Source organism: Lycium ferocissimum, chromosome 3 (genome assembly GCF_029784015.1).
Source record: "Lycium ferocissimum isolate CSIRO_LF1 chromosome 3, AGI_CSIRO_Lferr_CH_V1, whole genome shotgun sequence".
NCBI classification, from domain to species: domain Eukaryota; kingdom Viridiplantae; phylum Streptophyta; class Magnoliopsida; order Solanales; family Solanaceae; genus Lycium; species Lycium ferocissimum.
This window is the reverse complement of record NC_081344.1, coordinates 69,785,813-69,842,361: the sequence shown is the minus strand read 5'-3', so window position 1 is coordinate 69,842,361 and position 56,549 is coordinate 69,785,813. Positions and strand designations below refer to the sequence as shown.

Genomic DNA, 56,549 nt, shown 5'->3' with positions numbered 1-56,549 from the left:
TTCTAACTTTGGAAAAAAGAGAAAATGTTTTGCAGTGACAATAGTTCTCTTGCCTTTTACAGTGACGCTTATTATTTTCTGGTATATAGGAAGCAGTATACCATTCTATTCATCTCAAGTTATGTGTTTTGTTTTTACTTTTTAACTTTTTATTAAATTGGGGGTAAGGAAGGGCAAATAAGGGAAGAGATTACAAGGTGAGAAATTGAACCTTCACGTGAAAATTCAGGTAGTCAACTAACTGAGCTTCTAAAATTCTCCATCTCAAGTTATGTGGTGAAATTTGATTAATTACTAGAATTTAAAAAGAAAGAAAGACATTTCAAAATTATGAAAATTTAAAATTAAATTCTTCTTTTTTTTTGTTGGAACTTCCGTTCTTTTGTATGCAACACCACAAATCATAATAAGTTCATCTTTCTTCCTACAACCTTTTTAGCTAGCAAATCATCATTCTTACAATCAGGAACACATATTTTTATTCATTTAATATTTTTATAATTCAGACACATTATTTCGTATTTTTAAAAACTATTTACTTACTATCATGGATAGTTTTATTAAAAATTAATTAATTAAAGAGTCTTAGTACTTGAAATTAAATTTGAAATCAACTAAAACCTTATTTGTTAAAGATTTCCATATTTGATTTATGATGCAAGAAGTCCTAATATTAAGAACAATAAAATATTTTCCTTGTAAAAAATTTCCAAAACTTTCTAATAATTCAAATTTCAAGGTTTTAATCTGTCATCATTGATTCGGATTCAAGTCATTAAAAGAAAATATTGAAAAACTACCAAATAACATTTTTTGACGAAAATAATTACTACTATTCTAGATTAGGAATAGAGTTAAAATAAGCCAAACATATGACGCATATGAGGTATTTAATTTCTATTTTTGTTAATCACATTTGTTGTTGTAGGTTTAAGCTAAGAGTTATTCCATATGTTCTAGGTTTTGAAGTCCTAAAAGAATTACCATTATTAATTAACTTGTTTCTCGATGTAGCTTCAGGAGTCGTTATTCTATGTGCTTTAGGTTTAGTTTTCCTTAGTACAATAGTTTTAATAAGAAAAAGGAAATATATAGTTAGTTTTACTCTTTAAAATTAGATTTCACATTAGGTAAATTTTCATTTAATATTTTTCTAACATTTGGGATTTAGGACTTTCAACCAACTAAAACTTTATTTATTAAAACATTCCATATTTGAACTATTATGTAGGGTGTCCTAATATTAAGGACATTAAACCAACTACGAAATTTGTATAATTCAAGTCCTAATAGTTGGGACGAAAAATATTGCACCAAAAGAAGACCAACTGCTGTATAAGAACCAAATCATCCGAATAAAAAGTTTTCTCTGAATTGTTTGATCTAAGTAAGAATTCCAAATATTTCAGGATCTAATTAAAATAAGAAAAAATAGAATAGGTTGGATTTAATTTTCTTTTTTTTAATTTTGTAGGATATTTTTTAAAAAAAAAAAGGCTATTTAAAAGGCTATTTCCGCAAAAATCGGGGAGAGAAAAAGATAATGAGGATTGGTTGTCACAATTCTCAGATATCAGAAGATAATGTATGTTGAATTTATTTAGAAATTTTTAAAAGTCAATTGTTGGTGTTTGTCTTAAACATTATGTCGTTAATTCTTTGTCTAATTGCTAATAAGGGTTTGAAAAGTGTACAGGCCATTGATAATTGCATTGAATATTGTGCCAAGCTATATGTTCGACATGCAATATGTAGAATCTCTAGAGTTAAATGAGGAGGCACATCATTATCCTTGTGGAGTTTTTTTAAAAAAAAAAAAAACCTTGATAATCACCAAAATTTTAATTTAAAAGGAAAAAGGCTAGCTTCATGGATGCAATAACTATTTTGTTGTATAACTTCTACATGTGTCACTCTACATGCGGCTTTAAATAATTTGTTGTTTTTGTATAAATTTTTTAATTTTTTGATACGTGCAATGGTTTAACTAAAAGTGTGCCTTGAAAAGTTTAAAAAAAAAAAAAAAAAAAAAAAAAAGTCTCGTACGCAAAAACTAGTTAATTTAAAAAAAAGTAAACTTTTGCAAAAAAATGAAAAATATTGCACCAAAAGAAGCCCAACTACTGTATAAGAACCAAATCATCCGAATAAAACGTTTTCTCTGAATTGTTTGATCTAAGTAAGAATTCCTAATATTTCAGGATCTAATTAAAATAAGAAAAAATAGAATAGGTTGGATTTTTTTTTTTTTTTTTTTAAATTTTGTAGGATAAACTATTTTAAAAAGTGTGGTTGTACTCAGATATCAGAAGATAATGTATGTTGAATTTATATTTTAAAAGTCAATTGTGTTTTCTTAAACATTATGTCGTTAATTCTTTGTCTAATTTAAGGGTTTGAAAAGTAATTTTTTTTATTGTGCCAAGCTATATGTTCGACATGCAATATGTAGAATCTCTAGAGTTAAATGAGGAGGCACATCATTATCCTTGTGGAGACCCTGATAATCACCAAAATTTTAATTTAAAAGGAAAAAGGCTAGCTTCATGGATGCAATAACTACTTTGTTGTATAACTTCTACATGTGTCACTCTACATGCGGCTTTAAATAATTTGTTGTTTTTGTATAAATTTTTTATTTTTTTTCAAACACCTCACTTTTAAAAAATAAAAAGTGTTTCTGCGTATATTTTTCTCAATAGTGGGGGAAAATAAGCTTATTTTTCCCAAAAGCTTTGCACTTTTAAAAATAAGCACTTTTGAGGGAAAATAAGCTTAGCCAAACAGGTTATTAACTATGGAGAAATTTTATCGAGATTCTGATTCCCCAATTTTCAATTGAAACAATCAGAGAAAATGACAAAAGTGGTCCTTATGTTTGAGTCTAGGTTTAAAGAAGCCCTCTAAGTATGTACTGAACCATTTTGGCTAAGTTTGTCAAAAATTACTACTCCATTCGTCCCAATTTATTTGAAGGTTGGAGAGTCAAACAGACAAAAACGATCTTTATGTTTGAGTGCAAGTTTAAAGAAGCCCCTTAAATATGTATTGAACCATTTTGGTCCTTTAAGTTTGTCAAAAATTACTACTCCCTTCGTCCCAATTTATTTGAAGGTTGGAGAGTCAAACAGCTTTTTCTTTGACTTAATTTTAAACATATATTCTTTGAATATTTTATAATAAAATTTACATATTTAAAAACTACATAAAAAGTACTATAATAGGCTGTTTGGCCAAACTTCTAAAATCAGCTTATTTTAAAAAAATAAAAGCAGCTTGTGTTTGGCCAAATAATTTAAAAATTACTTTTGAGCAGCAATTAGTATTTGACCAAGCTTTTAAAAAGTGTTTCTAAATGTATTTTTCTCAATAATACTTTTCAAAAAAATGTTTTTGGGTAAAAACTATTTTTTTAGTTTCTGAAAAATTGCTTCTGTTATTCACCAAAAGCAATTATAAGTAAAAAAAAAAAAAAAAAAAAAAAACTTGGCCAAACAGGCCATCAGTGTGCATAGTAATTAATAATTCACAATATATAAAATGAATTGGAGAAAATTGTAATCTAAACTGATCAACCTTCACACATATTGGGAGGGTCAGAGGGAGAAATATTTTTAGTCTCAGATTGAAATTTGAAACTACGATCCTATCACTGGTATCTATGATTTGTTTGGGCCCGTATATATGTACTAGATAGTGACGCCCGCACTGAGCGCGGGCCCAACATTCCGGCTTAAATGTACTTTTATGTGAACAACATCACTTCATAATCCGATAATTTAGAAAGAGATAATTATGAAACTACAATAAGTTAAAAATATGATCCTATAAGAATAGGATGGCAGCAAGCACAAAACAAAAGGAAACTTAGTCAAATTAATCAACTGACACCACTTCAACTAAGAATGAAAAACATGTTATGACTGCATATCCTTCTCTTCAAGATGTGTTTAAATGGGAGCAGCATGCCAAAATATATTTTTCCATAAAGACTAACTTACATAAGAAAATGGTGAAATTTTCTAAGAATGTCTTTCTCCTTGCTGCTTTTGCTTTAGTTGAAGAAAGATCAATACCTGTGCAAAGACCAGAAGGCACAATCAGCTCACAAGTATCTTTCAAGACATGCCACTATCTATTTTAGTTTTCCCAAAAATGGAGAAAGAAGATGCAACATGTTACTTGGTTGGTAATTCCACATCTTTTTAGGCTAACGTTGCAATATCAGTTTGATCATAAGATACCATTTCAAATCTTTTGTCACCAACTCTACAGCTTGAACTCAGTCTAATTTCTTTTCATCATTAATCATTAGAAGCAGCCAGTGCATTTTTACTAACTAATTTGTGCAAATGTACAGCTTAATATGCACATGCACTTAAAAATTTATATTAGCAATTCATTCAGTTGAAGCTGCCTTCTTTTTAGTTTACTTAACACAATATGCATTTCAACACATAAAACGTATAACGCCCTGCAGGTAAGAAACTATTTCCGTAGTAGAAATCACTAAAGTGTGAGCTCGAAAAAAGAACAGCGGAATACCTCAACATCAACTAAGCTCATTTGTCTGATAAAGTTCTCCCTCGTGCTATGAACCTGCCTTCCCGCAGTCATTTCCTCAGGAATAATATTTATCCTGTGAAGCCAGAAAGTGCCCATCAACATCTTTTCATACATTAACTTTAATATCCCAATCAACGAAATATCATAACCATCTATAGGTAAAATTAATGTTACCACAAAAGCTTCTTATGAAGTATGAAGTTCATCCCATACCTCTCAAATAAAATATGAGCCGCCTACACGTTATACATCAATTTAAAAGCACTAAGATAATGTGGAAATAAAATCAGCTTTGATATTTAGTATTATTTAAAAATGCATCACTTGCTGCAAATATTTAAGAAATAAATAAAAAGACAACAGCTGACACAAGTAGATAGCAAAAAAGCATACAGATTGAAGACCTGCAGTTTAACTGGTTAAGAAACGGGCAGTTGATATATCTATCAAGCTCCCTTGTTTCTAATTTTCTTTATTTTGCTCTGGCTGAAAGCTCTTGTGCAAAAATTTCACTGTTGATGTGAAATGCTTTTAAAGTAAATTCTTTCGTAAGTAGAGATTGGTTCGCTTCTTCCCTTTCCGTAAAACCTTATTTATATATATATATATTTTTTTGAAACTGGTAACTTTTAAAACCTTATTTATATTATGGAGGATAGATATTCATTGTTTAAAATTACAATGAACAACTTTGCAGAATAAGGAGGAGGACCTCCAATATAAAGTGCATCAGCCGTCACTCTCTAATCTTACAAAAACTTTCACGCAACATCTTCACATACCAACACCATAAATCAAAGCTAATTCCTCCTAATAACATTTTTGTGGTCTAATCTTTTGGGATTTACCAATGTTGTTCAGTAGAAATAAGAGATGTGCCTATTGGATTGTTCAGAATTTTATTGGTACTTTTTTCCACATGTTCCGGAACATACTCATCAGTTCACTTATATTATTACTCTCTGGAATACAGAACCAAGAGTATTCGTAAATGTGCAAAGAAGGGAAGATGGAAGATTATTATTAAAGCTATATTAGGCTGCTCCAATCAACTGATTAAATAAGGTTCTATAGTGTCTCTAAGATGAAAAAAAATCTTATAGTTTCTCCAAAAAGTGAAAAGTTCATTCCTTACCTTGCAATATGAGTTGTCCACAAGACCACCAAGCAACTTCATTGCAGTCCTTGCATGTTTATTCCCATTGTATTTGAGAAAATCCTTCTGTGCATTTGGAGAACTTTCAATAGTTTGGATTTGTCCATCTGTAAAATAAGATATTGACTGAATTCTCAAAAACTTAATATTGAACCTTAGGTTAAAGCCACAAATTCCTTATAAAAATATAAATTAAAACAATAACCTGCATGCAATACATAGTTCATAGATGCAAAGTAACATAAAATGAACCAAGAAAGAGCGGGAAAAAAAAGTGTCAAAGGAAATAGAGGGAGAAAAGGGAAGAACCAGGTGAAGAAGCAAGGAAAACAATACCACCGGTGCATTATTGTGGAAATCATGCACTTACCAACATGGTGTTTGTAGAACTGTGCATTCATGTGCCGTGAAAAATGATTGAAGTCACCAAGTTAATTTATACATTAAAAAACCCGAGCAACATAACATTTGTGTTCATAAAATATGAAGCAAATCTCCTGTTAAGCTAGAAGAAAATCAACGAAGCATGACAATGGTTGAGAAGTTGAGGAATTCCTCTCAATGAACCAAGATAGCAAGGAATTTAAGAAAGAAAAACACAATAGACAACAATAAGCTTTTCTCGTTTACTTACCGAAAGAATAAAAACTAAAAGAACAATAAGCTCCTTTGAAGAAAAGAGAAGAGAACTCACCTCCTACTTTTCCAAAAGCAACCATCCCTTAAATAAATTTTGTTCACAAGGAACGTAACACTGACATACTGAGAAATTGGCCGAGTACGTTATTAATGTTGTTTTTTGGAGAGAAAACGACATGGAAGAGCAAAAAAGAAAATACAAAGAGTTTTAGGATGTAAATCGATCATTTTTTACAGGTGCTGTTTGGTTCTCTGACACTCTTGTGGATAAGAGGAAACTCTTTAACTAATGAAATCAACGTTCACAGGAAATATAGAGGACAAGAAAATCAAGTCTTAGAACTATAATTCCACTATTTTGTTTATGTTATTTGTGTAATTCTCTCTCAATGTAACGAATGACACACAAAGAGCATCTATTATATCAAGTAAAACCTAAATGATCATTCCAAGACTGCGAAAATGGAAGCTTCCAAAGTTGTGTGATTGACCTATGACCATGAGGCAAGCTAATCCAGTCATTTGATCACAACCGATTACATTTAGAAATTTTCTGTAGTGAAATGCCAGAGTTCTTTGGAAATTTTAATGACCTGACATTAGAATTTGGATACATATTTAAAGGGATTAAAGCTTAAGATATATAAAACTCAATTTCTCAACCACTAATTGATAAATGGAGGACAGGCCACATCACACCCCGTCAATATTAGTTCCTCGTTGAAGTTTCCCTTCTCTCTCTAGGAAATTGGTACTAATTAGTTGAAGACAAATGCGTAGCGAATGTAAGCAATCAGTACATAAATTTCTTTTTTGATGAGCTAGTTAATTTTTTATTAACAGAAAGCAGTCAGCAAAAAGTCCAGTACAGATATATTTAAGTCACGTGTAACGAAAATAAATGGTTTAATTATCTACCCAAATACGAAGGTACCTGTTCATACTGAAAGATAAAGTTCAGATATTGTCAATTTTCTTTACTTTCTTGTGCTTTACATTTATCAACAACCTGCAGTTTACACGTCCATCATCAGTCTCAAAGAGTCATAGCATGTATACCCAGTCTCTGTGCCATTTTTTTTGCAATCTGAACCATCATGAAATGATAGGAGTACATTATATATCTGTAGCTAATCAAAAGACTTAAGAGATTTAAAAAAAAAAAAAAAAAAAATTCAGTATGCACTATATTGTAGAAAGTCAACATCCATCATCTGTTGTTGCTAGTCCGCGACCACTATATTCCAACTAAATGGATCACAAATGTATGATAATATCTGGTTGCAAAACCATCCATGCCGGATGGAAACTAAACAATTAGAACAGATTATTATACTCTGAAGACCTGCTAAGAATCTCTTGCAGATCAATTATGCCAAAGTTGAAGAAGAAAAAGAAACCTAAAATCTCCAACATTTCTTAATTTTCTGTTTAACATTGAAGTTCTTTCTAACTCATATTTACTATTAGTACTTATGGGAAACATGAGAATGTAACTGAAGAATTTTTAGGGGTCTAGTGGATGAAAGTAAGCCACTGATCATTGTATACGTCAAGGATGAACTCAAATCAGATACGAAGCTGTAGATTACATTCCAAATCCATGTGAAATGAGATGGTTATATAGTAAAAACATATAAGATAAGATACACCAAATATTAGACGCAAATCATTTTCTTACCAGTTCTACTCCCAGAAACCTACTTACAACTTCTTAGTAGTGTTAAAATTAGCTTAAAACAGCTAGTCAGAACTTAATTCAGTTATCGCCAAAGCAGAGATGCTTTTGTTCGCCATACTTCCAACTTCGCAAGAGTATTGGATGCTTTATTGGGAATCGGCATTTTTATAGAAAAATAAAATTGTCAAACTTAGTTGGCCCTTTGACTATGGTCATTAGAATTCAGAAAGGGTTGTCTCCATATCGCCATTTTCAACTAACTTAGAAGATTGAGGGAAGGGATTTCTTCTGAAGATGTAGAAGCATTTCTGCATTTATCTACTGTAATTGTTTATTTCTATATTGTAGATTATGGATTGTAACTTTTTAATGTAATCTTTGGATGTTATTTCAAGAAGTTGTGGGAAAACGATTGTGTCTTATCTTATACTTCAACGTTGTGTGTGTGTGTGTGTGTGTGTTTTTATATATATATTGTTACTATGTAAGTTAACGAAGACCTACTTTACACTTCAGTTTCTTAAAGATTTCTGATTTTTCCTGTCTTTGCTGTTGACATTAAATAACTAATATTTTCACTCTTCTCATTTGCACTTGTGCTATATTACTGGGTTTGTCAACTCTACCAAGCTTGTGTTTATCTATTAGTATGCTTTGATTACTCTTTGCTCAGTTTTATTTGCATATAATGAGAAGGAATCCACCATCAGATACTTATTCATTTGCGGACTTACTGGATGATATCTAATACTTGAGCAATACTGAGATTCTTGTTCTTCTATTTTTAGGGACTAATGTCAAGATTTCCTCAATCCCCTCGAGTGTTTTGGTGCTATTTTTTTGATTAAAAAAAAGGGCAGTCCAGGGTACGAAGCATACCACATTCACGCAGGGTGCGAGGTAGTGCCGCACCCAAAGGGGATGCAGGAGTCTAGCCTGACACAAGCATTAGTGACTGATTTCACAGAGACACCTTTACTGCTGCCCCAAAGTTTCCCTTCTATTATCTCCAGATAACTTTTACGAAATAGTGCTAGAGCCTAGAGGAGACGAAGGATGTCTTTGTTGAATTTTATGCTCCATGATAATTTTGAAGTGGCTCACCACAAGTCATTACTTGGTTTTGGAATTAATCAGTAAGTTCTATCTAGATGGTCTTGGAACAGAACCGGACCGGTAATTTCTTATCCAAAAAAAAAAAAAAAAAAAAAAAAAGTGCTAAAGGTGCAGTTCACCGGTATACGATACTAACATAGATGGTTCACTATGTGCCCCATAACTCTAACACTAAGAGATTTTGATCTATGTTATCATTTTTTATCTTATCTTACTGTTGGGTCCTCTATGATATGAAGTTTGTATTTGAAGCTTTTAATGCTTATTATCTTTTGTGTCTTTGAGGGTGAAAAAAGTAATTACCTGAACTAGGGATTTCATTAGTATTTTCCTTTTGTTTATTCTCTACAGGAAGAGATGTCATTTTTCTATTTCGAAGCCCTACTCTTTTAGTAACAATTTTTAGTATTTGTCTAAAGAAGTGCATCACTTGTTACCAGATAGCACAAAATACTACCATTGCTTGTTAGTATATATGTGTTATTTTATTAGTTGTAGCTTATTATAACCGAGGTGGACAGGGCAACAAGTTTAGTCTTATTTCATTGGCTACTTTTATTATGGGAAATAGGTCATTACAACTCTCATTTTTTATCGTAGTTTTATCATTCTTTGGAATTGACAGGAGTATGTGTCAAAAGTGTGGTATTATGCTTCTTTGACTCTGTTTTGTCAAAAAAGAAATCTTTAAATATTTTTCTTAGAAAAACCAATATGCATATATAAGCCGACACTACCCAAAAATAATACAAGATAAACATAAATTTGGATGATATCTGCTGGAACTAGATATATATCCTTTTTCATGGGGTTTTATCAATTCACAAGTTCAAAAACATTCAAACTGTTGAATATAATAACAGGATGATATCTGCATGAAGTGTAAGAGAGTGTGTATATATATATATATCTCCTTTTTCTTGCTCTTTAATACAACCATCAGATTGATGTCATCTCATTCTGAGAATACCTTTCAATGCATTCCTGAATAACTGATTGTACATGGGCAAGGCCCACGATTGATTGGCCCATGAAATTCCACAAGGGTCATTCTTAGACTAAATCAGCTCAAAGATACTTTAATAGTGGCACTGTCTGCTTAAGGTCAAGCATGCTCGAATTTTTTCTAAAGGGCTTTACACCATAGTTTCTTTTTCTTATCAAATTTCATCGCAGAGATTTGTTTGCACGCCCGATAACAACACCATAAACAAGTATATAGATCATGAAGTGATACAAATCCTCATCTTTTCCAGCAGTTTTCTGGTCTTCACTAAACTGCAGTTAGTCAGTACACATTCCCATCTCAATTTATCATTTAATCATGGTAAATTAATATGGTAGAAGGTAATTTTTTATCAATGTAAACGTGTTATTCCGCATATATGGTACTGAACTAGCTATTATTATGCGCTCTCTCTCTATATATATAAATATGCATGTGAATAGTATTTTTTAAGAAACAGACAATATGCATGTATACAATAAGCCGACATTAAAAATAATAGATAAACATCAATTTGGGACATGAATTAAAGCCTTAAAGCGCCACGGGTTCAGACTCAAACTCACGTACAAGGGGAGCTATGCCAATACGCAAGGTTTTGAATCTCCATTTTCTACTGTCCACACAAATAGTTGGTCATGGTTAGATTTATGTAATTTACTATCGAATGATCTTTGTACTTTCTTCTCTTTCTTTTCCTCCTCTCTCTGGAAAATTTTAGTACAGGGAAATTATGACAGAAGAGGTAAATTTAAGGGCTCTTGTCGTCATAGAGGAAATATGCAAGATTGAAATGTGCTTCCTATAATCTAATCTAGTAGCTAGGCCTGAAGTTAGATTGCAAGGAATTTTATGGTATGATGTCAATTTTGTTTATGTGTGGTTTTGCAACAGGCTCATCAAGGTCACACCAGAAACTAAAGTTCTGAAAGCAATGCAGCTGATAACAGGTACTACTTTCTGCTTCATTTCCTTTTTAGTGTAATTGACATACTATTTGTTAAGTAATTGGGGTGCTTTATTTTCTTGATTGGTAAAAAGATAAAGCAGCTAGCCTAATGGAAGGAAAACTTAGAGGGCTAGCAACACAAATATAAATACCCGATTTGTTTTACAATAGGTGATTACTTTTCATTTGCCTAAATATTGGTGGCACAGTTACCCGATACATGTACTGGTGGAAGGTAACATATACCTGGTGAAATAGTCGATGTGTGCACAAACTGGTCCAGACATCACCGACACTAAAAAGAACGCATACACACCAGCACACGGGAGAGCAAACAATTTCATGACAAGAGATGAAAGAAAGTCATGCCAAGATTTTATCAAACAACACACACATTGTTTGTAGCTTTTGGACAACTATTTATCCCACTTCACCTCAAAGAAGACCATGGATTGATGCATCACATCACTCTTGAAGCAAAATTATGTACATATAACTTAAATTATGTTTCACATATGGTGAAAGTCCGTAAGGACTAGTCCAAGATATTAAGATCAAGGATTTCAAAGTGCAGCCAATCTCCTCCAGTTCATCGATCCCCGAACTGCCAACACGAAGACACAACAACAAAGTACATGAGCGATCTAATGAGATCACAAAGTGTAAGCTTTACATCACAAAACATGAAAAATGCACTTCATACTAATACGATACAATTATTTACGGGAAGAGAAGAAAAAAAAATTAAAAAAAAAAAAAAAAAAGCAACGTACTTGATCTGTCAGCTAGCAGTGCACTAAAGATGTCTAATAATTTGCTTGACGATACAATAGTACTTGAGTCAAAAGTAGCTCATCATTCACTATTATGTATTCTGTTTTTAGTCTCAACTTTCATTTTTTAAAGTAACTCGGACAAAGTTGGACTACAATTTTTGTGGCTTTACCTGTTTCACCAAATTGGAAAGGTTGAACCACCAAGAGCTTGAGAAAAATTACACTCATGTATTGAGCTCGGTTGAGATTAAGTTGATAGCTCAGAGCTTGGGTGTATATTCACTGGTCATGGTCGATCTCAAACCCAGATCAACGGCTCCAGCACCAACGTAGTCGAATGACGACTAGTATAGCTTTAACTAGGCTCGCAATTTCTAGTGAAGGACGCATGTTAGTGAAACATGGCTCTGTAGGATCCCTTTTTTTTCCGAATAACCTAGAAATATGTTGTTTCTAGATTCAAAACTTGGTGGATATTTGAGCCCTTTCCCTCTATCCTTCTCCATTTAAATATACCAAACTTAATTCACCAATAGAATTTGAACTCATAATGTGCGCCTACTACACATCCTTCTCCATTACACTACCTTTATTGTTACACCAAAGCCCTAGGCTTCTTCTTTTTTTGGCTCCATAGGTTTATCTCTTGAAAAAACACGCAAGCGAAGGAAAAGGGCAATAAAGTAACAAGGAGACCATATCAAAAGAAAATGAGAATGAACCTGCTTGATTCCTCGGTCCTTTTTCCAGCAACTTCGCCCTTGGGAGCCGCCGACAACTGTCAAGATTAAAACATGGGATCTTCAATTTAACACAGTAATTTCCGTCACCCAACTCCTTTTCTTCTTGTATGTAAGAAGACTAGTTCCCCATAAAGGTAGAGGTAAGATCTGCGTACATCCTACTCTCTCCAGACCTCACTTGTGGGATTATACTGGGTATGTTGTTGTTGTTTTATTGAAGAAGACTAGTTGTTACACTGTGAACAATAATGAAAAACTAACCTGTGAGGCAACATCGACTCCAATTTCATCAAGGACCTGCAAAAATAAGATCAAATTAACTTGCAAGAAAACAATAAGTAGGTGACCATGTGTAATAGATATTTCACGCGTAGATATATATTTAAATGCACTTCAATAACTGTCCAATTCCCGAAAAAGAAAAATCCACATTCAACCTTAATTCCATTTTCGATAAAGATCGATATACAATATATGTTACAAAACTTCGTCACCATTCGAATCTGAGATAGTCCAAATATACCCCTAAACAATTAAAAAGGTCCAAACATACCCCGACGTGGCTTCCACCGTTAGTGCGAGGAACATATTTGGACCTTTTTAATTTCAGGGGTATATTTGAGACAGAAGATAACATTGGGGGATTCTATGAGCTGATAGGTTAACAAAGGACATATATAAGACAAATCACAAACGTTAGGGGAATTTTTTGCCCTTTTTCGTAAAAAGAATCCAGATTAATACATTCTATTAAGACAACGATCCTGAAGACACCAAGAATGCCATCTGAGCAATCAAACATAATAGATATTTTCAATTAAATCAACTACTCCCTCCGTACCAATTTATGTGAAGGTGTTTGACTGGGCACGGAGTTTAAGAATGAAATGAAGACTTTTGAAACTTGTGTTCTAAAAACCCTCTTCTAGCAAGATAGGTGGATTTTCAGCTTTGCAACAATACAATGTATTGATCTCCACATGGATGGAACATATCTTTGGAAAGAAGGTGTAATGATTGAAATGAGCCACTTTTAGCAAGTGAATGAAGGATGTCAAGGACTCCAAGCAGAACCAGACAAGGCCAAATGGAAGGAACACAAATCCGGCATTTTCCAAATAAAATCACATATGGCCTTGGAAATTGATATGGAGAAACAAAGCCCCTTATGAGGTTAAATGCTTCACATAGCTACTGGGAAGGGAAGCATGTTTGACTCAACACAATTTACAAAGAAGGGGAATTAGATTACCAAAAGATCAAAGCTGACAATTGATTATTCAAATGATTCTAGAGACGAGGTTATTTTTGTGACGAAACATGATCACACTGAAAAACAAAAACATGGAAGAAGATTGATATATGCTACTACTATCTGATAGATCCACATGATTCAATATCCCTAACGACAACTATGACGAAGCTACATGTGGACATATAATCATGGAAAGCTCAACTGCGTCCATCTCACTAACTAAAGTTACCAGCATTATAACACAGTGCTGAAGTATAAGATAAGACATGAGTCCCTTATATAGAAACAAACAATTACAGAGCTATCAAAAAATTCATAAACTTCAAATGCACTTTATTATGTCTAGGAAGGAGAATTACAAACAGAACTACGTTTTGAAAAGAAATTCCTTCCCTCCATGTTCTAAGTTAGTTGACCACGACTGTTTGGAAAATAAGTTCTATTTCAGCAAAGCATCCGGTACTCTTGGATCATATGTAAACCTCAAACAAAATATTCTTAAATATTCTAAATATGGTGTTGACCATTCATCTATAATTCCCTAGTTCTATCATAACTGGGAGTCCCGGTATTTAGGTACTTTACCTTGTATACCATTTCTGGAGAACACCCCGAACAAAGGTGGTATAAAAAAAAAAAAAAAAAAAAAAGTAGAAAAATCTAGGCAGTGATATGATTCTCTACAAAAGATATACCAGAGTTTGGCATTCTGAATCTCTAACACTACAGAAAGCAGATAAAAACTGCTAGTACATACATCTTAACTGATGAAGAGAAGAGTGGTAAATTAGGAAGCAAGAACGAAGGGCTGCTACAAATTTGGGGACTCAAGGGCGCAGACCAAGTCTGTTCATGCAATATACAGGGAAGAGGCGGTAGTCAGTCTTTAACTTAAACTGGATTATAATTCTAGCATTGTTCTACTATCAAGGTGTCAAAACCTAAGGGCAAGAAATAATTTATTGGAATCTGCATGCAATCATTTTGAAAAAGATATGGAGGCATTATATTTGGAGCTTTCATTTTTCACTAGACTATACACAGTTGCAGCAAATAGTTCAGTTCACAAGATCAGATCACCAGGTTAGAAACTGTAAAACTGCTGGAAATGCACAGGAGTTAAAGTGCCAAGACCAACACTGTCCTGCTGAAATCAAGTTAGATTTAGGGGGAAAAATTACAACAAAAGGCTACCTGCAGAAGGATGTAATCGTAACCAAAGCTTGCTGTAACATCTCTAGACATGTAGTTGCACATTGAGTCTGATGCTAGAGACACCTGCATGGAAGAAAAGAGTTTAAGAAAAGCAAGTCACAAATGCAGCCGTTAAGATACTACAACAACAGTACTAGTGACTCTTAAAACCTTTTCAAAAAATTTCTGAACTTAACTCAGTGCAAGCATTCCAGTACTATCAACTTGCCCTGCAGCAACCTGCAGATAAATTAACAAACACTAAATAATGCGAAAATCATTAAAAGAAAGAAAAAGTAGAAAAATGAAACACCTATGAAAAAGACAATTATAAATAGTTAACGCTGGTGAAATCGGCAAAAGATAATATAGTAGATATTTTTTTTTTTTTTCTCTTTGGGAGGTTTTACTCAGAAACATGAATATTTTGATGTTCCTGAAGACAACTAAATAGCACTGAAAATGATAATACTAGAACTAGACTTATAATGTATACACATAAGGAAACTCACTATTATTCCTTTTTTTTTCAAAAAATCATAGTCAAAATCATTTTTTCTCATATTAAGAGTGCATAAACATTTGATTTCTAAGAAAAAGAAAGACTGGAAAAAACCTTAAAATATCAAAATTGATGTACCTCCTCAATAAGCCTCCCTGGTAAGCTCAGGCAGCTTTCTAATTGGCATCAACTTCTGCAATTGCATTGCATGCCATTTCTTTTGCAGGGATAAAAAGGAAATTGTATCACACCCACAGCGTAGCCGAATAAACCAAGCGAAAGAAATATTCACTTCTTATTTATCGAATGAAGCTGTGGCATCATGTCAAGGACAGAAGGTTTCTCCCTAATAACGTTTATCAATAACTTAGTTGTAGTTGCATCAAACGAGAAGCCCCTTCCAACCATTTCCTTCATAAAAGTTGCCATCTCACTAAATTTGTTGCACCTTAGATATCCTCTCACAAAAACATTGTAAGTAACATTATTTGGCATACAACCGTTGTCCTCCATTTTTCTAAGCGTATCTTTACCTTCATCTAACAACCCTCGTAGACAAAATCCAGTTATCATCGTATTATATGTTCTTGCATCCGGAAGCACTCAAATTAAAGAAAGCGTCTCAAAGATAGCACGAGCTTTGTTGAGTTTACCATTTTTGCACAATCCATTAATGATGATATTGTAAAATATAATATCAGTATTTTCTCTCTTTCTTTCCAACTTATGAAAGAGTGACATAGCTTCTTCAACAAGTCCGTACTTAAAATAACCATTGAGCAAAATGCCATGAGTGTATATATCAGGTACGGGCCCCGCAGATAGCATCTCATCATAAATTTGTTTTGCATCGCCAATTCTTCCAACTTCAAACAAACCTTGCAAAATAGTATTGTAGGTAATAATATCAGGCTTTGATCTTTTTTTAGAAATTTCATGAAACAATTGCATGGCCTTGGCCACTTTCTTTTCCTTACAGTATCCATTTATAAGTATATTATAGCTAATAATGTTAGGTTCAATATTCTTATCTATCATGGAATCAAAAACCCTCCTCGCTCTATCCAGTTGACGGCACAAACAATATCCATCCATTATCGCACTGTAGGTGATTATATTAGGCTCCACACCTTTTTCGATCATGTGTTTCATTACTTCCTCGGCATCTTCAACTTTTCCTTCTTTGCATAGTCCATCTATCACTATGCTGAAAATGTGCGCATTTGGATAAATATTAAGGTTCACCATCTCAGAGAACAAAGTCTTAACCTTTTCCCACCGACCAAGCTTACACAAACCATCAATCAGTGAACTATATGTGACTATGTCTGGACGAATGCCTTTCAGCTTCATCTCGTTCAAAAGGTTGATAGCAATATCTAAGTTTCCATCTTTGCAGAGGGCATCTACAACAATGTTGTAGTTATACATGTTAGGCTTAGTGTTCCCCTGTTCCATTAACCGGAGCAAACTTAAAGTTTTTTGACTCTGGCCCCTTTTGCTGAGCCCATTCATGACGGTTCCATACATGACTTGGTTAGGCTCACAAATCTTCTCTTTCACCACTTTTTTAAACAGTTCAACTGCATCTTTGACCTTATTTTCAGCAAATAATCCCCTTATTAGTATGGTAAAGGTGACAACATTAAACGGAATGCCATTCTTCAAGTAAATGGGTAACATCGAAAACCCACAATCAGCACGATGCATCAGGCAATAACTATTAACCACGGTACTCAAAACGTATCCGTTAATTGGGATACCCAATTTCTGCATTTCTTGAAAAAGAGAAACAACAACAGAGTAATGCTTCATATTTAGAATAGTCTTAAATAATTTAGAGAAGTCGACAACAGGAGGAAGAGGCTTCATTCTAACCATTTGATGGAAGAGAGTAACAGCATCATCTAAACACTTGACATTCTCAAAATTACTACTATTTACCAAAAGTTTACCCGAAATGGATGTACTACTATGACTTGAATAATAAGCTCTTACTGTAATTTCCAAACCAGAATGTAAAGTAGCAAGAAAAGAGATATTAAAGGGAATAATACCATTGAGAGAAATTTTACTCATCTTTCTTTCTGGAAATACTTCAGTTCAGTGGATATGGAAGTGGGCGTGCCCTAATTTTGTATGCAAATTGTTTCGTACACAAACATTCCAGGCCGGCCGAGTTTATTTTTTTCAAAAGTGATTATTTTTAATTGGGAAAAGGGTCAAAAATGCCCCTCCACTTTGAAAAAAAGTTTAAAAATATACTCCATTATAAATTTGAATAAAAAATAATCCTCCCGTCATTAAAATTTTCGTTGTCTTAACGAAAATCTTCAACATAACCGGATTTCATTTTTAAACCCAACCCAAATACTAAATCTGGAACCACTAGGCGCAGGAGCGGGAAACACATTCTCATTTAGTTGGGTCGGGTTTAAAAATGAAATCGGGTTATGTTGGGGTTTTCCATTAAAACAGGAGTATATTTGAAAACTTTAATGACGGGAGAGATATCTTTAAATCTTGTGATACTAAATTTGTTGTTTAACTTACTAAATAAAATAAAGTCAAACAACGAAGAGTTAAAAAACAAAGGTAAGACACTTACATTGGGATGGAGGGAGTATATTTCACCTTAGTTATAATTTTTTTTTATATATTTATCCTAATACTCTTTAAAAAAGCTATATTTACCCTACTCTGTTAAATCTTGATATCTCCACATAAAATTACTACGTGACGCCTTTTTTCCTAATTAAATCTGATCACCATTTAAATTATTTTTAATCCACCACTCGATTAAACCCTACTCGTTAACCAAAATATAGAACTTAAGTAATTTACAAATCATCACTTTTCGCTGGCTACTTTTGGGATATTTCATGGTTCTCACTTGTAAAAGTATTACATATTGTAATTTATGATGTTATTGTTTCGGATGTATGCCCAAATAAAATGTCCAAACACTCGATACAATTCCTGCCCAGTATTTTTTTTTTTAGAGATGGCAAATAAGCGAGGCCAAAATAGGTCAAATCAATAGATAGATCATGATCCAATTCATTTAATATGACCAAACTTTAATCCTTTTTCATTTTGCTTTAAATAAATTGTGAAAGTTAATGTAAGTTCTTCCAAGTTAACATGTCTCCAAATTTGATTTTATATATTTGAGTTTGGGTGAAGTTTGACTTGTAGATTACATTAATTTGACCCATTTTGGCTAAGATAGTTTGATGGATCATTTTGAATTTCATTTGTTGGTCAAGCCAACAGATGGACCATAACTAAATCCGTTTAAATTTGGCAGATTACTACAAATGGATTGATTGATTGCCACCTTTAAATAAGTCTAATATATTAAGTAATTAAAGACATATAAGGAATGGCGTGTTCGTTGGACACGTCCTAAGCAAAAGAAAAATAGGAAGAATCTATATATAATATAAAGTACTTTTGTGGTATAAACAATTAAACCTGTGTGTAGATCCTATTTATCTTTTTTCTCCTTTTTTTGGATTTTTCTCTATTTTTTTCCTCTTAATTATTCTGAAAAATTCAAAAATCCCTCATTTAATTCTCCTAACCCATTTATTTAGCACAATGGAATAACAAAGAAAAAGAAAGCCTGATAAAGTAACGTTTTTCTTAAACCCCACGTAGGTATAGCACTTAAATATCATTTGTAGTTAATTTATAGCACTTAAATATCATTTGTAGTTAATTTTTTTCTTTTATTTTTTCTCTCATTCATTTGCTTTAAAATTTTCACTTTCACAACTCGTATTCAATTACTATTTAATTTCTACTCTTAATGCTATTAATAACGCCCATGCTTTTCATATTTATAACCCCCAAAAGCAAAAGTTTAAGATACCTTATGGTATTCCTCCATTTTTTATCCATATAAATTCATACTTTTTTGTTTCATGAGATCCATCCAATGTTATCCTTTTCATTCCATATTTGAAGTAGTAATGCCTTATATCATCACTGCAATTAGATTCATGCTTTTATTTGGCTCGATGAAGAAGGCTCTTGAATGTTGATCGGTTTGCGAGAGGAGGTGTCGACAAAAGTCAAGAGATTATGCACTGATTATGTATTTCTTTTGTCATCTATTTTCTTACGATTAAGGTCCTAGACTACTAAGGAGGATGTGTTTGTTGTACTTTTTTTCTTCCCGTTACTTTTTCATTTTTTTCTCTTTATGATACCTTTTTAAATTGGTTTTGTAGTGAATCTTTTATTGTGGCGAGTCAATGCTCAAATTTTGAAGTCTGCCTACTAACCAAGGTTCAAAATTTTCAATTGGTTGCTTAAAACCTATAGTTTGTATTTAATTTGCTTTAAAATTGGTGTAAGTTTTTTGTATCCCCAGGATTTTAATTCACGCCAATTCTCCTTATTTTTTATTTGCAAGAATAGATGTTTTAATTATTGTAGAAATAAATGCAGTTTAGTTATTGTATAGAAGATTTAAGCGGAAGACTCTTCACCTATCATGGCAAAACTAGCAAAAAAATGTTACTCATTTGACAATGCTATCTGAAAAGGATTTTCATCAGGCTGACAAGAATCTCTCCCTAAAGCTTTATGCCGAAGGCTTACTGGATATAAATTGGTTAATCTTTGCTGAGCATGTTCATTCTTCTTCATGGTCTCATGGTTACAAATGGAAAGCGTTATTTCGTGCTTTTGGGTGTTTTTCTTTTCTTCTTTTTATTGGATCATGTTTAATTTTTTAACAGTTAATGTTAAATATTAGAGAAAACTTCGTTTGTCAATTTGTTTTTTAAATAACCGCGCGAAGCGCGGCCAAATTTACTAATGACATATATATACATAAGAATAGCATACATTTACAAAAATATGATCATACTTTTCTATTTATAAAACATAACGATAGATTTTTTACAAAACATATACGAAAATATTCGCTCAAGGCTTACAATTTTCACTTAAAATTTTGCGTATGAAAAGTGTATATCTAGCTCAAGGCTTAAAATTTAGCTAAAAAAAAAAAACTGTATGAAATATGTATATCTAGCTCAAGGCTTAGGATTCTCACATTTTTCGTATGTGAAAACTGTATAAAAACGGTATGAAATATGTATATAACTGCGTAAATTGTATGCAGTTCATGTTAGCTTTTTGAGAATTTAAAACAAATATAATAATCTTGTATACAACTTTCATACAATATTAATACAAATTTAATTATAACTTACCGCAACAACAACAAAATAGAAAACTTAATATACAATTTTCATACAAACTAGGCGTACAGTTATCAACTTTAACTCAAATTTGAATCTCGCTTTGAAATTTCGAGAAAAAAAAAACATGCTTCAAATCTCGCGTAGGGCTTAAAATTTGCACAAATTTTCCCTGTTTTGCCGCTTCTCACTAGTTGGAGAACTAATGATTAACACATTAGCCAGTTTTATTTTTTTATTTTTGGTTTTGTGCTAAAGTGATACCCACATATGTATTAGCTATCGAACAAATCTGGAGTGCTTGAAATTCTTGGGAAGAATCAATCTTGAAAACTTCAATTGGTCTCAAGCTACATAGCTTTCTCATTGCTACCCCAAGAAATAACCGAATCCAATGAAGGGTCATCAACCAAATCAAAAGGTTTTGTCAAAAATGGTGAATGGTGTTTTTCCAAATTTGTGTTCTTCAAATATGCTGCCAAAAAAGAAGTCGGAATTTGGGGTTACTATTAATAGATCACAATTGAGATTCTCCTTTTCGAAGTCGTCAATCCATACTTTACCAAAAAGAGAGAACAGGGAGAGCGGGAAGCGAAGGATGGGGCGGTGGGTTCTTGGAGGAAACAGAGAACGGGGTGAAGGGGAAAGGAAGGATAGGGCGGATCTTTTATGTACGAAACAGAGATAAGGAAAAAAGGGTGAAGGGTGGGCTTTTAAGTTTTCCAGATTTGGTATATTTTATAATTTTATTGGTATATATTTTATAAATAAGGAAAAATATCCTTATGTTTTGTAATATAGAGTCTTAAGTAGTATTATTCGGTCATTCCCAAATTTAAAATGGTGATGTAAGAACGGGACGTTTCCGAATATAAGCCATTCAAAAGCCATTGGGTCCATAAAAAAATTGGGCTTACATACCAAAAAATTGCGCAAATTGTCCTTCATATGGACTGGTCTTTAATTTTTGTCCCTCAAATCGCTGGTCTTTAATTTTTGTCTCTACTTTTCATTTAATAAAACTTTGTGGGCCAAAGTATCCTTATTCGATGGTCTACAAAATCAGAAATTTTGGGTTCGATCTCAGCAGAGTAAAAAAAAAAAAAAAAAAAAAAATTCCCAAGACAAATTTTTCATAGAAAGTACGCCTATTCAGGCATAGTTACATAGAAACTATGTCTTATCTGGCATAGTTCTGTATAACTTCATCTGTACAGAACTTATGTCGGACAAGACATAGTTTTTACGTAACTTTATCCGAATATGTATAGCTTCTATGAAATCTTACTTTGCGAAATTAGGCCATAGATCTAAATTTCTTTTTTTTGTTTTTTTTTCGATACCAGAAAATATTTTCGACCATTTTGTTAGTTAAAGTGTCGACGGACAAAAATTAAAGGCCATCCCAACATGGGCAATTTGCAAGGCTCTCCTTAATCAAATTAAATAAGGGGTGGTCTTTAATATTTTGCCCTCAAAAAAATAGATTGTCTTTAATTTTTTTCCTTCAGACAAAATTTAAAGTTTTTAAATTTACATGCACCGAATTTGTAAATTTCTGCCTTAAAAATACTATGCGAAGTATAACTTAGAGGCTACCAATTTGAAGGACAAAAATTAAAGACCACCCCAAAATGAACGAAATCCGCGCAAAAATGCCACCCCAACATTGGGTCCATTCGTGCGAATCTAAGTTTTGGGCCTATTTTGGGCTTTGAAAATAAGATTCCTAAGCTCTACTGAATTGCAACTAAGTAAAAGCTCCTTCTCTGCTCCGTTAACGGCAGCAATTCCTCCGCCGCCGTCACAGCGCCGTCTCCGTCGACTGAAAATATGGAAGTAGAGAGAGTGTTTATAGGAGCAGGCTGTAACAGAGTTGTTAATAACGTTTCTTGGGGTGCTTCTGCTTTACTCTCTTTCGGTTCCCAAAATGCCGTTGCCATTTTCGACCCAAAGGTTTTCCCTTTTTTTTTTTTTTTTTTTTTTTTTTTCACTTGCTCAATTAACTCCTTAAAACTTGTCAGTAAATTACTGTTTTTTTTTCCAATTGAGCTCTTGAACACGTAATAAAACTGATCCATTCAAACGTTTATTGTGTAGTTAAAGTGGCATAATACATAAATAGGCCCTCAAACTGGGTCTCAACCAAAAGCGTGCCCTCCAACTTTAGGTGTGTGCTAGTAGCTAGTAGGACCTCAACTTGTATAAAGTTGAATAAGTAAACACGAATGCTGACGTGGCGCTGACATGGCACCTCCAATATTTATGTGCCATGTCATTGCCACGTCAGTATTTGTGTTTACTTGTTCAACTTTGTACAAGTTGAGGTGCCTACTTGTGCACAACCAAAGTTGGAGGGCATACTTACCAGTTGAGACCAAGTTTGAGGGCATGTTTATGTATTATGCCTAGTTAAAGTTAAAGACATAGAATATGTCAATCTTCTTAATTATACACATCGGTCTCAATTGGAACAAATCTTGAGGTTTTACAGGTTATTGAGGCTAATGCGTATAATTAAATAAGGTGACATATTTTAACACTCTGTTTGGATGGTTGTTTCCCGTGGTTCATTAATGTACAGTATGGTATGGTATGGTATTGTATTGTATTGTACTGTATTAATGAACACAATGTTTGGATAGACTGTATCTTTCGTTGTGGTTTAATAACATTTTTATTGTTTGGTTTGATTGTATGGTACTGTATAATAACGTGTAAGTTTACTAAAATACCGTTAACTCTTAATTAGAAATTTGTTTATATATATTAATAAACTCACGTAAAGGATAAAATAGGAACTTTAAAAAATAAGTAGATGGTGGGGGAGGGGGTGGGTGGTGTGAGGTGGGTGGTTGTGAGATGAGGGTGGGGGAAGTGGGTGGTAGGGTGGGGGTGAAGTGGTTGTCTATATGGGTGGTGGTTGAAGGGGGGGTGGTGGGTGGTAGGGTGGGGGTGGGTGGAAGAGGGGGTGGGGTATAATGGAGAAATGAAATACGTAACCATGCAAAAATCACCAAATCCATGGTTACAAAAATTGAACTTTTTCATGGTTATATAACCACAGAATTACAACGGGTTTACAACACCATACAACATAATTTTATGAACAATGGATACAAACATGGTTTCATAGAAAACCATACATTAATGAACCACGGGAAACAACCATCCAAACAGGGGGTAAGTGCTTAACTTATCTATTAAATGCGCACTAGAGATGGCATGTAATTTTTTTTTGAAAAGTTGAATTAAAAGTGTCTAATTGGAACACTTTATCATGTGTTTAGTTGCTCAATTGGAACAAACCATAGTTCGTATATGTAAATGAAATTTAATGACAAGTTTAATGGGCTCTCAATGTATTAAGATGTAATTCTTTTTTGAAATTTATGTTCTTAATTTTTCTTTATCAGACTGCTCAAATATTGACTACACTACCTGGTCATAAAGCTTCTGTGAATTGTACACTTTGGCTTCCCAATAGCAAGTTTGCATTCAAAGGTACTGCCTCTTTTTTTTTTTTTTTTTTTTTTTTTTTTTTTTTTAAACCTTAGATATTTGTGTGCTTATGTTTGACACCTTGATACAGTTGTTCCTACATTAGTTAGTTAGGTTGCACAATTTGAGAGTTAGGTGATAGAAGTAAGTATAATTTTTGCTGCTAAAAGTGGTATAAAATAATGGTTCCGTTAACTAATTAGTTATGTGTTTGGATAAAAGTGCTTAAACTGATAATAAGCAATTGATGTGTTTGGCAAAAAAATGTTGATAAGCTGTTTTTTTGATAAATTCTTTAGGGAAAAGGATGAACACAGATATGGAACGAGGAAGTTCGTTTTTTTTTTTTTTTTTTTTTTTTTTTTCTGGAAAAGGTATTTTGAGAATTAGAAAAAATATCAAGGATAAAACAGTAGTAAATAAGCCGAAAATCATAAGTTCGGAACGACCAACTTATGGATTTTGGCTGCTTTTGTCTTATAAGCATTTAGGGTTTAGGGTTTAAGGTATTTACTAAATGCGTAGTTAAGCCAAAATGGGTTTATAAGCCAGTTTAAACAGCTTATAAGCTTAGCCAAACGCCGTCTAGGTCACTTCTAACTTATTTACTAGTCTTACTTATACAAGTGGTTGTGGAGGACCAGTATCATTAGCTGTTCATAGTACAATACTTCAGCTGAAAATCAGGGGAAGGACCTACGGAAGCCTAATTTACTAATATTATGTTAGATCTTTTACTTGCTCATAACTTTTGCGTAATGTAGTTGTTCGATAACATACAAATTACCTGCTTCACTCATCACCTTTTCACTCAAGTTGCTAAATATGTAATATTATACATGTTTGTAATGACTGGAAATTTAAGCTAAATGTAAATAGTTTGCTAAATGTAGAAACAATGAGCAATTTATAAAACGTTCTTTTTCTTTTTCCTTTTTGTTGGTGAGGGAGAATCTGTGGTTGTTATGTCTTTTTGTTTCTCTTGTATTAATGAATATGAGAACCCGCCCAAATATTTACTTTTCTAGAGAAGTTTTTATTTCCTTGCTTCTATAAACAAATGCTCCTAAGGAGTAAGGTCTGTCCCTGCAGCTTCTATCAATTATTGAATAAAGCTTTGTCTATTGCAGCTAAGCATATGGAACAACATTTTTTGCTTTCTGGAGATGCAGAAGGTGTAATAATTCTATGGGAGTATTCTCTTGTGGATGCCAAGGTAGTCCTTTGCGTGTTCCAATATTCTCTTGTTACCCTACACTGGTCCCCTCAACCCCCAATAGGAAAAGAATGATAAACTGAGGGTGTGTTTGGTATGAAGGAAAATGTTTTCCTGGAAAATAAGTGGTTTTCGTACTTATTTTCTTGTGTTTGGGTAAGCAGAAATATTGTCCCAAAAGCATTTGTGTATAATCTAGGCAAATACTATGGGAGTTGGAGGCGGGGGTAGGGGTAGGGGCATGGGGGCTATGGGGGTGGGGATCGGGGGTAGAGTGTGTTGAATGGTGGGGAGGACACAATCAAGGAAGTCATTTTCCTAATTTTTAAGGAACTTCTTTTCCTAGAGAAAATATTTTCCAAAACATTTGACCAACCAAACATGGGAAAATTGAAAAATATTTTCTGGAAAATGTTTTCCGTCATACCAAAAAAGACGTTTCATTTTCAGGGAATGGGAGGGGTGAAGATGAAAAGACAGTTCAAGATGGTAAGCTGGTATATGACCATTTGAGTTGTTTTACTATCTCTAAAGTAGTGGTGAAGGAAACAAAATGATGAAGAAATGAATTTCCTTGAAACATATTCACAAGACTCTAGAATAGTCAGTTATAATATCTACACTTTGTTTTCTGATTTTTTTATTATTCTCCTTTAAAAAGATGTATTTGCCTTGAAGTCCTTCATATTTTCTTGTCTTAAAAGCACAATTTATTAGCATCTCTGTTCTCTAAGTAGGTAAGAAGGCATTTGGTTGCAGTCTTTGCTTGAGAATTTAAAGAAACAACACTAGATTATTCTTCAATTACAGCCAGTATTCATGTTTGACTCTTTATTATTTTCTTTGCTGCCCGATAGTGGAGATATGTCTTACAAGTGCCACAAGCCCACAAAAAAGGTGTTACCTGCATCACAGCGATCATGGTGTCTCAGGAAGAAGCTGTTTTTGCATCTGCATCCTCTGATGGCACTGTGAATGTATGGGAAATAGTACTTCCATCTACTCGTGGAGGTGAGGACATAGTTTATTTGCTTCACAGTCTAGCTTTAGTCGTTACATGATGATCGACCTATCAATAAAAAAAGTTGTTACATGATGATCAGTAGGGGTGTAAAATGGGCGGATTGGGCTGAATTTGGGCGGGTCAAGATGGGGTAATTGACCTGCCCAAAAGTTACTTGGGTTGAAATAGGTTGTGCTGACATGGCTAAAAAGCGGGTCATAACCCAACCCGCCCAATTCTTACCAAGTTTTAATTTATTTGATTGTTTATAACTTTTTAAGTACCTAATAAAACTATTTCTTTCTTTATTATGGCTATGTATAACATATCCAATGAAAATTGTATTTTTTAAAATATTTTGATAAGGTTTCTATGGGTCAATTTGGGCTGACTCGCCCAAACTTGAGCTCGTTTGGCGGGTCATGTTCTCATGGGATAATTTTGCCACCCCTAGTGCTAATATTACCTTTATGTTTGTTCTGGCTTTTGTAGGTGATTGCAAATTGTCATGCTCGGATTCTCTGTTTGTTGGTCAGAAACCTATGGTTGCTCTTTCACTAGCAGAGCTCCCAGGGAATAGCAAGCAGCTGGTTCTGGCCATGGGAGGATTGGACAGCAAAATTCATCTATATTGTGGTGAGAGAAATGGAAAAGTATGAAACAGCAATTCATATTTCTTGTTCATTTGCTTACTTAACCATCTCCTTTGCTAATAATAAACCTATGTTTCTGTTTTTATGTCCTAGTTTGCTCGTGCTTGTGAGTTAAAGGCTCACACAGACTGGATTAGGAGTTTAGATCTCTCATTGCCTGTGTACGTGAATGGTGAAACTAGTCTTCTACTTGTAAGTTCATCTCAAGACAAAGGCATACGCATATGGAAGATGACCTTACAAGACTCTTCAGCTAATAACAAGAAGCAACAAACAAGCTTGGCTTCTTACATTAAAGGTCCTGTACTTGTAGCTGGCTCGTCCTCTTATCAGATCTCTATGGAATCTCTCCTCATTGGACACGAAGATTGGGTATACTCAGTGGAATGGCAGCCCCCATCGACTGAGTGTTTTCAACCTCAAAGCATTTTATCTGCATCAATGGATAAGACAATGATGATCTGGCAACCTGAAAAGACAACTGGTATCTGGATGAATGTAGTTACCGTTGGGGAATTAAGTCACTGTGCTTTGGGATTTTATGGTGGGCACTGGAGTCCAAATGCAGATTCTATTTTAGCTCATGGATATGGTGGATCTTTTCACCTTTGGAAAAATGTTGGTGTTGATTTTGATGATTGGAAGCCACAAAAAGTTCCATCTGGACACTTTGCTGCAGTGTCAGACATTGCCTGGGCTAGATGTGGGGAATATATGATGTCTGTCAGTCATGATCAGGTAATCTTTTTGCACTTAGAAATTCAAGATTTTCGGAGTCTTTTTTGGAATGGTATACGTTGAATTAAGCTAATTGTCAAATTGGTGACATTTCTGATTTTCCTGCCTAATAAACACCTTGTTAATAAGAAAGAATATTACTGCAAGTAATATTTCCTCAAACTGATTTAAGCTCATGTTTGACTTATATGAGTCAGTGATGTATAGATTTTGGAAGGAGTTCAGGTAGGAAATATTACCCCGCTTTGCAAAAGTTCCTGATTTGCTTCTTAAACTTTAATTATGTGTCACAAGTGTATCTTTTGGAAATATTTTACATGCTTAGTCTTGAACTGGGATTATAATGGTCAAGTACCCATGAATTTTATCTCTTGATGTTTACTTTCTCTTCTGCTGAATACATTATCAAACTTCTGAGCTCAATCTTCATTTTTTTGGCAGACAACTAGAGTATTTGCTCCTTGGCTTAATAATACAAGCTTAGAGAATGAAGAATCTTGGCATGAAATAGCTCGCCCTCAAGTTCATGGTCATGACATAAATTGTGTCACAGTAATCAAAGGAAAAGGAAACCATCGTTTTGTCTGCGGGGCAGACGAGAAAGTTGCCAGAGTTTTTGAATCTCCTCTATCCTTTCTGAAGACATTGAGCCATGTTACGTCAGACGACTCTAGTTTTTCTGCTGACATTCAAGCTGATGTGCAGATATTAGGGGCAAATATGTCTGCTTTAGGTCTATCGCAGAAACCTATATATGTTCAGGGTGAGTTTTCCAGTCTACTGTGTGATATCATTTTTGCATAATAACACATAAGATATTCATTTATTTTTCCATCATCACTTTGATGTTATGGGGTGATATATAACTGAGTTGTTGACCTGTCAAAATTAACTGTAAAGACCTCTTAACCAGAGAAAATGACAAAAATGGTCCCTTATCTTTGAGCAATTTTGGTCCTTTAAGTTTTGCTAAAATTGAGCACCTTTGGTCTCCATCAAATATTTACCGAACTTTGATTGTTAAATTTTACTGGGACTATGAAAATGAAAAATATTTAACGGGAACTCACATTTGTTTAGGTACAAATTTTGTAGTTTATGTTATTGTGGTCTATTTTAAGAGTCTGGTGCAACTTTTTGAGGTGCAATTTCTATTATTTTTGGTCTACTTTTTGTGTCTGGTGTAGTTTTTATGTTGTGGTTTCTGGAAATTTAACGGAAATTTCTGGTGTTTTTGGTTAATAATTTTCTTCCAAAGTTCCAGTTAAACTTAACAAGCAGAGTTTGGTAAATATTTTATGAAGACCAAATCTGTACAATTTTGGCAAATCAGTTGATACTTAAGGGACTATTTTGAACCTACTACCTAAGATAAGGGACAGTTTTTGTCATTGTCTCTCTTAACCACATGTTGAATTAGGCTTAATTTGATGTGTTACTGAGTCTTTTTCTAAGTTTGCTTAAAGAGCTGTGATAATCTCATGCACAGTGTTCTGATACAAATAGAGATTATCCTGAATGTTTCCTTTGAAGACTCTTGTATGTTTTAAAATCTCATACACTCTTTTGCAGCATCATCGACACCAACAGACAGAAGCAATACGGAAGGTTTTGATACACTAGAAACTGTTCCGGAAGCAGTTCCAGTTGTCTTGACAGAGCCACCTATTGAAGAGCAATTGGCATGGCATACTCTATGGCCTGAGACACACAAACTCTATGGTCATGGGAATGAGCTTTTTTCTCTATGTTGTGATCACCATGGAAAGCTTGTAGCTTCTTCCTGCAAGGTTTAGCGTCCTTTCCCTTGTTTCCCTTCTTTTGGATGTTAACGTCGACACATGGTTTTTCCTTGTCATATGCTTACTTGAATATCCCATTATATAGCAGTCAACTTGGTTATACTTTTGCTAAGTGCCCTGATAAAGTTGGTTTCCAGTTTCTGTTCTTAAAGCGCGTTTGGTGTTAGATGATTATAAATAGCTGATAAGTATTATGTGTTGATAAGCATTTTTAAGTGCTGAAATTAGTTTAATTAGTAAGCAGTTACTTGTTTGGTAAAAGTGCTGAAACTAATAATAACCAGTTGATGTGTTTGGTAAAAAAGTGTTGATAAACAACTTTTTTAGTAAAATGACTAAAATACCCTTAATTTAAAAAGTATCTTTGTATGGAGAAGGATGAATGACTAATATGGAAGGGAGGAGAAGTAGGAACTTTGTTTTGGAAAAAGAAATTTGAGAATTAAAAAAAATTATTAAGGATAAAACAGTAAATAATTTTGTCAAACTAAAAAGTGCTTATAAGCTGAACAACTTTAAGTTGAGGGTGACTAACTTATGGCTTTTGGCTGAGTTTGGCTTATAAGCACTTAAGCTTATCTAAATAGTGCTTATAAGCCAGCTTGACTAGCTTATAAGCTTAGCCAAACAGCCTCTTAATATGGTTCGATAAAATAAAAAAATAGAATACGCCTATCCATATATGGTGTTAATTTTCTTCAATATCTTGACCATTAGAAGCCGCCTCTATTTTATTGATGTGGGGGCTAGTTAAGGAGTAGCTGGGTTTGATCCTGCGGCGTTCTTACTCTTATGAGAAATCAAACACCAATCTGCTCATATTGTATAACTTAGTGGTGAGGCTCACTACCTCAAAAAACTTCTTTACGTTGTTGGAGACCTTTTTGAAATATAGCGACACGTGATGGCATTCACAATATTCTTCTAGATACTCCTTTCAACTTCTAATGATGTAATTTTTTTTTAATTAATTGTGAATACTAATTATGCAGTGGATATACAATCCTGCAGGCTCAATCAGCACCGGTTGCTGAAATATGGCTATGGCAAGTTGGTACGTGGAAGTCGGTTGGCCGTTTGCAGTCTCACAGTTTAACAGTGACCCAAATGGAGTTCTCTCATGATAACCAGTATCTGTTGGCTGTTTCAAGAGATCGCCACTTCTCTGTTTTTCGAATTGATCATAAAGGTTTGTTACTTATCGGCTTTGCCTTTAAGTTTTATGCATCGTGAGCAAGACTAGACTCTAGAAATAAATCAAAAATAACATAACCTACAAAATTTGTCCGTCTAAATGTGAGTTCCCCCTAATTTTTTTTTTCTCCAATAGTTCTCGTCATGTCTAATGGACAGAGTTCGGTATATGTTGACAGGGAGTAAAAGTGTTATCTTTTTGGCAAACTTAAATGACCAAACCTGTTAAGTGCATACTTAAGGGACTATTTTGAACCTACCGTCAAACATAAACTTTTCTCATTTGCTCATGATGAAACTTTTTGTTCTAGTTGTTATTTTGTCATGTGCTCAAACTCGTCTTTGTGTTATACAGGAACTGATGAGATCAATTACCAGCTTGTAGCTAAGCAAGAAGCACATAAAAGAATAATATGGGCATGTTCTTGGAACCCATTTGGCCATGAATTTGCTACCGGTTCAAGGGACAAAACTGTCAAAGTATGGGCCGTGGAAAATGAAACCTCGGTGAAGCTACTCTTGACACTTCCGACTTTCAAAAGCAGTGTCACTGCCCTGTCTTGGTTAGGTCTAGACAGCCATGGCAATCGCGGGCTTCTTGCTGTGGGAATGGAAAATGGCCTGATTGAACTATGGAATTTAAATGGGCATTTATCAGTCCAAAATGCTTCTCTTGCTGTTAAATTCGATCCATTTCTATGTCACGTGTCCACTGTTCAACGACTATCTTGGAGAAATCCCCAGAAGAGCGAAGATTCTGAGACCGTGCAGCTTGCCTCCTGCGGAGCTGATCATTGTGTGAGAATATTTAGGGTAAAGGTTACCTAAGCTAAACAGTTTTTTAGTGGTAGATAGACGTTTGTTTTAACCTTGTATTGCTGAAATTGTTGTATTAACTTATTGTTATGGTAATAGTCAACTAATTATCAAATGTTGGAGATGGATCTGATTGTTAGAGTTTCATAGTTCTCTATACCAAGTTTCTTATATTCGGTGTTTACACCAAATCAATAGATGCATAACATGTATTTGCACGTAAACTTATATCACTTAACCATGGTGCAAGTAAAAATTTACAGATGTTATTTAGTACTCCCCCTATTTCAATTTATATAAACTTATTTGACTGGGCATGAAAATTAAGAAATAAGAGAAAACTTTTGAACTTGTGGTGTAAAATGAGGCACATATTTTGTATGACTATATATCATTGCATGAAGATAAATTGTTTTCAAATATGAAAATGGGTTCACAAAAATTGAAACGGAGGGAGTAAAATATGTTCCTTGAATGAAACAAAGGGTCAAGCCTATGCACGGTTTGAGAATTGATGGATAACAGACTCATTCCTCTACCTCTACACAAGGTTTCTGTTTGCGGTAGGATTCAAACTCGTGATAAGCACCCACACCCGTCTCACCCCGTTGCCATCCCTGACTCAATGGCACAATTGGTGCTTTTTTATTTTATTTAAGGACCACCAAAGTGGTGGGGGTTGAAGCCAGACCCCTGCTTGTCCATATAGCTAGGAATGTGTTGCAAAGGGTTGGATTTTTATCCAAACCCCGCTGTTAAACAAGAAGGATAAATAACTCATCCTTGTGCAAATATCTGACCCATTGATACAAATAACATTTGGACTTATCAAAACTATGAAATGAAGAGGATATAAGCTTTCGAAAACTTAGCTATACAAAATAAAAAGATCACGTCAGAGTCTGTAGGTATATACATATGTGCTGGCACAATTGTTACTCATTCCCACAGCCTAACATAAAAGAACAAAAGGGAAGTATCTACCATTGCAGTATGTCTAACATCTTCCTTTTTTGTGCATATTTGGATAATGAAGTCAAAGAGATGACATAATGATTCAAATTAGCAAACATCCACTTGGGGGACTATCCGATAATTGTATAGCAAAAGTAATACTGTCTGCTATTATAGCTTCCATAGCAAACACAAGAGGAACTTACATATAAACAAAATGATCAAAAAGTTGCGTAGGTCTGTCACCCTGTTCTGCTCCCGATAGCTATGTATCAATGACCTTAATACTCCACTACACAAGAACTATTAGTCTATTAAAGCTTCCGTAGCAAATACAGGAGGAACTGTCATATAACCAAAATGATCAAAAAATTGTTTTCTCGCTCCTTACTTCACGAGAAGGTCCTTCACCCCATTCTACTCCGGATATATGTCTAAGGAGCAGCCTCCAAGCCTAACCATCATCGACCTTATAATTCTGCTACGCAAGAACTATTGGTCCATCTGTATGTTTTAATGTTGTTTGTTAATTTACAATAATATCTTTCATCACCCAAAAAGATAACAACCGAACGTTCTTGAACTTTACATATCTTGACTAGAACGAATGAAAATCCTCCTCACCATGTTGCAAAACTCTCTGCAAATAAAGTATTTGAGTCACATATTAAGATATGGGAAGTAGCAAGAGTTCTTTTATTCAGTCTCGAATTGCTAAAGGGAAGAAGAAACTTACATCCATGGATGATCACCCAGAAGCATCATATCCCCTTCATCATCTGTAAACACGATTTTCCATTTATTTTGTATTTGGATTTTGAACATCTTCTCAAGTTCCTTTATAAGCTCATCATATCCTTTCAGTGCGGTTAAATCTACTGCTCGACACACATCTACCCCTTCCATTTGAACCTTATATTTTAAGACACAAAAAATGTTTAGAGTTTCGATAATATCTTACAAGGCAATAACAAATTTGTAAAAATGCAATTGACTAGGGAAGTTTTCTTTGATACCTTGGTGCGACTTCTTGTGGAACAAATATGCTTGCTTTGACTAAGGCCTTCAACATAAGACGTTAATGTGCATTTATCAGTTTGTAAAGCATGCAAAGTTTAACTTAATTTTTAAGCAAATGACTTCCTTTATACTAGACACTCTCTGAATATCAACAATCAACAAAACAAAAACTCCATAATCTTGAAAAATTTCATCTCCACCTGAAATTTTGGTTTCACCATTTGGTCGATGCCTTTTGTTCTTCGTTGTTATTTGCTGGACAAGGGGATAAAAAGGTTCAATTTCCCAAGGAGAAACTCTGTCGATCCTTAACTTGGATGCAGGCTCATCCCATTGAACCTGAAACAAACAGAGGAAAATGTGATTACCAACTGAAAGAGAAAAAAACAATATTGCTGATTATGAATATTCAACAAAGATATCAACTAATTCAAACCATCAATGATCGCCATGGTGAATCTTTCCAATACGATGAAGAATCTGAAATCCTGAATATAGTGCCAGTAGATCTGAAAAAATCATCAAGGAATAGCTCAAGAATCCAATACAAGTCAGCTCTAACAGTTGCCAAATTAACAAACAATATGAAGACTTCTATAAATTTGATATCTCACTACCTTCTCTCGGGATTCTCTTCCCCTTCAAACCGATGCATCTTAATTCGCATGCCAACCGAATATTCATGTTTTTCAGCCTCTAAGTATTTGTTAAGGCCTATGATGAACTGATTGCTTCTGAAGGTTTTGTGAAGGCTGAAAATTGGAAGAATATATGAATGACTTTGTATGTTCTCTCTCTGGCATGAAGTAATTGAAACAGATGTAAATGACAAACCTCAACCACGGTTTGTAGTAAACAACTAACACAGCTTGGGTTGTAACAGAATTAGATGTTGCAGCTAGGATCCCTCGGTGCTCATTCGCACATGATTCCAGCGATAATGGCACTGGGACCCGCGGGAGAGAACCCCGCCTAACCCCAACTCATAGTTCTCCATTCTCACCCCTTCAGGCAAATACCCACACAATACAGTTATAATAAGTGTGTTTTAAGTTCATTGACGGTGTAAAAATATAATTACACTATCAGATCATTTGTTATTTGGTAATTACATTATTAGAAGTAAATTTTTTCGATAAACATTAATAGTAACTAAGTTAAAAGATAATTAACCTGCCTATAACAAGTTAAAAGACACTGATAGTGTAAGATAAATCATTACACTTCAAAAGCACAATGGCGGAGCCAAGATATTCGCTAAGAGAGTTCAAACTATGAAGAATTAAACACATGAAGAAGCCACAGAGATTCATCTGCTATATATACACACCAAGATTTTTTTTTTTTTTTTTTTATATCTTGTATATATAGTGTAATTTTCAGCCGAAGGGGCCGGTTTCAATTGAACCCCCTTGCCTTTCCCTATATTTTTGTCCCCCCCCCACACACACACACGTGCTATTATATATGTCACGCAATAGTCTTGAAAATTTACACAATCGGATATCATAACCATACACGAAACCAGGATCAGAGATTGATACCTCAAGAATACAAAAGAATCCCCGGCAACTAATCTCTTGGAACCAACAAAGGTACTCCACCCTGTAGTTAGGAAATGCATCCAACATTGACCTGTTAATTAAAGCAACCAAGAGTGAGTTTTTAGCTATTATAATTAAAAATGGTAAAGCTTTCATTGCTGTTTTCTCATTGCAGGCTGACACAAACTGAAAAAAGAAACACACATCTTCTATTATCACTGCAAACAGAACAGTGTTATCAAAAGTGAAAAGCGCAAAAAAGCTCTAAGGTCTTTTGGGGCTTTAAGCGCAAATGGAGAGAAAAAAAATACAAATCTGTCTATGTAGTCCAAGATTAATATTCATAAGCATGAACAAAAATCTGTGGACAAAGAAACTGAAAAAACTTACAATAAAGTGAAAAGTCAATTGTTTAGTGTCGCATCTTCAGTATTACGCTCATTGGCAAGGAAAAGTATGTCTTAGAGCTTTGATGACGGCACTGACGCGCCCATAAAGCGAGGTGAAGCGCTCAACATGTTTTTTCGCCTCGCGTCAGGGCTTAAGCGCACCGCCTTTGACAACTATGAAACAGAAGAATTACCTTTAACTATATGTTTAAAGTGCCACTCAATTCCATGAAGGTCTTTTGCGATGAGTTCCTGTGTTGGCGTCTCCTGGTTCATATCCTAACAAAGCATAACAGCAAGATAACTAATGCATCAATTTGTCAAAAAGGGCATAGGCTATAGCCGATACGAAAGGGATAAGCTAATATTACCAATGGAGGAAAACATTCTTCAGCATGTTTCCAGAAAAGAGAAAGTTCAGGACGAATACTCGTATCAGAGTCAGTCAAAACCTTGCGGAAGGAATGAACTTTAGGCCTCGGAGACTCAAGAAGGCTTGAATCTTGACTAGTCAGCTCGGCTTGCTAAATTAGATGAACAGATAAACTACAGCTAAGTCAATCACCAAAATGTATAAAAGCAAGTGAATACTACAACACTATGTTGCGCTAACTCTTCAAATATGTCGACTGGTTGTGTCGAATCTTTCAAAAGTAGTGCATTTTGTGAGGATCCGATGCGGTTGCGGCAGCATTTTTGGAGAGTCCAACAACTTAGCTACAACATAATATTTTCAAGAAAGAAAAGAGGTTCTTCATAACTTCTTACATCTGGCGCTTCAGGTGTCAAAGTGATCTTAGCATAGACCTCATCAGTATCTTGGTCAACCTACAATAGTTTTTTTGGCGAAAAGCCACTCATCAAGCAGACGTTCCGACAGGAGTTGGTTGCAATTTGACATAAAAAAACAAAAAAACGTATTTGAGGTTTGAACTTGAAAATGGATATCTAAAAGTTGAATTAGTGCTTATCATATAATCATATCATCATATTATTATCAAAGTGGAAAATCAAAGAGTGAAAAGTTATTTTACCATAATATTTTTTAAAAGTTGATATATACCATTGTCCTTGACCCAAAAGTAAAAGTCCCTTTTCAGTTTTTTTTTTTTTTGCATTAAAAACAACCCACATCAGCAAGCTTTTATTGTGAATATGAGCTTGTCCGTTTCCCCACTTTCTGCGTCTTTTAATTTCCATCAGGTTGTGGTTTTTTTTAATTTATTTATTTATTTATTATTTTTTGATTCTTTTGTCTTCTCTGTTCTTATCATATCTCGCTTCATGCTTTGACAAGCGAAACTTTTATTCACTACTTTGTATACAACATATCCTGCTTTATGTCTAGAGTTCATTTTTATTTTAGATAAACATTACCTAAAAAAATTAAAATGCAAAAAAACTCGATTCCATGAAGTCTTTTGCGATAAGCTCCTGTGTTCACTAATTTTCCACATTCCTAACAGAGCATAACAGCAAGATTGTCAATTTGTCAAAAACGGTATAATTGTAGCCAACACAAAAGGATAGCTATGTCTCAGAGTATTAATGTATTCAGCATTTTTCCAGAAAAAGAATATATACTCCAATGTTTGTATTTTGATTTTGATTTCAATTTTAATCATTTATATTTTAGTCTGAATAAAATTACAGAAGGAATGAACTTTTGGTTCGGTGTTTCTCTCCCTCGTTCCTTTTAAGAAGGCATTTGATCCTTTGGTTATAAATATTAGCTAAGTTTATCACCAGCAAGTGAAACTATAAAATACTCGAGTCACTAGCATGAACTTTGGTCTTTCACCACAACATTATATGCTTCTTCCCTCAAAATATTCACTACTTGGTATACGTTCAGCATTTTCTTGCAAACAAAGGTACACTACTACTTTTATGTTAGTTTTGTCTATCATAATTTTATAATTATTTTTCCTTTGAGTACTTTTTAGAATTTAGTATTATATGGCACAACTTTCGACAAAGGTTCACTGCTTCACCTTCAAAACTAATGACTGCTTATATTCAAACCCCAGAGTTCATCAGTGTTACATGCTCGCACCTAAGACGTTGATGTTGACTTATTGTTGTGTTATATTTCATAATACGAATAATGATTCAACTAATATTTTTTTTTGGTCAAATTCACAGATGAAAAGACTCGTATGTTTGAATCACACAAAAGGTACATATACTTTTTTTTTTTTTGGTATTAAAGGGTGTATGTGCAATTATAATTTATATAATCAATTTAATATTTTTATGTCATTAATTATTAAGTATCTCTAACAGAAAATCTCTACTAATTGTTTTTGCTTGTGTACACCTTGAAGTTGATAATGATCTACTAGCCATCCTAATGGCGACATACGTTAATCGGATTTCCATAAAACTTCTACCAGAAACTACTTTTATTTGACAACAATTTATTGATATGTATACAGTTGTAAAAACACAAATTTTCAAACTTCAAATTCTATATTTCAAATTTAAAATTGAAATAATGAGTCAACTATGATAAACAAACACTAATTTAAAATAATCTCAAAATAATATTTCAAATCTTTGAGCCAAAGTCTATGGCGAAAGGGGTTTAAATCTTTTGCATTACAAAATGTGGATGAATTACTAAGTAATAAACATGAAAAAATTATAAGTAAATAAGTCACACCTAAGGGTGTGTGGTTTCAAATGAATTATTCAAAAAGGACCCGTCGCAATTTCAAATCCCATCGAAAGCAAAAACATTCGATAATTTCTTCTCATTTGTTTAAGTTTTGGTGGACAAAATTATCTAGCATGTATAACGGATATCTATACTGATAGTAGTAGGTACCCCAGTGAATTACGGTTACAAAAAGAAGGGTAAATACAGTGAATTACGGTTATAAAAAGAAGGGTAAATACACTAATAAAGAAATACAATAAAACTAATAAAGAAATACAATAAAACTAAAGCTAAACAGAAATATCAAAAAGTACTAGCATGAAAAAGAAATTACCAGGAGCTCAATGTTAGTAACACGACAAAGGATCTTTGGTTTAAGATTGAATGATGGATCATTAGGCCTCATATGCACATGACTTGCTGCTAACAACTATCAAAACAGGAAAAAAGAAGAGGTGAGAAAAAAATAAAAGATAACTACAATTCTTACAATCCCCATAAAATAGTAAACATAACCAAGTCAGAAGAAAACCCCAAGATTTTTTTTTTTTAAAAAAAAAAAATAAAGAAGAAAAACTTACTTGTTCCATGTGACCTTGTGGGAAATAATAAACTCTTTCTCCATTTTTTGGAACATCCACTAATGGACCTGCGCAAAACTTCCATAACACTCTGTACAAATAATCTTTACCTGAATTTTACCAAAAAACAACCACATTTTACACAACCCCCACAATGAAAAAACGTCAAATTTCTAAAGCTCAAAAATATCAAACCTTTAGTTGAAAAATCACCATGATATATTCTGAAAATATTGAAGGTAAACAGACTCTTTTCACCCCAGAAAGTTCGCCTTTTATAACAAATAGACCCACGATATGGACCAATATATGTTCTTGAATTCTCAATCAAGAAACTGATCACTCAAAGAACACACTTTTCCCAAATAACAAACAGTTATGCCTACAGAAACAACCCCAGAACATATATATTTTCAAGGAAAAAGAAGATAAGAAGTGGCCTTAAATAGGGAAGCAGCGTGCTCCTTTGGTCATTTGAAGTTTAACTTTTGAATTTTGTTGGAAGTTTATTGGTCCCACTGTCCACTAAAATGATCATAAATAGCAGTCATAGGAATATATATCTTGGTATCTGTGGATTTGTAGCCATTTATGAACAGCAGTGCATGCAGCTAACTTTGGACAGTTATATACCTCGGTACCTGAGGATTTGCAGAGATGAACAGAATTACTCACTCCGTCCCATAATAAGTATCAGCAAAAAATACGCATATTAAGAAACTAATAATACAATGTAAAGTTTATCAAATTATCCATATATAACAAAAATAAACTACTTTACCATAATTAGAACATGCACAAGAAGTAAACCTTTTGACATTAGAAATCCAACAATACCAAGTTACTATGTGGCTTTTCCAATCATCATTTAGATGTTACTTTATTGTCTAAGGGTAGAATTGAAAAAAACTAGTCAAGTTATATCTTGGTTTCCTAAGGTGACACTTATTATGGGACAAAAAAATTAGTTAAGATGACACTTACTATGGGACGGAGGGAGTAAAGTTTTATCTAACATTTTTGAACGTATTTTTTATCATTATTCCCTCCATTTCAAAATAAATGGTGTTTTAACTTTTTATTTTGTTTTAAAATAAATAGTGATTTATGTAATCAAGAAGACATGAATGATGTTTTTAAAATTTTACCCTTATTGATTAAAGAAAGTTTTATAAAATCAAGAAACTACTAAAGAGCTATTCTATATATTTTTTTACGATATTTGTTAATAGTAAGTTAGTAAAAAATACACCTTACTTTCCAAGGATGAGTAGTTTTTTAAGGTATGTCCCCAAGCTAAAAACAGTATACTAGCGTTTGGCCATAGATTCCAAAAAAGAAATTGAAAAACTTAATTTAAGTGAAGTTTTTCAAATTTTGAAAATGTATTTGGCCATAATTTTTCAAAACATATTTCACCTTTTATTTTCGAAAAACATGAAACATGACTTATATCCATAAGTTCTTAAAACTATCAAGAATATCCAATCATACCAAATAAATATACTTGCTATTCCCAAATTATTCATATGTGTATTAATTTTGTTGTTGAATTTGGTTTCAATACTCTTATTTTACTAATTTTGTAATTTTCTTGTTGAATGCATCTTAATTTGTGTAATTTTCTTGTTGAATCGTACTGTTTTCTGCATTTCAATTTGTGCAAATGTGAGACGTCTTTGGATATGAAGATTCAATAATTATTTTATACTAAAAGTGAGAAGGATCTACCTTCAAAGTTGGATTACCGTTTTGTTCTTGCTGTAAATTAAAATGCAGTAAAATATAAAACATCTAATATAATAAATATTAAATAGTAATATTATCATTACATGAAGGCTCATTAATCACATTCAGGAGCATTAAGTTATTTTCTCCATTGAATGAAATCCTAATTAAAAAGGATGAGTGAAAAAGAAGCTTATAAGTTCTATTTTAATGCTCCACACTCACTCCCTAAACGTGTGAGTGAAAAAGAAGTTAAGTAGTCATAAAATGTAAAATTAATTTAATTTAAGACAAATGTGGGATCCATTCACATGCTTAGCTTTAAGTAAGACTTTTGATTTTCATGAAGTGCTTTTGGAAAGAAGCTATCTTTTTTAGCTTCCGCTATTCCCCAAAAGCACTTATTTTCTCCCAAAAGCTTGACCAAACACCTCACTTTTTTTAAATAAGCACTTTCTCGAAAATAAGCACTTTTGTAGAAAAATAAGCTTAGCCAAACAAGCTATTAGCAGGTTTTAGGAGAGGTAGAAGTAGGCCGAAGAAGAATTATTTGTGGGGGGCGGGGGGGCCGAGGGGGGGGAGAGTGATTAGACAGGACATGACACAACCATAGCTCACTGAGAAAATAACCCTAGATAGGAAGATTCGGAGGTCGAGAATAAAGGTTGAAGGGTAATAAGTAGCCGAGTGTTGTCGTACTTTATGTGGGAGAGGCAAGGGCTCAGTCTGCTCTTCTCATCTTCTCCTTATCTAGTAGCAATAGTTAGTATTTGTGTAGATCTTATTCTTCTAATTCTCACTGCTACTTGTTGCTTCATTTGCTCTGTTTATCTGGCCTTTTTGCGGTCGGTATTTTCCTTTTTGTCATGCTTTCATTACACTTCTTTGAGTCGAGATTCTATTGAAAATAGTCTCTCTACCACATAAGGGTAGGGTAAGTTCTGCGTACATCCTATCATCCTCAGACCCCACTTGTGGGACTGACCTGTTGCTGTTGGTTCGATTGATATCAGTTACTAACATGTTAACAATGTCAAAAGTTATTTAGTTTCGCAGAAGCTTTATGTCCAACAAAATTGATTTCTTGTACGGTTGTACTCATGATATTTGCAAAGAATGGTAGGGATTTCATATAGAAGCCATACAACCAAATTTTTACTTGAAGTCAAACTTGACTTTAAAAACCGCCAAACTTGTAATATACGAAAACCAACACACTAATACGAAAATCCCCTACATAATGCTCATTTCTAGCAATCGAAAGTATTGGAAAAATAGTACTTAATAAGTATTATTAGGATTATTTTGTTTGTGGTTTTGGGACTTGATTAACAACTAGCAACACCACATAACATTGTCTTGTAAATTTTTAGATTAGAATTTAAATTAAAAAAATTATAAAAAATACTTATATATAAAAAAAAACATTTTTTACAATCCCCATAAGTAGTAATACATTGTTTTAAGCCCATCAAAATTTACCTAAGCCCATCAAATTTCAAACATCGACAACGTAAAGTTCACTCATTAACTTTATATTAATATCACGATGTCCTCCAATATACATCTATATTTTTTCTTTACGAAAATCCTTTAAGATATTTATATATAATTTTTTCCTACCTGAACCCTAGTTTTTTGTTTGTTTGAAGTAATTCATACAACAACAAAGATTACTCATTAACAAATAAATGAATCACATTATTTTATTATTGAACTCCTAAGTTTCCAAATTAATTAAGCACATATAAGCTGATTTCATTTTTTTTTTTTTAGCACCGCTGAAATGATTAAGTATTAAAAAAAAAAAAACTCTAACGTTACAAATCACATTTCTTTGGTGGCTTCATAGTTAGAGTTGAACTAAAATGTTACTATTTTTAACAAATGAAAGGTGGTTAGTGACTTATGTTAAATAATAAGAATCATTCTAATTCAAAGTCCAAACTTAATGGATTATTTTGGCCCTTTTTTGGTTAAACTGACTTTCAACCTCTATTACTTTGCAAGATAAATGTATAAATTTGAATTACATTAATGGAACAAAAAGAAGATAAATGACTTTACTAGATAATTTTCTTAAGTTAAATGACCATATCAAGAATTGACTCTTAAAACACGGGAAATCTTAGTAGCTCAGTTGGAATATCATGTCAAAGCATAAAAAATCAACATATCACAACTTTGTTAGCGGTCAATGAACTGGTTGAAAATAATGGGAGACCAAGATTCAAATCTCAATAGAACCAAAAAAATGAAAGGTGATCTAAGCCTTGTTGAACATTGCAGGTTTCCCGATACCTACGTGCTGCTGAAAAATAACAAGTATCCGATAAAATATTGGAGATATGTGCAAATTGGTCCAAACACTACTGTCGAGAAAAGGATCATTCTTCTACTGAGTGAAAAAGATACATTCATTGATACAATAACAATATTTATTACATACTATCCGAGTGTACATGTATGAAACTCTAGCATTTTACTCATCAATTCTTTGGATGAGTCAAAAGGCTTTTACAAATGGTCAGAACTCAAGCTCTAAATCAAAACCAAAACAAGGAACAATGGAAAGTTGGACAAGCTTTCAGTTGTCACAGAGAACTTTTTTCAATATACAACACTTAAAAGACATCCTTAAATAGGATTTTGCAATGTTCCAAAACAAACAGGAAATTCTCTTTACAAGTGCATGCTTTTTTACTTTCTGATCGAAAGGAACTCAAAGCTCCGAAGAGGGTCATCACATGTCCCCTTACGTGAGAAAGGTGATGGTTTTGGTTCCATACTTGAATGAATTCTTTGTGTGGTAGACACGCGCCCGTTGCTTGATACTAATCTGCTCGAGCGACTATCAGTAATGGTGGGGTCAACACCAGAAGAGCTCGGTCTGCTGCTAGAAATGGCAGCCCTTTTTGAAGAGCTACCATTTCTCGAAGTATGGCCTCTTTCTGAATCAGCTTGCTGCAACATACAAGAAAATTTATTGATAGTACTACTTAGGCAAGCATAAAATCCACTGGCAGAACTAGGACAAGAAGCATGCAAGAACACAATTTTTTGCCACCTCTCTCACTACACTAGAAGCTTCCCTTATGTAATGAGGGGATTCAACAATTTCAGAAGTTTTTATTGTATTTGCACAGTATATTTTTTAACGAGGGGGATTCAATTGAAACCCCTTCAATACATGTAGCTACCCCGCCCCGGCTAAATGCTAGTATTCGGGATGTTCATACCCCTATTACCCTCTCCGCGCTAAATGTTGTCGTTAAGGATTGAGGCATAGTTATTTCTACTACTATTTTGGAAGACCGAGGGTTATTACACGTGAATAAATGAGAAGCTCTAGACTGTTGATTCTCAGATCAGCTAGTTATATTTCCTCCGTCCCAATTTATGTGACACACTTTCCTTTTAGTCAGGCCCAAAGAGTGACACCTTTCTATATTTAATAACAATTTAACTTTAAACTTCTAATTTTACCCTTAATGAGATGATTTATAGCTACACAAATATCTCTGACTTGTTTTAGACCACAAGTATCAAAGTCTTTATTTCATTCTTAAACTCCGTGCCCAGTCAAACATCACATAAATTGGGATGGAGGGAGTACTTATTTTTCGAAAATACAGAGATCAGCTAGTTAAACTACATTAAGTAAGAACAAATAAGGAGGCAACTAAAACAGCAACAACTCCGAAATATTTAATAGAAACAAATGAATCTTTCTTAGAGAAGAGAGAATGATCGATACCACATCTCTAGATGAAGTCATATCCTCTGAAGTCTTGTGTCTGGAATGTTCCCCATGCCTTCCCGTACCGGAACCATTCCTTCTCGAAAATGCTTCAACAGCACCAGAAAATCTCTCTCGAATATCTTGTCCAACTGGATTACAAAAATTAAAACATTTTTGTCAAGCGTCAATCAACGATAAATTGTCAGAAGCAGCAGTAACATTATTCAACTTCAGCATGAGAAGCTCACATATAATTTTATTCATGAAGCATCTCAGAAAATCAGAAGTTCCAGCAAGGGGCAGAAAACTTATAATTCATGAAGCAAGGAACACATGTTCCAGAGGTTATCCAATATGCAAAATTTAGAACAAGAACTCATAGATAGGATATAGTTTCGAGAAAATGACAAAAATGGTCCCTTATGTTTGAGGAGGTTCAAAATTATTTCTTAAGTATACAGTGAACAGTTTTGGTCCTTTAAGTTTGCCAAAAGTTAACACGTTTAGTCTCCGTCAAATATTTAACAATTGTTCTTTAGAATTGACGAAAGCTATGAAAAAATGATTTAACCATAAACACCAAGAAAGTCCAATTAAATCCTAAAATATGCAGCACAAAAAACTGCACCAGCCACTAAAAAGATATAAAAAAAAATAACAGAAATTACAGCTCAAAAAATGCACTAGACTCTAGAAATAAATCAAAAATAGCAGAAAATACAAAAATTGTACCTCTAAAGGTGAGTTCCCGCTATTTTTTTTATTTTTTTCAGAGCTCCCGTCAAATCTAACAGATAGAGTTCAATAAATATTTGACGAAGACAAAGTGTTAATTTTTGGCAAATTTAAAGGACCAAAACTGTTCAGTGCATACTTGAGGGACTATTTTGAACCTACCCTCAAACATAAGGTACCATTTTTGTCATTTTCTCGGATATAGTTTCTGAACCTTGTCTTGACGAAATAACTAAAGACCAAAAAGGAACTAACCGACCTATTGAGATTCTTCTTTAATTAATTAATGCAACTACTAAAACTAAAGAGTATATTTCGAGAATATCCACTACTTCTGTTCAGATATAATACCCGATGCCCTTCCTGGTCTTTCAGCAGACGGCCCAGCATTTAGTCCAGCACTTCCACTAGGAATCTGGTAGCAAGAAAATGCATGACTATCGTTCATAATAACCAAGAAGAGTGAAAAGTAATAATCCAAAGGCAAAGTTTGATAAGCACTAACTCGTCCTCTAGAACTGGAACCAATCTGAGGATACTTCAAAATGGTCCAATCAAAAACATAGTCAAATTGATAACCTGCAATATGTCAAAGATAACAAGACCGATTTGCAATTAGACAACTTTTGGACCCAAATATATGTAAAAGAAAAGCAAAGTACTCATTTTTATCCTTTTTAGTCTGTCTCAAAAAGAATGTTATACTTCTTTAGTTAGAAACAATTTAACTTTAAACTTTCCATTTTATCCTTAATGAGAGGAATTACAGCCACACAAATGTTTATGGCTTGTTTTAGACCACAAGATTCAAGAAAATCAATGCCTGCGCGGTCAAATATGTTACATAAATTGGGATGGAGGGAATATTATTTACCTTCACGAATAAACAAGTCTCTGAACAGCCTCTTCAAATATGAATAGTCAGGTTTATCTTCAAACCGTAATGATCGACAATAGTGGAAGTATGATATAAATTCTGAAGGATAGGATTTGCATAACACCTGTTGCAGTAAAAATTGAATCATGTGTGAATTGCCTCGGCAGATGATCCATAGCGCTAGCAGATAATGCAATCAACAGCAAACCAGCGCAACTAGGGCCAGATATTATCCACAACCAGCTCAAGATAATTATAGGGTTAGCCAGGATCAATACATTTAATGATCTACTTTGACAGAAACCAGATTGTAGTGAAGAGCTTCCATCATAGCTCGACTAGATAATATGACATAAGGATAGCTGGGGGTGTCATGATGGATGCTTTCGTAATTGAGAAAATGACAAAAAATGGTCCCTTATGTTTGAGGGTAGGTTCAAAATAGTCTTTTAAGTATGCACTTAACAGCTTTAGTCCTTTAAGTTTGCCAAAAGTTAACACTTTTAGTCTCTGTCAAATATTTACCGAACTCTGCCTGTTAGATTTAACGGAACCATGAAGAAAAAAATTAAGGGGGAATCACATTTAGAGGTACAATTTTTGTAGTTTCTGCTATTTTAAATTTATTTCAAGAGTCTGGTGCAGCTTTTTGAGGTATAATTTCTGCTATTTTTATATCTTTTTAGTGTCTAGTGTAGTTTTTTGTTTTGCATATTTTAGGATTTGATGGAACTTTCTTGGTGTTTATAGTGAAATCTTTTTTCCCATTGTTTTTGCCAAATCTAACAGACAGAGTTTGGTAAATATTTTACAGAAACTAAAAGTGTTACCTTTTGGCAAACTTAAAAGGACAAAACTGTTAAGTGCATACTTAAGGGACTATTTTAAAGATACCCTCAAACTTAAGGGACCATTTTTGTCATTTTCTCTCTCGTAATTCACAAAAGGTGATGATGGTGTCACGTAAATAAGAAGCTTTGATGATCATAACAAGCACCTCTATTGGAGTTAACATCTTCTTCTCACTGATTTTATCGTATTTCTGCTTCTTGCTACCAGCTTTCAGTCCCTGCCATGGAAGGTTGAACCAAGAAGAATATGTCACGAGGTCAGCAAACAAGTCTACAATTTAGAACAAATACACACAAAGATGCTAAAACGAAAAGGTGAAACCCCTAACATCCAACCTTCCTCTAAGAAAATACATAAGCACGTAGCCCAGAGATTCCAAATCATCTCTTCTGCTTTGCTCTGGCCAGGAAAACAAAAGAAAGAAAAACAACAATTTATGAGTTATAAATGACTATAAAGCTTCAGTGTACCCCTAGTTATTTGACAACATAATTAAATATACACCTACCAACTCCTAGGTTTGTGTTGACACTGGCATAACGAGCTGTGCCGGTCAGATTCTTGTTTTCTCTGAAAGATATTGAAAAAGAAAACACATCAGAGGCAGTCCAGATACAACTTCATAACTGTGGGAAAGAAACAAAGTGTAAAACCAAAATTAGATTGATATAAGCTTTTATAACACAATCTAGCAGTGCCAGTCAGTTCAAACAATCAACAGATGCAAAGGCCATCAACAGTGAAGATCTTTCTGAAGGTTCTTCCTTTCAATAACACTTGGAGACGAGAAAAAAAGTTGGCTACAACAATCTCAATGGGATAGAGTAGGAGATGAATAAAATTTCATACTCCACTAATCTAAATGTAGTGAAACCGCACGTCCAGAAGATTAAAGTAGCGGAAATGAGGATGTTGAGAAGGATGTGCGGGCATACCGGGAGCGGTCGGATCAGCAACGAAGATATTCGGGTCAAGGTGGGTGTAGCCTCCGTGGAGGACAAGATGAGGGAGGAGGCTGAGATGGTTCGGGCATGTGAAGAGGAGATGCACAGATGCACCAGTGAGGAGGTGCAAGAGGTTGGCTGTGGCGGGCATGAGGAGAGGTAGAGGTAGGCCGAAAAAGTATTGGGGAAAGGTGAGTAGACAGGATATCGCACACCTGCGGCTTACCAAAGACATGACCCTAAATAGGAGGATGTGGAGGTTGAGGATTAGGGTAGAAGGTTAGTAGGTAGTCGATCGTTGTCTAGTTTCCCTTATCACTATTGTTACTTTTACTTCCTACTATCTTATTCTTTGATTTTATTATTACCTGTTGTTTCCTTTGCTTCGGTTACTGTATTATTTGTCGTTGCGACTTTTCTCTTCTCTTTTATTTTTAGGATGGCTTCTTCACTACTGCATTTCCTTTCCATACTTGATTTTGATATGCTTTACTTGAGCCGAGGGTCTATCGGAAACAATCTCTCTACCTTCACAAGGTAGGGCAACTGGGTGCACACCACCCTCCCCAGACCCCACTTGTGGAATTACACTTGGTATGTTGTTTTTTTTTTTTTTTTTTTTTTTTTTTTTGAAATTGGTAACATTGGTATTGATAGCACTAGGGCAGTGCTGAAGCCATATTTACAGAGGAGAAGTCCCCGCAGCCAACAAAAATCCTAAACAACAGTTACAATTGCCCTATAAAATCTATTAAGGAAACCTCCTCCTCTAAGTAGCATTCTTTACACAAAAGTGAAACAAAAGTAGACACTTCATCTTAATATCCTGCACATGATTACCCCTATCATCAAAAACCCTAGAGTTTCTCTCTTTCCAAATTGTCCACCAAATACAAGCAGGAACCAATCTCCACCATTTCTTCTGTCTAACTGAACTTGGTATGTTGTTATTGTTGCTGAATATGATAAAAATGCCCCCAGGGCTTTGGTCTAGTGGTAAGAGCGCAGAGCGTGATATGTGGATTAGGCGCATGTCATGACTTTGAACCCTGTCGCTGACAAAAGTATGGTGTATTTAAGTGGAGGGTAAAGGGGGCAGATCCATTATCCACTGAGTTTCGAACCATGTGCCAGCTCGTCCTTGGGGATTTTTCGATATAAAAGAAGAATATATGATAAAAACATTTGCATTTTCAAAAAAGTAAACTCATAATTAACAAATTTACCGTCGAACAAAATTCTACCTGGCTTTCAAAAGGCTCAGTGACATCCTATAGTTGGTCATACGGCTATTGAATCTAATTAATGCTTATGTAATATACTACCAAAGGATTTGAGTGTTCAATTGCTAGTATGATGTTTATGACATCAAAAACATTAAAGAGGGGATTCCAGTGGAGGAAAAAACACTAGGTCATAGGACTATTGAATCTAATTAATGCTTATCTTGACAATAGAGACTTGCTAGGAGCAGTGAAAGAGAATCAAACAAGACCATCCCGTTCCTTCTAAAGCTGTGAAAAGATAAAAAGGACAATTGCAAGGACCAGTCAAGTAACAAGTGTGACTACCTGTATGGTATATGCTTGTGAGTCTGTAGGTCCCTATACTTTTTGGCAAGCCCAAAGTCGATGGCGTAAACCTGTCATTAGCGTTAGAATCAATTTTACTGCCATATAACGACTTTCAAAATATGAAACATATCTTTTTCCTCGAAGCTCTTATTTCAGCACTGATATTTGGTAAAGGTATCACAAACATTGAAGCACAATAGATAAAAATGTTCTATAATTTTGTAAGGTAAATGTTTGCTTTGAAATTGGAAATGAATGATACAGAACTATATGTCTAAAAGAACATAACTCCGTTAATACTGTCTTCTTAGGCATTCCTTTTATCCTCTGAAGGGCATCACTTCTTTTTTTTTTTTTTTTTTTTTTAGCAACTATTATCGAGGAAAATCCGCCATTCTCATACAGAACGCAATTAGGCAGTCCTGTCTTAACCATCATTGATAAGTTCAAATATGCACCACCCATGAATATCTTTTTCATTATACAAGACAATCAACAAAAATGAACCATCAACTCTTCCAACTGATTGTCAAGTTGCATTTCCTATTTAAGTACTCCCGCCGTCCCAATTTATGTGGCACTATTTCACTAGGCACAAAGTTTAAGAAAAAAAGGAAAACTTTTGAAATTTGTGATCTAAAACAAACCTTAGACTTTTTTTTTTTTTTTGATAAGGTACAAACCTTAAGACATTTGTGTGGCGATAAATCATTTCAGTAAGGGTTATAGGGGAGTTTTAAAGTAAAATTGTTCTAATTATGGAAAGATGACATTCTTTTGGAACAGACTAAAAAGGAAAGTGTGCCACATAAATTGAAATGGAGGTTAAAATAGCATGAGAAGCTACCAAAAATAGCAACATAACCCCAAGGAAGCAACCCGACAATAACTCACCGGAAAAGAAAAAAAAAGATTTCATTGCTTCAAAAGTATTTCTGCAATAAAATTTCAGCAATAAGCTTTTTTTTTTTTTTTTTTTTTTTGAAACAGATTTCAGGAATGAGCTTTAGCCAACCTCAAGTCTGGATTCAGAACCCAAGAGGTATGAAAGAGCTACTCTAAGAAAATTTAGATAAAAAGTAGCTATTCCTCCAACATTATGGCCACATAAATGCTCTTTTTAGCCTATTTTCTAGCTCCTGCACACTACAAAGAGAGTGAGGGCCACTCTCCATGCCAGTTGGCAGTGCGGGGTGTGTGTGGTTTTTGCGGGGGGGGGGGGGGGGGGGGTAACAGCAACACCCCATATTTAAGTATTAACCTGACAAAACATGAAAAGTTTAGGGGAGTTTTGACGTATTAACTCTTTAAAATTTGATAAAAATAACAACTGAATCAGCAAGGATTGACATGAACCTACACTGGTTTAGGTGAAGCAGTGAAGGAATATTGACATGACATATATTCAAAGCTTTTTTCAAACTCTGACAGTACGTGAACAAATACCTGATTTGCTTTGCGACCTAGGCCCATTAAAAAGTTGTCTGGCTTTATGTCTCGGTGAAGAAATCCTCTTGAGTGCATATACTCAACTCTATTAATCTGAACATGACATAGAGCAAGATTATTACGTCAGACTCATACTCAGTGGTTATAAAAAAGCTAATCTCTGGAAGAAGTTTGCATGACAATGAACTACTTACTAGTTGATCCGCAAGCATTAAAACTGTTTTCAAAGTGAACTTCCTATTGCAATAGTTGAAGAGGTCTTCCAAACTTGGTCCAAGAAGGTCAATGACCATTACATTGTACTCGCCCTCAACTCCGAACCATTTGAGGTTGGGAATCCCGGCTTCATAATTAATGGCAGAGATAAGGAGTCAATTTCTATTCATAACATTCCCAACCAAAATTTCTTTAATTAGACACAAAACACATAGAACTAATTGGTTGCTACTTTGAGTCAATTTCTATTCTACCAAAATATTTTATAAACAGAACAGACATCATTGTATAAAAGAGGACAGAAAAGACCCTAATAAGTCATTAAAAAGGTCCATTCAAGCTCATAATTAGCGAAGAAGGGGTCAGTGAGTTTAATCTCCTGACAAGTAGCATATCACACTGCTTCACTGGCATTCCACCTAAACCCCGCTCCTTTTCTTTTGATAGGTATTTTAGAGTAATCAACAAAGTTGAATCATCAATAAAAAGCTGAGAATATGTAAAGGACACAAAGAAAGACTTACTTCCTCCTTGGAGAAGCATATATATTTTTGACTCGTAATGAAGTTGAGGGTGCTTTGTCTTGACAGATTCCTGATTTAGGACGAGCAAAACAATAACCGTACATAAGTGTAAATCCTCAACCCAAAAAAAAAAACAACATACGTAAGTGCAACGCAGAATCAAAAGAGTTGTTGCTTCTTACCAATTTTAGTGTTATAACTAAAAAGACGAGCTAAATGTTATATTAATAATTCAATCAACAATTACAACTCAATCTCAAGTTAGTTGGGGTCAACTATATGAATCATCTTTTCTTTTGATGACAACGGAATCGCAGCCGCTACCCTTTGGGTGCGCACAGGGTAAACCCCGCAAACCACACAGGAGAGATAACCCGCACTAGGCAAGCCCCGTGTGACGAGCTCGACCCAGAAGGCAAATGAATCATCTTTTCTTTTGGATGAGTATGAATCATTTGTATTTGTTCCCCTATATTTCATTCCAATTCTAAATGATTTGTCTTCGCGGTCCTCTAGAACTAAAGGTTTTCTAACTTCCATACTATCCTCTACACTGACATACAAGTCTCTGGCCATTATCTTCTGTTCAGTCTGCCATAACTACACAGACAGAACGGAGAAAATGACAAAAATAGTCCCTTATATTCGGGAGTAGGTTCAAAATAGTCCCTAAATTATGCTCTGAACAGTTTTGGTCCTTTAAGTTTGCTCTGTCAAATATTTAATGAACTTTGTATGTTAGATTTGACAAGAACTGTGAAAAAAGAGAAATAATCAAAAGCCCTAGGAAAGTCCCATCAAATCCTAGAAACTACAACACAAAAAAATGTACTAACAAAAAATATGGCAAAATTGCACCGAATAAACTGTACCAAACTCTAAAAAGAGACCAAAAATAGCAGAAACTGCAAAAATTGTACTTCCAAATGTGCGTTCCTGCTAAGACCTTTTCTTTTTACAGTTCGTGTCAAATCTAACCGACAGAGTTGGTTACATATTTGACAAAGACCAAAAGTGTTAACTTGGGGCAAACCTAAAGGACTAAAACTATTCAGAGCATACTTTAGAGACTACTTTGAATCTACTCCCAAACATAAAGGACCATTTTTGTAATTTTTTCGACATAACGCAACAACAAAGAAACAACTTAACAGCATGAACTAAGCACTAAGCAGCAAAAATTAATAGAAATGAGCAACCAATACCAGCTTAATGGCAACTTCTTCTCCATTTTGTATATTCACACCTACACAAATAAAGCAACAAGAAGCAAAAAAACACATAAGAAACACAAAAGAAAAGCTAAAAAAAACTACTACTACTAAAAACACAAAGGTCAAAAGCAAAAGGAAATTAAGTAAAAAAAAAAAAAAAAAAAAAGTTGACCATCATACCTAAATAAAGTTCACCAAAAGAACCACTACCAATTTTCCTTCCAAGTTTAAACTTCCCACCCACAACATGATCCATGGTGATACCAACAACCCCACTTCAATAAATTTCACAAACAACAATTTTATAATTAATTTTCTCAAATTTTCACCAACTTAGATTAGCCAAACAGCCCCCAAGAAATCCAAGAACAATTAACCCCATCTAATTACCACCCTTAAAAATCAAAATCCATGTTAAAGTTCACAACTTTATTAATCAAGATTCAAGAAAATTATTGTCCAGCTACATCCTTCTATAAATAGAAACACCCATCATCTCCAAATAACCCAAGAAGGATTAAAAATCCAATCTTTACAAGAAAAATCACCCCATTGATTAATAAAAAACAATCTTTTATGCAAACCAAGATGTGAAAAATGAAAAATGTGAATTTGGGTCTCTCTCTGTTTTTTTTTTTTTTTTTTTTTTTTTTTTTTTTTTTTTTGCTTAAGAATTCTGGCAATGGAGAAAAAAAAAGGGGCAAATGAGAGAGGATTGAGGAGAGAGAGAGTTTCAGAAAAATAAGAATTAATTTTTGTGGAATTTTGTGTGTTGTGGAAAAGCAAGGAGCATACAGAGAGAGAAGAAGAAGGGATTGATTGAATTAATAATATTTTGTTTGTATCTTCTTCTGTTTATTTTTCTTTCTGTCTTGTTGTTTTAACATACTTTTACAGCTTGTTTGGAGGGTCCTCCTCCTTTTATAATATATCATTTTCATAATATATGTTATATTATATTGTATTGTATCGTATGTTTTAGTAATAAATATAATATCTAGACCAGATTGATTATATTATTTGTTTCATAATATCACATACAACATGAAGAATACTCCCTTCAATTCAAAATAAATGAATTTCTATCACCGTAAAAAGGAATGTCGGTGGAATAGGAAGGTTCAGGGCAAAGTTGAAGCCAAGAAGGTTGCGTATATGACATTAATGGAAAGCATAAATGAAGAGGATCAGAGGAAGAATAGGGAGCGGTATAAGACGGCGAAGTTAGCTATTATGGTTTCCATAAGCTCTTAAATTAAAAGGGGGACGGGGATATTTTGCTAGGAGAATTAGTGCACTCTGAGAGTCGTAGAGACATTGAGTTGTAGGAACATAAAGTTGATAGAGGTTGAGGGGGTGATCTGTAAGATAAAAAGGGGAAGAGCGACCGAGTCAGATGAGATCCTAATAGAATTTTGGAAGAACGAAGTAGGTATGAAGTGGCTGATTAGGCTGTTTAATATGATTTTAGGACGGCTAGAATGTCAGAAAAATGGGGTTGGAGTACAATGATCTTGTTGTACAAGAACATGGGTGGGTATCAAGCTACTGAGCCACACTATGAAAGTTTGTGAGATGGTGATAGAGATAGGGGTGTCCTTTATTTATTTATTTAAATTAATTTTTGCCCTGCTAGGCATTACCTACAAGTTTTTTATTGAATAATGTAGAAAATAAAATGTAGTTGTCTCTGTCCGTTACATTTTGCCTAAAGTAAGGTCGAGATGAGGATGAGGCGGGGTGTGGTCATCTCTAAAGACCAATTCGAATTTATACCGAGGCGGTCAACCGCTGAAGCCATTCACCTTGTAAGGAGACTTGTGGAGCAGTACAGAGAGAGGAATAAAGACTTGCATATGGTGTTTATTGAGTTAGAAAAAGTCTACGACAAAGTCACCATGGAGGCTCTGTGGAGATGTTTGGACTCCAAAGGTGTACTTGTGGCTTACATCAAGGCAATTAAGAATATGTATGGTAGCGCCAAGACACAGATAAGAACAGTGGGCGGAGACTCACATCACTTTACGGTAGTGATGGGGTTGCACTAGGGTTCAATCCTTAATCTGTATTTGTTTGCCTTAGTGATGGATGAATTAACGTTGCACATCCAGGAGGAGGTACCATAGTTTATGTTATTCACAGATGACATAGTGTTGATTGACGAGACGTGCGCGAGGGTGGGATGGAATTAACTGAGACAGGAAGTTTGGAGACTAACTTTTGAGTCTAAAGGTTTTTGGTTAAGTAGGACTAAGACTGAGTATCTGGTGTGCAAGTTCAATGACATAGCACATAAGGCGGAGGTGGAAGTGAAGATTGATACGCAAACCATACTCAGGAGAAGAAGTCTCAATTATCTTGTGTCCATACAAGTCACCGGGGAGAATGTCACACATCGCGTTGGAGAGGGGTGGGTGAAATAAAAGCTCGCTTCTGGGGTTATGTGTTATAAGAATGTGTCGCAAAGGCTTAAGGGTAAGTTCTACAGAGTGGTGGTTGGATCTACTTTGTTGTAAGGGGCAGAGTGCTGGCTAGTAAAAAAACTCATGTTCTGAAGGTAGTGAAGATGAGGATGCTCAGATGGATGTGTGGGCATACTAGGAGAAATATGATTAGGAATGAAGTTATATAAGACAAGGTGGAGTGACATCCGTGGAGGACAAGATGAGGGAAGCTAGGCTAAGATGGTTTGGGCATGTGCAGAAGAGGAGCACGGATGGGCCATTGAGGAGGCCGTGTGCGAAGTTGGCCATATTGGGTGTTAGGAGAGGTAAAGGTAGGCCAAAGAAGAATTGGCGGGAGGTGATTCGATAGGACATGACATACCTCTAGCTTACTGAGAACATGACCTTAGATAGGAAGGTTTGGAGAACGAGGATTAGGGTAGATGATTAGTAAGTAGTCGAGTATTGTAGCACCTTAACGTGGGAGGGATAGGGGGCTAGTCTCCTCTTATCTTTTTCTCTTTATTAGTAGTAGTATTACTATTTAGTACTTACGTAGTGTTTTTTTACTTCGTTTTTATTTTTACTTGTTGCTTCATCGGCTGTGCCTATCTTGTCACTCTACTGTCGTTATTTTTTTCTTTCCAGCCTGTTTTGGTAAAGCGTTTTTTGTGCCGATGGTCTATCAAAAATAGGTTCTCTAATTCTATAAAAGTAGGGCTAAGGTCTGCATATATTCTACCCTCTCAGACCCCACTTTCAGAGATTACACTGTTTGTTGTTGTCATTTTCTTTGGTCCAAAATAATACATTTTTCAAAGCACAAAGAGGTATTAAGTTATTTCAAAGTTACCCTTCTCTCAAATGGAATTTTAAATAGCACACTATTTCTACCTTTAAGAAAAGTTTGAGGAAAGTAAAAGGATGATATTGTGAAATAACCCATTAATTAATTAACTTCCTTAAGAGGAGTGTGACGCCCCAAAATCCATTTATTTTGGACAGGAGGGAGTAACTTGTAAAATTGTAAAATAAAAAAAAAATAAAAAAAAGGAAGGAAGAAGAAGAAGAAGTAAGGCACGGAAAAGAGTTATTATAAAAAAAATTTAGGTGTAGAGTAAAGTAAAACTACTACATAATAAGTAAGAGCAAGATGAAGGGACACTAAATCGATCGTTCCATAAAATAACAATTTTAATTACACAACAATAAATGTAATAGTATAATACAATAAATATAAGTAACAATCGGAACAACCATTGTATTTAAAATAATAATATCATACAATATTATTGGTAACAATCATCTAAACAAGCTGTTAGGAGTTTACTCAGATGGTAAGCGCCTTCCACTTTTAACCCGAAGGTTGCGAGTT

The 56,549-nt window shown here is 34.3% G+C and overlaps 4 protein-coding genes across 4 annotated transcripts; 1 reads left to right on the top strand and 3 right to left on the bottom strand.

Moving 5' to 3' along the window:
• Window positions 1–15,700: 15,700 nt before the first annotated feature.
• Window positions 15,701–17,695, bottom strand: LOC132051232 (pentatricopeptide repeat-containing protein At1g62670, mitochondrial-like). The gene has a single exon (XM_059442481.1). It carries the CDS (start codon window positions 17,660–17,662, stop codon window positions 16,187–16,189), a length of 1,476 nt encoding a protein of 491 aa, XP_059298464.1. The 5' UTR covers window positions 17,663–17,695; the 3' UTR covers window positions 15,701–16,186.
• Window positions 17,696–22,488: 4,793 nt separating this feature from the next.
• On the top strand, window positions 22,489–31,896 carry LOC132050601 (elongator complex protein 2). The gene is made up of 10 exons (XM_059441958.1): window positions 22,489–22,758; window positions 24,219–24,306; window positions 25,434–25,519; window positions 26,377–26,530; window positions 27,015–27,175; window positions 27,269–27,913; window positions 28,355–28,676; window positions 29,486–29,703; window positions 30,727–30,904; window positions 31,265–31,896. Exons 1-10 carry the CDS (start codon window positions 22,636–22,638, stop codon window positions 31,735–31,737), a joined length of 2,448 nt encoding a protein of 815 aa, XP_059297941.1. The 5' UTR covers window positions 22,489–22,635; the 3' UTR covers window positions 31,738–31,896.
• A 961-nt stretch (window positions 31,897–32,857) lies between these two features.
• On the bottom strand, window positions 32,858–39,695 carry LOC132049050 (auxin response factor 9-like). Its single transcript, XM_059439718.1, is given in 14 exon segments — window positions 32,858–33,319; window positions 33,416–33,591; window positions 33,696–33,742; window positions 33,900–34,038; window positions 34,136–34,208; window positions 34,317–34,433; window positions 34,534–34,704; window positions 35,244–35,334; window positions 35,827–35,911; window positions 36,004–36,156; window positions 36,401–36,460; window positions 38,629–38,724; window positions 38,876–38,985; window positions 39,686–39,695. Coding segments are annotated over 14 exon segments (1,383 nt in total). The 3' UTR covers window positions 32,858–33,264.
• Window positions 39,696–42,993: 3,298 nt separating this feature from the next.
• Window positions 42,994–53,404, bottom strand: LOC132050600 (casein kinase 1-like protein 10). Its single transcript, XM_059441957.1, has 14 exons — window positions 52,911–53,404; window positions 52,722–52,762; window positions 51,517–51,586; window positions 50,971–51,119; window positions 50,774–50,869; window positions 49,325–49,395; window positions 47,318–47,379; window positions 47,145–47,208; window positions 46,955–47,039; window positions 45,955–46,081; window positions 45,586–45,659; window positions 45,432–45,495; window positions 44,361–44,494; window positions 42,994–43,567 (listed from the first exon to the last, which is right to left on the bottom strand). Exons 1-14 carry the CDS (start codon window positions 52,984–52,986, stop codon window positions 43,304–43,306), a joined length of 1,377 nt encoding a protein of 458 aa, XP_059297940.1. The 5' UTR covers window positions 52,987–53,404; the 3' UTR covers window positions 42,994–43,303.
• Window positions 53,405–56,549: the final 3,145 nt, after the last annotated feature.

Coding starts and splice junctions, on each gene's coding strand:
- LOC132051232 (XM_059442481.1), bottom strand. CDS start 17,662: ATGAGTAAAATTTCTCTCAATGGTATTATTCCCTTTAATATCTCTTTT.
- LOC132050601 (XM_059441958.1), top strand. CDS start 22,636: ATGGAAGTAGAGAGAGTGTTTATAGGAGCAGGCTGTAACAGAGTTGTT. Junction 27,176..27,268: donor GTGGTGAGAGAAATGGAAAA/GTATGAAACAGC, acceptor TTTATGTCCTAG/TTTGCTCGTGCTTGTGAGTT. Junction 27,914..28,354: donor TGTCTGTCAGTCATGATCAG/GTAATCTTTTTG, acceptor TTTTTTTGGCAG/ACAACTAGAGTATTTGCTCC.
- LOC132050600 (XM_059441957.1), bottom strand. CDS start 52,986: ATGGATCATGTTGTGGGTGGGAAGTTTAAACTTGGAAGGAAAATTGGT. Junction 51,120..51,516: donor TATGCTTCTCCAAGGAGGAA/GTAAGTCTTTCT, acceptor TTAATTATGAAG/CCGGGATTCCCAACCTCAAA. Junction 50,870..50,970: donor TAATGCTTGCGGATCAACTA/GTAAGTAGTTCA, acceptor TGTCATGTTCAG/ATTAATAGAGTTGAGTATAT.